Source organism: Metopolophium dirhodum, chromosome 1 (genome assembly GCF_019925205.1).
Source record: "Metopolophium dirhodum isolate CAU chromosome 1, ASM1992520v1, whole genome shotgun sequence".
Lineage (NCBI taxonomy): Eukaryota > Metazoa > Arthropoda > Insecta > Hemiptera > Aphididae > Metopolophium > Metopolophium dirhodum.
Window position 1 is genome coordinate 139,857,965 of NC_083560.1, and position 62,880 is coordinate 139,920,844.

Consider the following 62,880-nt stretch of genomic DNA (forward strand, 5'->3'; position numbering starts at 1 on the left):
CGTCTAGATATACGCGGACGAACTCGTCCAGGTACCCCCTCAGGACTTCGTCCATTAATCGCACGAAGGTCATGGGGCTGTTTTTGAGGCCGAAGGGGAGGACTCGGAATTGGTATAGGCCCCGACGCGTCCGGAATGCCGTGTATTTTCGCGCGTTTTGGTTAAGTGGGACCTGCCAGTAACCCGACTTAAGGTCCAGGACGCTGAATACTTTTGCGCCTCTCATCGGACGTATCAGCGTATTGAGGTCGGGCATTGGGTAAGCGTCAGACTCAGTGATATCATTGAGCCACCTATAATCAATGCATAGTCGGGGTGAGCCGTCTTTCTTTTTTGCTAGAACGATGGGTGCGGCCCACGGGGATGTGCTCTGTTCTACCAGTCCCTGCTCTTCCATGTCCCGTATCATGGTGTCGATTGTGGCCTGTTTTACCGGTGGGTAGGGATATGGTTTGAGTGCTATGAGTGTTTGGTTTTTGAGGAGGATGTCGTGTTCAATTAACCTGGTGCGTCCTACCCTACCGTTGAATACGTCCGGATAGTTGCGTACTACTTCGGCGAGTTTCGCGCGTGTGTGGTGGTCACCGTTTATTGTTAATTTGTCGACATCTAGTGCTGGGGTTGGGGTGGGTGTCCGCCCTTTCCAGCACGCTGTTGTTCTCCTATCCGAACCTAAATGGATAGTGCTCGTTGTGTAGTCCCAGGTGTCTTCGTTTTGTACGAGAAAGTCGTGACCTAGGAGCATGTCGCAGTACAAATTTTCCAGAATGGCTGCGTTGAAGGTGACCGTGAGGTCTCCGATTCTGGCTACGAATGTGGAGGTACCACTTGTCGTGGTGGTATGTCCGTCCGCCATTCGTACCTGAGTTGGTTGTCCGTGTGGGTGTGTGCCATATTTATGTGCTATGTTCGGGCTTACATACGATTTTTGTGCTTGTGAGTCGAGTAGTGCTGTTACGGGGCCTGACCTAAATTCGAGTTCGACCGCGGGGGTCGGAATTTTGTCGGGGCATACACGTTTAGCGTTATTCGACGGTGGTTGTGATGCATAGCTGGGTAACTGGTTCTTAACCGCGTTATCGGTACTATGGGGAGCGGTTTGCACCGCCATTACCAGAGCATCCGTTTCGGTTACCTCTGTGCTATAGGTGTGTACCGTATGAGTACGTGTTAATTCCGTAGTAGGGGTCGTTGTGTGTGGTGATGATGACCTGCTACTTAACGGAATTTTAATGTTTTTGATGGGTGATATATCTGATGACGCCGAGTTTATCGATGCGCGTTTGATAGTTATATCCCCGTCTGTATTGCCGAGCGTTGTGTGTGGTGGCGTGGTTGTATGTGTGTGTGTGTTTGAGGCGGCGGCGTGGACAATTGTCCGTCGACTCATTTCCCGTTTCCCGAACGCGGCGTGTTCCCGGGGCAGTCACTGTTCCAGTGAGGACCTCCACAGTATCTGCACGGGTTGGGCGGTTGCGGTTTACCTGCAGTACCGTCCCGTGTACGCGTTTGTGGCTTCGGTTGGGGCGGGCGGGTTTGGGAATATGTTTTGTACGCCGGTTTCTGCTGTTGTTGTGTGGGCGTTTCCTCTGGTGTGTATTCCAGGATTCCAGCGACCCGGCGGAGGTCTCCGAAAGTCGCTGGTCTCTGCAATCGGAAATGTGTGCGGTATTCGTTGCGCGTTAGACCGGCTATCGTACCGACTAGCTGTGTTTCAGATAGCCCGGTATTGACGCGGCGCGCGAGTTGGTTTTTTTGTGTCACGAACTCCGTAAGCGATTGCGTTTGTGTTTGTCGGACGGATACTATCTCGGCCCGCAGTCGTGATTGTATTTCCACGTTGTCGAATTTTTCTAAAAATTCGGCGCGGAACTCATCCCAGGTGAGGTCCAGTAGTCTGATGGTGTTCCACCATGTACTGGCTGCACCCTTCAGCTGCTGCGTGACAATATTAGTCCAGGCCGACCTATCTATACGCGTTTGGTACAATATCGATTCCGCCTTGTATATGAATCGTACCGGGTCCTCAGGCGTTGTTCCGAGGAACTCCGGCAGCGAATGTTTCGCTGCACATACGTCGTCGTATGGTATCAGCGTCGATTGTTGTGACGCATAGGTGTGTGTGGAGGAGGGGGCATTGTATAAATTTGGCGTGTCATCGAAACGTACCGAACGTTCGGCGTGCTGGTTACCCGCGGACGGCGGTTCGCGTGCCGCGGAGTACCTCGTACCGTATTCCGTGTTGTTCGATGACACATTGTGGTGGGGGCGGGTCGGTGCTGTCCCTTCCGGTTGGTGTTCCGGTGCTTGGCGTGCCATACCCATTTCTAGGCGTCGCATTGTTTCTGCAATGCGGCGTTGGTCGTCGCCAAAGCGGGCCATGCAGTCCTCGAGCATGGTCAGTCGCGATTCCAGACTGTGCCCATGCGCCGAGTTTTCCGCCGCTTGCTGTACCTCCTTAATTATGGACCGACTCGCTTGAATCATGTCCATAGCCTGTTGGTGTGTGGGTGTGTGTGGTTTATTGGTGGTGGTGTTCGGTGGCTGGGCGGGTGATGATTCGACCGGTTGGTTTTCCCTTTGTCCGGCGTCAAGTATTTGACCTGTTGTCAGGTTGTTTCCGGTATGTCCGGCGGGTTCCATAGGCGGAAACTGGACTTCATTGGCCTGTAGGTTCAGGTCCGTGAAGTGTTGTATCAACCGGATTTCAAGATCATCCTTCGCGCCCGTATCCGACAACTCGCGCTGCCTGCATTCGTAGCGCAACTCCGCGGCGGTCAACTCATTAATATATTTTCCCGACGTGACGTCCGGTTGTTTTTCCGGTGTTGTTTACGGAAAAATATAAAATGTGGCTGTTGTCGGTGGAACGGTCGTCGCGTTCCTTCGATCAGCTGTGTTGACCGTTTATCGGTGTTTATTTGCGTACGGGATGTAGGTCAGTGGGTTGTTATTGTTTTGTTATTGCGCTTGCCGGGCGATCACAGTAACCGGTTTTCGCAGAGTGTTGTCACGGCTGCGCGTGTGTGCGTTATCCTGCCCATTACTGCGATTAGGGAAGACGGCGGCTGTCGCTTTGGGCGGCGGCGACGGCAGTCCAATTATGTGGTATTTCTGTCCCAGGTAATCGCGTGTTGACGTTATCGGTGGTGGTGCTGGGCGGTGGTGGTGTGACCCTCTCGCGCTCTTGCGTTCCTACCTACCTACGTCGTGTGTGTGTGGACTTTGGAGCGTCGCGCGCGGTGTAGTCGGTGCGTCCGTAAATCGGGCGGCGCGGCTGGTCGTTACGTCCTTATGTAATATATTACGTAAGGACGTAACGACTAAGCTAACGCCAGCTAACCACGTTTTTGTCGGATCGCGTCGGGGACTTTTTTCCAAGTCGCGCAACGGGAAGGGTATATGATGGTGGTAGTAAGGGGTAAGTTAATAAGTTTTCACTTACCGGTGATTCCTGTACGGGGAGCCAGTTGTCGCGGTCCTGTGAGGAGTCGCGAGGATGTGGTGGTGCGGGGTCTTTTGACCACGTGAACAAAAAAACACAAAAACAATAAAGTACAACGAGACGACGGGTGTTGTTTATTTTTGTAGCCTTTGTATATGAGCAAAAAAAAACTTAAAAAAAAACAGAAAAGAAAAGAACAACAGTGATCGGTGGTGTAACGAACTCGGCCGCGGGTTGAACCTCTTTTTGTGGTCGTCGAAAAACTAGTGACTTTATAATCCGGTTCACCCAACGGCCGGCCGACGGTTCACAGCGCGGGTGTCGCGCGCTGGCGTCGTCCGTCGTCGATTGACGGTTTGTTTGAGAAGCGTAGCGCGGCTTTCCGCGTAAAAGGCTATTTGAATTCAAACAGCTATTACGCGGGACCGCGTCAGTAGTTTTAGATTGAATTGTCTGAGCCTTTCCAAAATTTCTGTAAGTTTTTGTGAATGATCTGGGAGGTCCCTAGCATAAATAATGATGTCATCAAGGTATACGAACGCTTTTAACCCATTCAGGCCGGAAAGTACCTTGTTCATCATCCTTTGAAATGTTCCGGGAGCACCCTTTAGACCAAACGGCATCCGCAAAAATTCGAAATGGCCTTTATCCGTAGAGAAAGCTGTCTTCTCGCGATCAGCCGGGTTCATTGGCACCTGATGATATCCTTGGGCCAAATCGAGTGTACTGTAGTATTTGGACTTGCCTAACTGATCCAAGATGTCCGTGATATTGGGAAGTGGAAAAGCATCTCCCACTGTAACTTGATTTAGTCGTCGAAAGTCAACGCATACTCGATATTTCACTACTCCGTTAACATCCGGTTTCTTCGGAACCACCAAAAGAGGAGCATTCCATGAAGAGTCACTAGGGGCAATTACACCTTCTCGCTCTAAAGTCTCCATTTGTTCTGTTATTTCTTGTCGATGTCGCTGGGGTAGTCGGTATGGTTTTTCATGAATTGGGTGAACGGCTTCAGAAGTCTTGATTTCGTGAGTAATGGCGGTTGTGCGGTAATTTTATCCCCTTCCAATTGAAACACATCAGAGTATTCCTCACAAACAGTAAGCAATGAGGATTTTTCTTCTGAGTTTAAATGGCAGGTTCGCAGGGCTGAATGTAAGTGAGATATTCTGGTCCCATCAACACAAGGTTCCGTATTTTCCGAAATTTGTGATAATTGCACATTAGCTTCGTTGAAATCTTCGTGCTCGAGTTGCCCTAGTTGAGGGATTTGTAATTGAACTTCATTGTCTGTTGGATTAATAAAGGGAACGTATATAAGATGATTTCTCAGTGTGGTAACACAATTTCCACAGGTGAGGGCATTGGTAATGCTTTGGCTTGAAATTAAAATGTTTGAACCCTCTGTTTTATTGGGAGCTAGAATGGCAACGAGAATTTCTGTTCTTGGTAGTATGGTTAAATTCACAAGAGGAGGGAGGATTAATTCCTTTGACTGGTAGTTGATTATAGTTCCATGTCCGATAATAAATGGTTTGCCTAAGATTCCTTCATTTGGTACTGGGAAATCAGATTTAACAACTTGGAATTCAACGCTTCTTTTTTCACTTCCAATTTGGAGTTCGATAGTGACGGATCCTAGAGTCGTCACAAAATTATCTGTTATTCCTTTGAGTTCGTACACGGTATGGTCGTATACTATTACTTCATCGCGCAATGATGAGAGTTTGATTAAATTTAAGTCACTGCCAGAGTCGATTAAAAATTTGCTGTTTGCTGGAATGGTCTGAGGGCTTTGAAACTGTACATGATCCTGTTCAATTTTCTGGCGAGCCGTATTATTTAAGATATTTCTGCGAATGAGATTGCGGCTGTTTTCAGGCTTCCTGCCGGGCGCCCGCCGTCGGCACTCGACTGTGTAGAGTTTTTTGAATTGTGTGAGGTAGTAGCTGGAGATTCTGCGGATCGCTTTGAATTTACGTATTTTAGTTTCCTGCATTCCTCCTTGGTGTGACCTGGTTTCTTGCAGTAACGACAAGTAATTGTATTAACGATCGCCTTTTGGGCGTTTTGAGGTGTCTGACCATTATTTGGCTTCACTTGGAGAGACCTGCAGTCTCTGGCCCAATGTCCCATTTTTCCGCAAAGGAAACAAGGGGTACTAGGTTTCTTTGTAAGTGTTTTCCCATTGTTTTGTTTAGCAGACGGTTCATAGAAACGCTTGGACTTGTCGTGCGATTTTCTCACCCTTTCTTCTTCTCTTGCAGCTTGAATCGCTTTGTCAAGAGTTGGTGGATTCCGAGCCTTTATGAAGTCTTTCAGTTTTCCCAATCCTTCTATAAAGACTTGAATGGTCTGTGCTTTCAAACTGTCCTCCAATGCTGTGGCGACTTCTACTGATTTTCCGTTTGTTTCCTGTTCTAATATGAGAGTCTGTAAGGCCTCAATACGCGATGAATATGTCATTACGTCCTCATCTCCTTTCTGTTTGATAGAATACAGTTCTCAATATAAATGTGGCGTAGTTCGCTGGGGTTCTAGTGACGTTTTTAGGGTATCCTTGAGCTCAGTCCAGGATTGAATCGAACGAAATTTTACTGCGGCCCGGGCCTTTCCCGTAAGCCGAATAATAATGCCTTGGAGCAGTCGCTGCTTAGCTTTCTCATTGGCACACATAATCGCGAACTCACATGTTTCTAGGAACAGCTCGAGATCTTCTTGATTTTCCCCACTGAATGTCGATGGTAATAACTTCAAGGCTGCTTCTAGTCCGATGGTGTCCACGGATTTCCCAGATTGTGATAGGAGTTCTTGTGGGTTGTTCTGTGTTGAAGTGTTTGTCAGTGGATTTTCGGGGTTGTTTGGTTGTAGAAGGGATCCGTCATCGGTCATCGTGATGGTCTGATCTAAAATATTTGTATGCACGGTATGGTTCGTATGAACAAGCACGCTATCTACGGCAGCTAAGGTTTGGTTAACGTTTTGCAACAACGTCTCGTTAAATTCTATGATTTCATTGGTCTGGTTGATAAAAAGATTATCCCCCGAAATTTCCGCAACAGGTCGTTCGGATTCTGGAATTTGTGGATTTGCAAACCTAACAGGGAGACTGAGACGTGGAGCAGGGAGAGGGTCCTCGAAAGTTTCCTCTCTATCTTCCAATTCAGGGGTAGGGGTCCTACTATTAGTATCTCCCGGATCACTCATCAACTAAGTGTTACACAATAACGATTTATGCAAACTACTACTACTGTTGTTAACAGTTAAAATAAATTATTAAATGTTATCACTACTAGGTTTGATGCCAATAATAATAATAATAAAAAAAATAAAAAAAAAAATTTTCAATAACTAATTTAAATTGTTAGTATGTTAGTAAATGTTCTGTTACTCACAACACCGCAAACTGTATTGATGCCGCCATGAGTGTTGTCATTGGAAATGTGTGTTGTTGAAAGAGTCTGGATAAGTCGGGTTGGCTCTGAGTGTTGCCAGTGAAAAGAATTATAAACGACGTAAATCCTCTTCGACAGCTCTTGTTGAATGGACGTTCGCTTGCCCCGAAACTGCTGGCGCGAGGACCACTACAGGTAGTGGGTTTCAATTATTGCTCCGTTATTGTTATTGTTGTTGTAAACAATGTTATCAATAGTCTTATCAATTTTGATAACTCTTATCAATATTGATAACAATATCGATTGTGCCTATCGATTTCGATTTTGACTATCGATTTCGATTTTGACTATCGATTTCGATTTTGACTATCGATTTCGATTTTGATGTCTTACCCTTGCTCGAACTGGTTCGACTGATGTCGGCTTCGGGCGGCGCACCAATGCCACGCCCAAGAATTTGCTTACGCCGATGGTAATAATAATAATAATAATATTATTTACGTAATTTTCAGGAATGTTCTGTAGAATGTCTGAATGTCTGAGTTGATATGGAGTGTTTGAATTTTCTGCGGCTCGTATTTGAGTACATAGACGCAGTGCGCGATTTACTTAGCTATTTAAACACTTATAACAAATTTTACTTTAAGCGTAACACCGGAATCTACGGATCCCACCGCTGCCACCAAAAATGTTATGGATTTTACGCACAACACAAAATAAACGTACGCACCAATTTAAGATTAAAATAATTAATGTATTTTTTATTAAAATTGGTAGTAAAAATCTTAAGTATAGCTACAAACTGTTAATCGAACACTCGTAATTCTACGACTGACTGACTCCCTGTGTGTTGTCGTGACGGTGCCCCGTCTCACATAAAAAACCCTTATTCAGCGGTTCCCACGGTAGCAGCGTCTTACGACACACACTCTGCATTATGATTATCTATATGTTGTTAACATATATAGATATATAAAAAATAAAATATGTACTAATCAGGGGTTCTTAACATTTGTCTTGAATACTTTTCCAAGTATCAGGTTCATATTTAAGCATATATAGCTCATACATTTTTGTTATATTTAAATCTGGTGATAAATATTTGACATTTTCATTTTTACTACGACTATAATGTGACTGTCGAGCTGGAAAGCTTTCAATATGTGATTCAATTTGAAACATGATTATATCAGATTTTTTATTGCTTCTATTTTTATGTTTTCCACGTTTATCTACAGGGGAAGGAACATTATTTTGCATTAATTTTACTATTCGTTCTACTCTACTTTTTCCAATTCCAAGTATTGAACAAAATGCCTTTTTGCACACATATTTTTCCACTTTATCAATCCGAAATTTGTAAAAGCAAGATGTATTTTTTTGGTTTGGTATTATTTCTGGGCCTATTTCTAGTAATTGCTTGAAGTTACCCAACTATGTATGTGTCTTGTTTTTCTTTATTGCCAATTTTATTAAAATTGTCTAAAATTATATGCCTTTCTAAACTGTCTACTTTGGTAAAACATTTGCTTCTGAATTTACAATCAGAACCTATAGACCTATGCATTACATGATTACCACGTAAACTAGTATGTTCAAGCCCTAGTGCTCTAATATTTTTTGATCTATTACGTTTCCAAGTTTCAATTTCTCGTACTTTTTTCTTACCTTTGGGCTTATGTACCTCATCTTCTTCTGCTGAATCATCAACCACTTGAACACCGCCAACATTTTCAGTAACAAAATTTTCATCGATATCAGTATCATATGCTAAAATATTATCCGTGGATGTTGGTTGCTTATCGAAGTTGACATATTGTTCATACTCAATATTATCCTCGAAATCCGACACTTCAATAGGAGAATTATTATTCAGATTTCCATAGTCTGGGTCATTAAAGAAATCGTCTATACTGGAACCACTTATACTTGAAATACTTATTAGGTAAGGGAATATTAATTATTTAATATTGAAATTCACTTATTTATGAGTTAATCAATAACATAAACATTAAATAACATAAAATTATTGAGGAATAAGTATATTTTGAACAAACTAACGAACAAAGTCATTGATTTTCATTATCAAAGCAAGAATTTATTGATAAACACATTGTTTTACAGTGCTACCAGTATTTTGGAGCAACAATCAGACTTGTCCGGACATATCTTGTTGTTGCCCAAAAACGACAACAAGACATATCCATTTGTATTATAACTCCATATATAACAGTCGGACATGTCTCATTGTTACACCAATCGATGCAGATTTTTTTTTTATATTTTACGACGGGAAAAAGTGATTTTGACCAAAACATGGACTTGTCTCGTTGTTGCCCCAAAGTCTTCAATTGAGCACGTGTTTAAGAGAAGGGCGAAACTCGGTCTCATCACGCACGAGGCCCTACAGGATAAACAAAGGGAAATGCTCGAACAGTGGCAGGCAAGGTATGAAACAACCGATAATGGCGAATGGACGAAGAAGATGATACCATCGGTGGTCGAAAGGTTCTACCTGCCGATGGAAATGGATCATTATACGAGCCAAATACTAACAGGCCACAGCGACTTCCGCGGAAAATTGCACGGATTTTAATTAGCTGATTCACCAACGTGCGAATGCGCCCTCGGAGGTTCGGAGACGGTTGCACAGGACCGTCCTCTTGAAGTGCAGACGCACGACGCAGTAAAAGCCTCATTCACACGATGACATTTTTTTCACGAAATAACTGTTAACAGTAAACTGTCAATGTATGAACGATTGTTTACATTTCTGTCGTACACTTATCCAATTTCCACGACACAACTCTCGTGACAATTCTTGTGCCGGTCTGAACATGTCCGAAATAACCATCGACTGTAAATTAATCGACTGTCAGCTTTTTTGTTTAATCAAAACAGTTGACAGTCACGATGTACAGTTTTGTCTAGTGTTAATTAAAAATAATAATAATTATATCACTGAAAAAAAAAGTTTTACACTTTTTAAATACATTTATTTATTTTATTTACTTAGTATAATTTTTAACGAAATAATAAAAACTTAATATTAAGTCTTCCTCAAAAAAAAAAATGGACAGTTGACGAAACACACAAACTTACCTCTAATTATGAAAACAATCCTTGTTTATGGAATCCTAAAGATATTGAATATAAAGATAAACTAGCTCGGGGTGAAGCTGTTCGCCAATTAGCTGTGTCATTCAACACTGGTGATGGTGAAATACAAAGAAAATTACACGGTTTAAAAAACCAACATGCTGGCGAAACTAAGAAAGAAAAAATAACTAGAACAGGCGAAGGAGCAGATGAAATGTACAAAAGTAAATGGATATATTTCGAATCATTGAAATTTTTATCTACTGAAGGCAACGTTGGTAGAAAAACTGTAGGCAATTTAGTAAGTACCGTTGCTATATTATATTGTAAATAGGATATAACTGTAGTAATATTTTTCTTTTATTTAAATATATAATGGCGTATTTATGGTAGGGGGCACAGAGAGCACAACCTATGTTTATATTTCAATAATTATTATACTATAGACTATAGTAGATTGACGCGGTCTCGCGTAATAGCTGTTTGAATTCAAATAGCCTTTTACACGGAAAGTCGCGCTACGCTTCTCAAACAAACCGCCAATCGACGACGGACGACGCCGGCGCGCGACATCCGCGCTGTGAACCGTCGGCCAGCCGTTGGGTGAACCGGATTGTAATGTGACTAGTTTTTCGACGACCGATACGAGAGGTTCAACCCGCGGCCCGTGATCGTTGCACCACCCATCACCGTTATTCTCTTTGTTTTTTCTTTACAGTTTTTGTGTAGAATTTTGTTCTCCGTTGCCTGTTGTTTTTTTTTTTTTTTGTTCTCTCATAAATACGCTACAAAATAAACAACACTCGTCGTTTCGTTACTTATTTTTTTTTGTTTTTTTTTTGTTCACGTGGTCAAAAGACCCCGCACCACCTCATCCTCGCGACTCCTCACCGGACCGCGACAACTGGCTCCCCGTACAGGAATCACCGGTAAGTGAAAACTTATTAACTTACCCCTTACTACCACCATCATATACCCTTCCCGTTGCGCGACTTGGAAAAAAGTCCCCGACGCGATCCGACAAAAAGGTGGTTAGCTTGCGAAAACGGAAAAACCGGCGTTACGTAATATATTACATAAGGACGTAACGACCAGCCGCGCCGCCCGATTTACGGACGCACCGACTACACCGCGCGCGACGCTCCAAAGTCCACACACACACGACGTAGGTAGGTAGGAACGCAAGAGCGCGAGAGGGTCACACCACCACCGCCCAGCACCACCACCGATAACGTCAACACGCGATTACCTGGGACAGAAATACCACATAATTGGACTGCCGTCGCCGCCGCCCAAAGCGACAGCCGCCGTCTTCCCTAATCGCAGTAATGGGCAGGATAACGCACACACGCGCAGCCGTGACAACACTCTGCGAAAACCGGTTACTGTGATCGCCCGGCAAGCGCAATAACAAAACAATAACAACCCACTGACCTACATCCCGTACGCAAATAAACACCGATAAACGGTCAACACAGCTGATCGAAGGAACGCGACGACCGTTCCACCGACAACAGCCACATTTTATATTTTCCCGTAAACAACACCGGAAAAACAATCGGACGTCATGCCTGGAAAATATATTAATGAGTTGACCGCCGCGGAGTTGCGCTACGAATGCAGGCAGCGCGAGTTGTCGGATACGGGCGCGAAAGATGATCTTGAAATCCGGTTGATACAACACTTCACGGACCTGAACCTACAGGCCAACGAAGTCCGGTTTCCGCCTATGGAACCCGCCGGACATACCGGAAACAACCTGCCAACAGGTCAGATGCTTGACGCCGGACAAAGGGAAAACCAACCGGTAGAATCATCACCCGCCCAGCCACCGAACATCACCACCAATAACCCACCCACACCCACACACCAACAGGCTATGGACATGATTCAAGCGAGTCGTTCCATAATTAAGGAGGTACGGCAAGCGGCGGAAAACTCGGCGCATGGGCACAGTCTGGAATCGCGACTGACCATGCTCGAGGACTGCATGGCCCGCTTTGGTGACGACCAACGACGCATTGCAGAGACAATGCGACGCCTGGAAATGGGTATGGCACGCCAAGCACCGGAACACCAACCGGAAGGGACAGCACCGACCCGCCCCCACCACACAGTATCATCGGACCACACGGAATACGGTACGAGGTACTCCGCGGCACGCGAACCGCCGTCCGCGGGTAACCAACACGCCGACCACGCGTTCGGTACGGTTCGATGACACGCCAAATTTATACCATGCCCCCTCCTCCACACACACCTATGCGTCACAACAATCGACGCTGATACCATACGACGACGTATGTGCAGCGAAACATTCGCTGCCGGAGTTCCTCGGAACAACGCCTGAGGACCCGGTACGATTCATACACAAAGCGGAATCGATATTGTACCAAACACGAATAGATAGGTCGGCCTGGACTAATATTGTCACGCAGCAGCTGAAGGGTGCAGCCAGTACATGGTGGAACACCATCAGACTACTGGACCTCACCTGGGATGAGTTCCGCGCCGAATTTTTAGAAAAATTCGACAACGTGGAAATACAATCACGACTGCGGGCCGAGATAGTATCCGTCCGACAAACACAAACGCAATCGCTTACGGAGTTCGTGACACAAAAAAACCAACTCGCGCGCCGCGTCAATACCGGGCTATCTGAAACACAGCTAGTCGGTACGATAGCCGGTCTAACGCGCAACGAATACCGCACACATTTCCGATTGCAGAGACCAGCGACTTTCGGAGACCTCCGCCGGGTCGCTGGAATCCTGGAATACACACCAGAGGAAACGCCCACACAACAACAGCAGAAACCGGCGTACAAAACATATTCCCAAACCCGCCCGCCCCAACCGAAGCCACAAACGCGTACACGGGACGGTACTGCAGGTAAACCGCAACCGCCCAACCCGTGCAGATACTGTGGAGGTCCTCACTGGAACAGTGACTGCCCCGGGAACACGCCGCGTTCGGGAAACGGGAAATGAGTCGACGGACAATTGTCCACGCCGCCGCCTCAAACACACACACACATACAACCACGCCACCACACACAACGCTCGGCAATACAGACGGGGATATAACTATCAAACGCGCATCGATAAACTCGGCGTCATCAGATATATCACCCATCAAAAACATTAAAATTCCGTTAAGTAGCAGGTCATCATCACCACACACAACGACCCCTACTACGGAATTAACACGTACTCATACGGTACACACCTATAGCACAGAGGTAACCGAAACGGATGCTCTGGTAATGGCGGTGCAAACCGCTCCCCATAGTACCGATAACGCGGTTAAGAACCAGTTACCCAGCTATGCATCACAACCACCGTCGAATAACGCTAAACGTGTATGCCCCGACAAAATTCCGACCCCCGCGGTCGAACTCGAATTTAGGTCAGGCCCCGTAACAGCACTACTCGACTCACAAGCACAAAAATCGTATGTAAGCCCGAACATAGCACATAAATATGGCACACACCCACACGGACAACCAACTCAGGTACGAATGGCGGACGGACATACCACCACGACAAGTGGTACCTCCACATTCGTAGCCAGAATCGGAGACCTCACGGTCACCTTCAACGCAGCCATTCTGGAAAATTTGTACTGCGACATGCTCCTAGGTCACGACTTTCTCGTACAAAACGAAGACACCTGGGACTACACAACGAGCACTATCCATTTAGGTTCGGATAGGAGAACAACAGCGTGCTGGAAAGGGCGGACACCCACCCCAACCCCAGCACTAGATGTCGACAAATTAACAATAAACGGTGACCACCACACACGCGCGAAACTCGCCGAAGTAGTACGCAACTATCCGGACGTATTCAACGGTAGGGTAGGACGCACCAGGTTAATTGAACACGACATCCTCCTCAAAAACCAAACACTCATAGCACTCAAACCATATCCCTACCCACCGGTAAAACAGGCCACAATCGACACCATGATACGGGACATGGAAGAGCAGGGACTGGTAGAACAGAGCACATCCCCGTGGGCCGCACCCATCGTTCTAGCAAAAAAGAAAGACGGCTCACCCCGACTATGCATTGATTATAGGTGGCTCAATGATATCACTGAGTCTGACGCTTACCCAATGCCCGACCTCAATACGCTGATACGTCCGATGAGAGGCGCAAAAGTATTCAGCGTCCTGGACCTTAAGTCGGGTTACTGGCAGGTCCCACTTAACCAAAACGCGCGAAAATACACGGCATTCCGGACGCGTCGGGGCCTATACCAATTCCGAGTCCTCCCCTTCGGCCTCAAAAACAGCCCCATGACCTTCGTGCGATTAATGGACGAAGTCCTGAGGGGGTACCTGGACGAGTTCGTCCGCGTATATCTAGACGATATAGTGGTGTTTTCGAACACTGTGGACGAACACCAGTGCCACTTGGACAAAGTTCTAGAACGTCTACAGAGACACGGGCTCACATGCAACCCCGAAAAGTGCAAATTCGGAGCACCGAAATTTCATTTCTCGGACACCTAGTCACCTCCGAAGGAATAGACAAACAACCGGAGAAACTAGGGGGCATCATAAACTACCCCCCACCAACCAAACTGAGGGACCTACGGAAGTTCCTGGGCGTTTGCAACTGGTACAGCCAGTTTGTCGACAAGTACGCGGACACCATAGCACCCCTAACGAATAGACTTAAACAGGGGACCAAATGGTCGTGGACCGAAACCGAACAGGCCGCATTTACCAAAATAAAACGCGCCCTGTACGATTCGCCAAAACTGTCGACGCCGGATTACGGAAAACCGTTTTGCCTACAAACCGATGCTAGCGAAATAGGAGCAGGTGCCGTCCTTTTCCAACGGGGTGACAGCCCGGAAGAAAGGCGGATAATCGCCTACGCAAGCAAAAAGTTTAGTGATACGCAAACAAGGTACGCCGCGGTAGAACGCGAGTGCCTCGCGATAATCTGGGCAACCGACAAGTTTAGACCATACCTAGAGGCCCGCCACTTTGACAACTCGGCACTCACATGGCTCCATCGAGCCAAAAACACAAATTCCAAGTTAACCAGGTGGGCACTACAGCTGGCTAACCTGGGCTACAAAACCACACATGTGCCCGGCGTACAAAACGAGGCGCCGGACATGCTACAAAACAGGTGACACGGTGTACTACAAGGCACACCACCTGTCAAACGCGCACAAAAAATTTCACGCCGGCTTCGCACCGAAATGGTGGGGACCGGTAAAGCTACACAAACGCGTAGGCAAGGGTGTGTTCACCACAGACCAACAGCCAGCACGCAAAATTCACGTGTCCTGCCTAAAATGCGCGAACACCGCAGCGCCCAAAACAAAAAGGGCGACGAGTGGCGAACCCGCAACCGCAATGCGGCTCAATAGGTTGCGCAGCCCCAGACGGGTGACTCGACCGACGGCCACGGCACGACCGGCAGCCGCAGCACGACCAGCGACCCGAACTCGACCGGCAACACTAACGACAACAAGTCGGGCACCGGCGAGACTGCCACCCCACCCACTGATGGAGAGACCGGTACCAGCGCCAAGGACGTCGACCATCCCGCCTCCAGGAACGCCCGTCAACCCGCTGCCAATAAGGGACACCACCACTGACACAACAACACCGGCCTCACTCAACGCCCGCCAGCGCCGGAACAAACAGCGGATGCGGGAATACAAGGCGAAGCAGACGTCCCAGCAACACCGCCCGGAAAAACCGGCGCCAACACCAGCCCCCGTCCCGCCACAGCCAGAGCCGGCGACACCAGACCTCACCGTGGTCACGGTACCAGAAGTGACTAACACTTCCGGAGCAACCGGAACCGCGGAAAACCTAACAGCGGATATGGAAATATCCCCGGAAGAGGAGGCGGACCTGTTAGGTGAGACGGACGCAGGCATGGCTGGAACTGAAGACATGGAGGTCAGCCTCATGTACTTCAGTCCCCCCACGTCCCCCCAACATGCCTAGACACCACCAGGGCCACGCCCGCTGAACACAGCTGGAAAAGTGTACCCACGGACAGGTGTCTACCACACACACCCTTTGACGACACCGGCAACGGCCGGAACACCACCGCCTTTGGCGGTTTGGGGGGGGAGTATGACGCAGTCCCCGCGTAATAGCTGTTTGAATTCAAATAGCCTTTTACGCGGAAAGCCGCGCTACGCTTCTCAAACAAACCGCCAATCGACGACGGACGACGCCGGCGCGCAACATCCGCGCTGTGAACCGTCGGCCGGCCGTTGGGTGAACCGGATTGTAATGTGACTAGTTTTTCGACGACCGATACGAGAGGTTCAACCCGCGGCCCGTGATCGTTGCACCACCCATCACCGTTATTCTCTTTGTTTTTTCTTTACAGTTTTTGTGTAGAATTTTGTTCTCCGTTGCCTGTTGTTTTTTTTTTTTTTTTGTTCTCTCATAAATACGCTACAAAATAAACAACACTCGTCGTTTCGTTACTTATTTTTTTTTGTTTTTTTTTTTGTTCACGTGGTCAAAAGACCCCGCACCACCTCATCCTCGCGACTCCTCACCGGACCGCGACAAGATACCTACAGATGAGTAGAACATTAAAATAATAACATAATATATACATTATTGTACAGCTATATTATTATTACTATTTCAGCTATTATAATTTCAGGCAGGTACAATTTTTTAGATTCTGAACGGAGTGATCAAATTTTTACGAAATATGTTAAAATCGTGAAAATTTGAAGTTATTTTGCAGTTGAAAATAAATAAAATTTGAAGTATATATATCTACGGTTTGAAAATTAAAATAATAAAAAAGGTGGGCAAGTGGCTGACGCTCTGCTGTACAGTAGGTTACAAGTGGGTCACTGTTTGATGGATGGTATTAAATTTGAATCCAATGATATCATATCATTGTATACGAAAAACGATTCTGAGCTAAGATGTTTTATTATGCAGATATTTTAAAATATATTTATTTTTTTATAACTTGTTATTAATAAGGCAGCTGGTAAGTTTAAATTATTATAAAATTACAACACTATAACTAAAATTGTTATTCTTGGTTATTAAACATGAAATTTCGTCCAAATTTGATCATAAAATAACTATAAAAAAAAACTGTGTGTTTATATTTTTGAGATTTTTTGGTTATTCTACCTACTATCGTGGAACCTTGTTTTGAATTTTCAATCCTTAGCCATAAAATTTGAACATTTTATCAATTTATAACTACAAAATTATTTTTAAATTTTATATTTGACAAATGTTGTCAAAATTTGAACTTTAAATGCTTATAAAAAAATATTGTGAATACGGATTTTCAATCCGATATTATTATTATATATTATTGAGGATCTTGTACTAAATTTTCAAACCTTAGGTATAAATACTTGAAATTTTATAAATTTTTGACTACAAAATAACTTAAAATTTTCGTAATTTTATCATATTTTGTAAAAATTTGAACTTTTTACACTTATAAAAAAAATTGCGACTTAGGATTTTTAATTTTTCTAACGGCAATGAGTAAAATTTATGATACACTTTATATTCAAGTTTCAGCGATTAACAATTATTAAACAATATACAATATAATATAATATAATATATTAACAATATATAAAGGTATTAAATACCCTAAACTGATGAATTATCTTTATTCATAATCGTTTTTCTTCCTATACAGTATACAATGATTTATCATTGAATTCAAATATTTTAATACATGCGCATCTATTCTATACTCAACGAGGTTCATTCGACACCTACTATACATACAGCAGAGCGACTTCCCCGGGGTTTTTTTTTTATTTTAAATATGTAAATTGTACAAAAAATAGTGTTAAATAATTATATTATGTACTTACACATAATAATATGCATTAATCGAGAAGAAAATGAAGACGAATATAATATGACATTAAACGATACATCAACTAGTAATGAGCCAACTGAACCAATTGCTTTCGGTACTAAAAGTAATAAAAATAAGAAATTTTCGTCTGAAAATTTATTGGGAAAAGCTTATTCGGTTTTGTCCAAAAACGAAGACGACCTTGACGTGTTTGGAAAATTTGTAACGTCTGAGTTAAGAGGACTTCAAGCTGAGCATTTAAAAAAAAAAGGTAAACGTCAAATCCAAAGAATTCTATTGGACATCGCAGAGGAAGATGACTCAAATATGTCAACCACAAGTTCAATTCCTGTTCCTTCGACTTCATTCTCAAGCGTGAATTCAAATAGCAGTTACAATACAATATCTACGTATAACAACAACCCAGATTAAAACTTTATTGTAAACCAAGCTGTAACAGACATTCCAAATAGTGCCGAATACATGCCGAATAGTTTTAATACTGATATTTAAATTAACCCATACACTATAAAGTAAAGATTTAAGTTTTTTTTAAATTTTTCTAATAATTTTTTTTAAACAAAAATAATGTATTTATGTTATTTAAAATGTTTATTTTAAGTTAATTTAAAAAGTATTTAAATAATAAATCATAATATAAATTGTAAACTGTAGAAGTATTTTTAGTACTTTTAAAAGTCCTTTTTCTTGCAATACATCTGACAGAGCTTGACAAACTTCAGGTACGATTCCACAAATGGTATTTGCTGGAATTCTAAATAAATAGCTCAAACTTGCATAAGAATCACCTAAAATATAGTAAAAATGATAAAAAAAAAAACTGCTAACTCGCTGAACAGATAAACATTAATAAAAATAAAAACTTAGAAAAATCGATGTTCTACACCGTAGTTGCCTTATTATTACCAGTAGCCAAAAAACGAAGAGTCAACATCAATCGTTCACCAACACTTATTGCTTGATGCATATTTGTATCCATTTTCTGGACCATTGGTGCAATCCACGAACTTAATTCTTTAAAATCTTCAGCAGACATCCTCATAAAATTTCTCAGCTGTGAAGGATCTTCCATTCTAAGCTCTCGGGATAATGCATTATACGCACCATGCAATTTTCTTCTTTGAATCCATTTACGTTCCTACACACTTCTTGGCTTTTTTTGTTTTTTGCTCAAAAAATCAATAAAAATAATAGCAGCTGCAATTTTTTCTCGCTTCGAAACCATTTTTACATAAATTCAAATGAGTACAAGGCACCAAAACGTTTATAAACTCAAAAAATAAAGATAAAGTTAAAAAGTCAAAAAGTACTCCGCACTTTAACTATTATAATACACAGCATGTTGGTATGTTTCACATTAACTTCAAAAATATTTTACAGGCATCGTGTGAACAAACGTGAATTTTCTGTCAGTACAGTGGCGTATACTTCTGTTTCTATACAAATGTTTTTGTGACACGACAACAACTGCCCCTACATTTATGTCTCTAGTGAGAGTGGTTGTGAAAGATATTTCATACAGTAGAAATTTCTTTCATGAAATAAATGTCATCGTGTGACTGAGGCTAAAGAGAAGAGCTCAAGGAAGCATTACGTAGGGAAGGCCAAGCATGGCCCCCGGAAGACTGAGTGTTTCTTAGATCCAAAGGCCTATACAAGGCACTACGAAAGTTGGCAAGGAAGGAGGAAAAAGGAAGCAGAATATGTCCGTGTGGTGATGTATTTTATAAACGCCAAATATGGGTTTATAATTTTTGCATTTATTCAGGAAAGACGGGTCAATCATACCATTACATGTACGATGAGTCGATTGGCAAAAAAGTACAAAACGATGTTATTAGTTTCATTCACGATTTTCTTAAAAATAAACTTGCGCCAGGTGTAAAAAAACATTTAAATATTTACAGACAACTGTAGCTCGCAGAACAAAAATAATGGCCTCTTCCAATATTTGTATACGGTCATTCAATCTAAGTTGTTCAACTTAGAAACTATCACACATCGGTATCCAGAGCCGGGTCATAGCTTTTTACCGTGTGATCGATGTTTCGGGTCAATTGAAAAGTGAAAAGAAAAGTTGAACGAATATATTTACCAGAAACCTACAAAGAAATAATTGTAAAAAAACATCCAAAATATTTCATGTGGTAGATGTATCTCGAGATATGATTTTCAATCTTTTCGGATAACACAAAACCGTTGTTTAAGAAAACAGTAAAATGCGTTAACAACCAGAAGTTTACCATTATGCCTATAAGCGTATGGAACATAAAATGGAAGGTTTATTCTGTATTGTATACCACGATTCATTAGGATTTGAAGAGTTTCATCTACAAAAACAATCATCAATATTGAAGTTCCCCGAAGAAAACAATTTACCACTATTACACCCAGAAGTTTTAAAAATCAAAGAGGCTAAATTTCGGGATGTCCAAGACCTGGCAGCGAAATATGTCCCCCCAAATTGTTTATGGTTCTATAACAATCTAGTCGTCGAAACTGTTTATGATATGCAAAATCCCGAAAACTAAAATATAATGTTCCTAATATTAATATGACATTGTTCAATGTTATTTTTTTTTTCAATTTTTATAAGGGATGAGTTATTTTATTTCGTTTTTTAAATATTTTGTTTAAAATAGTACCTTTTACTTAAATACTATTTTTTTTAAAACGTTCGCGGTCACTTCACTATTTAATATTTTTCAAGTAACTTCCTCAGAGAATCACTTTTATATTACTGCTATAGCAGTAATAAATTATTTAGCATTACAAAAATACTAATATTGAAATGATCACAAAACCTATTTTACTACTTTTCAGAATATATTTTTATTATTAATAATTAACTCTTCAAAATATATGAACTAGTTTTTATGAGAGAAAAAATACATTATAATTATATTACAAAAAAAAAGTATCTATAAAAAGTCTTATACTATATGAATAATAAAATAATAATAATAATAAAATGAATGCTTTATATAATATTATCCTTGTGCCATTCTTCGAAACACTTACCAGGGCATAAAGGTTTACCACAACTTATACATTGGAATAATGTTTGTTTTCTTATTTTCGTCTTATAGCACTGCTTACATTTTTTGAAGTATGTTTCTCTTTTAAAATTTGGTGGACGAGGTATTTTTTCTGAGTAATAATTATTTCCAGGTGCTGCTTTTTTGCTTTTTTTGTCTTTGAAAAGTTCTGCTGCAGTAGTTTCTATTGGAAGACCAATTAAATTTTTGATGAGTAAATCACGGAATTGCTTCAAGGTAGTGTTTCTTACACTAAACTTTTTGTTAAAAATAAAATATGAATTCCAGGCGGTTATATCGAGCAAATGAAATAGCACCTTTTTATACCATCTAGTGGTTTTTATGGGACACGAGTAATAGCTTACCATCTGATCTGAACGATCTATACCACTCATAAAATCATTGTAGTCCTTTATCTATATAGGTTCATTTTTTTCGACACCATATCTATTTGTTGTGGATACGATTTTCGGGTAATTTTAGTTGTAATACAGAGCACGTCTCTTTTATCTTTCCACTTTGACACATACACATTTTTATTGCGTCTCCATACATATTCACCACGTTTTAATTTTTTGGCAGTCACTTCCTTGGGATTTCTTTTGCGGTTGCTTCTTAATGTTCCCGTCGAGTGAGTTTTTTTTCAAACAATAAATTTGATAACGTGACACTATTGTAAAAATTATTCATATAAGGCTATGACCTTTATTTAAATACGGTTTCATTAGATTAATAACAATATTGTCAACTTTTGATAAACCTTCAAGGTTAGGTTCAATAACTGTTGATGACGTATTTATACCTTTATACATGTCAATATTTAAAACGTATCCGTCATGTGTGCAAAGTTCGTCGAACTTAATTCCATATTTAGCCTTTTTATTTTTAATATATTGTCGCCATGATAACCGACCACGATGAAGAAGTAAAGATTCATCAAGAGATAAATTTTCATCAGGGAAATAAAAGCTTTGGGACTTTGGTATAAGCATATAAAAAACGGGATAAACTCTACACTAAAAAATCTTAGTAATTTTTCAAACCTTCTTCCTGACATAATATGACGCACAATTGGATGATAGTATAACGGGTTGTCTGAAAACATATCTCTTACGACGGAAAATTTTAATAAGCCACCAAGAAGACACAAACCCAAAAAATTTTGAACTTCATGCGAACAAGTTGGCTGAAAGTTTGAAAACCTGGAACCTTTTTTGTGAGGACGTTCTAATGCTGAGATTCTTTCACCATAATTATGTTATAAGCTAGCAATTGGGTTAACTGCTTAGTTTATAAATTTCAGGTAGCAAGACTGTCGGTAGAGGATTTCTTAGGTAGAGTTGATAAAATATTCTAAGTCTAATTTGACAAAGTTGTTATGTTGTCTTTCTTGAAGGTGCTCGTCTGTACTGTGGTGTCACACGTCTAATCTACAGGCCGTTTCGGGTCTGGTTGTATAGGGCCTCCTGCTCTCCCACTTCTCTCTAGTCTATCGATATCTCCGTGGACTTCACAGGATGTTGTTTACATTCCCACGCCTGGTTAATCGGAGAGTCGTGTCCGTGTTATCGCGTTATCGTGTTTTGCCATATATGGTATACGCCATCCGACAATATTTAGATACTGTGCATTTTATATATATATCTATATTTCGTAAGCAATTTCTAAATATTATATTCATACATTTATGATTAAAGCGAGGTTGTAAAACTTATTAAAATGCAAGATCGCATTGCCCTCTCGTTATATTCCCATAGGTTTTCTAATTGGATATATGACTTTGATTTATTTAGCCGAATTTCTACGTGCTGATATTTATCTAATCTTTATGTTGCCAAATGTAGCCGAAAGCGAAACGATCACAATAATATATCATGACGTGTATTATTGGGTTCGTTACACCTCCCCTCTTAAAGTCATATTTTACTGTCCAAACATTAAAATGTGGCTCATTTCTAAATTTCAGTACAAGCACCTAATTTACAATTTTACATTCATAAGTTATTCGTTACAATTTCAATTATGTTTACAATAAATATCATTTTACAATTACATATTTTGGTTACATTATTTTAAAATATTATCTATTTTGTTCAAAAATATACGTACAATCCACAATATATTTTTGTTACATTGGTTTTCAACATTAAGTACAATTTAATAATTGAACAATTCATTTATCATTTGTTAATTTTTTTTTTAGATTACTATTAGTATTACAATATATCATTATTAATTATTATCTATGTTCGTTTATACTAGTGACATATATTTTTTTTTTTTACATAGAAAAAAAATTTTTTTTTTCTTTCACAATATCACTTATTTTAGTATTAGTATTTATAATATCAATGTTTAAGGTTATTACAATATTTTCTTTTTGTTTACACAATATATATATACTTTCCTTATGTATTTCATCTCCAACACCATGTTAACAATATTAATTAATTAATTTAATATCTTATATATTTTTTTCTTTACCCTAGTTCCATATTTTACCCTTATTTCCTAAATGTTTTCCTATTTCCTATGCATATATTTTTTTTCTTTCTTTTTAACTTTTCCTTTATTCATTGTTTATATATACCTTCCATTTTAATATTTAATATTTTTATATCTTATTTTAGTTTGTTAATCTATTCATTTTTTTCCTACAATTTCGTTTGAATTTATCTTATTTACTGCGGACCTATCACACAAACATACTATATAATCAAAGTTGTGTTTGTGGTGTAGACCAGCATTAAAATGATTTTATCTTTATTTATCCTTTCTTTGACTTTATCCTGTTAATTCAAGTCCCTGACGCTTACCTTACTATTTAATGAAAATATAAGTTGACGTCAAGACTAAATTATCAAGATATTAAAATGTATACTTTTCTTATTGAGATTTGTTAGAAATCCATTTGAACGACTGTATGATCCATTCAAAGTTTTTTATATTCAAAACTATTAAATGTATCAACAATTGATCAAATGTCTATATATATATTTTTCCTCTTTCAGTATAACATTCCGAATCGATTTTTAATTTCCATTTCGCAGATTTTTATTTTGTATGGGATATTACATTATTTCACCGATCATAATTCAAAAGTATCGATCAACTGACATAATGCTATTTCCCCCACCTAATTCCAGTTTTTTTTCTCTGTAATTAAATTAATTTATATAAATATAACATACTTATAACAAAATTACCCTCATTTAATGTTTCATTATATATATATCTTTTCTATTTTCTATTAACTAATTTACTATCTTGTTAGATAGACCGTCTTACAAAAAAATTATTTTGATATTTTCCAGTTCATTAATTAAAATATTTTATTAAATTTGTGTATCCTTGTTTCCTCAAAACCATATTGAATATAGACTTCGTGAACCTCACGTCCATTTTCGGGTCGTGAGCGTAAGTCATCCTATGTTTTTTCGGACACATTATACTGGGAGGCCGTATTAATCCGGAAAATAAATGGGCGGAACGTATAAATTCTGGACAGTATAAATCAGGAACGTATATCGCCGGAATCCAAAAGTGAAAAACCGTATTTGGCCGGAACGTATACCTCCGGAATTAAAAAAAATACTAAACCGTATTTTCCCGGAACGTATTTATCCGGACTGTATAATTCCGGAACGTATATTGCCGGAATCCAAAAGTTAAAAACCGTATTTGGCCGGAACGTATACCTCCGGAATTAAAAAAGACTAATAAACCGTATTTGCCCGGAACGTATTTATCCGGACCGTATATTTACGGAAAGTATTGTAAATTGCCTATTTGAAACCCCTGAAAAAGAAAGTTGAGAACTTTATTGCTAGATCTTTATTGCCAGTGTTCATTTTTATTTATTACAAAGATAATATGTGATCATAATTTGGTCATATTATATTATAATAAATTTTGTATAAATAAAAATAAATAATACCCATAATACAATATATTTTTTATTATTCTATTAGTGGTCAATGGAGCGATGAATATGAATTTACTTTACAAAAATGTGAGTTTTTTATTTAAATCTGTTTGTAATTAAAATTATTTCTCTGTAACTTAGGTTAGGTATCTACCAAAAAGTTAGACAGTCTTCACTCAGAATAATTTCTTGTCGTGTGCTTTAAATTTAACACATCCATTACAGTTATATACTCAAATATTCAATGATGAGACACATTTGATACCTACTACACAGTAAAGCTGTTAAATACTTGACGAATTTTTATAATCATTGGATATTTAAAAAAACAACTTTTTTAAAAACATTTAGTACCTTCACAGAGTTGAATTAAATAATAATTAAAACGTATGTCGTATGATCACTCCAGGATGAACGCGTAATTTGTTTTTAAGAAAGTAAACTTTCGAACATTGTGGACCATTCAGTACGCTTCAGAACTATATAATTTGGAGCTTAAAAATAAGATGCAGATACATTAACAAATTACCATATTACATACCATATTATGAGAGCTCGATGGATATTTTTTCAAATAGTTTAAACAGGCAATCTGTTTAATTCATTAATTTATGAAGTTCCTGTTTAATTGGCACATGCAGTTAATTTTTCCAACAATATATATTATTTATTTATTAAATCATCATAACCATTAACCATTACATTGATATAATATAATATGAATATATTATATGATGTTATAATAAAATAGGATGATGTAGTCAAAAAATGCATAGTATCATAAGTACCTACAACAATTGTATATTTATATTATTATTTATTAATAACCAAAAGGGTTTTATATTCATTTTAATTGTATCTTAAATAGGTATAAATAAATTCTTATTGATAGGTATTGCATTAAATAAAAAGAATCCAGTTTAGTTATTTTGATGGTTCAAAAAATAGTAGAAAATTGTAATATATTTTAAAATATTAAACATGTATAATAGCTAACTATGTATTATTAGCTTGGGACTTTAATTTTTTAAAGCCTTAATGGCTAATACTTAGGTACATATTATTATTATTATAACGTCTTATCATGTTAATATTCGTATAATAACAATTAATACATTATATTTTAATTTTCCACTATTCCTAAATACCTAATTAACAGGACAACAACGCGCGTTTTTTAACGAAACGTATAGTTCCGGAAAGTATATGCCCGATAATAACTGATCGAAAATACTGATTGCAACACAGACATGTCATATTATTATTGTGTACTGCAACTTGAATAAAAATATGAAAAAAAATAATATTATAGGTGATAAACTATTCTTAATTGAAGGGGTCAATGGACAAATGTGTTAACTGACATTTTTAAAAAAATGCATTTTATTGCACGAATAAAGGTGTTATAATGTTATAAACATTTTATAACAATTTGATAAGGTTTTATTTAGTGGTTACCATGACGAAATAATACTTCGTCATGGATGCTAGTGATAACTGAACAACGATCAAAAATTCAAAAATTCAAATCAACGACAAACTTTTTATATTCACTATTATTTCTAAATAAATGAATGCGTATTACTAGTTACTATGTTGCTATCAATTTGAAAAGTTTTTTTTTTTTGCGTGATTTCTAACTTCGCTTTTGATTAGATATACGTGAGTATTGTCTCATTCTCATGGTAATATAATAAGTAATTATAAATAAAAAAATGTCATTTTTGTGATCAGTACATGGATATGCTAGAAGATGTTGGCTGTTTTCCAAGAAAAAATCAACAGTTTCTTGAAATACTTCATAGCTATCACAACATTTTTCAATTAATTTGTATGTCATATTGTGTAGTTTTGTTTGATGAACAATTAAATATTTTAAAACTAATAGAAAAGTTTAATTTAAGAAAATTCTTTGAAAAGTGACTTCTTCCATTCGACATAATGGGCATCTTGTTGGTGCTGGAAGGGATGTAATGCAATTGTTGCAAACCCATGCATGACCACAAGGAATAACAATATGCTGTTGAATATTTGCTGCTCTTGCATTCAAACATACTATGCACGTTGACACTTGTGGAGCTATTGGCAGTTGTGGTTCCTGAATTGGCTGTACAACAGCAGCAGCTTCCACTTCTGGCTCAGAATTTGGATCTACCTCATTGATCCAATTTATATGTCGAGATATATATCTTGATGTGGTATACGAAGTCAATTGCATGAACTGCCACATACTTATGATCCCAGCATCGTATTGGCTTGTGGCATTTTTAAGTCTTTTGGATTGTGATAAATATTTTGCCTTCAGACTCCTAGTAGGTTGAAGATTATTTTCAAGCTGCCTCATTATAACATGGTAATTATTAAATAAATTACTCAAATTACCTATAAGAAAAATGTTATAAGTAAATTTCAGAAACATAAATTATCAGAAGATGCATACTTATTTGTTTGGTAATACATTAGATAATATAAATTATATTATAAAATATTTATCACAATCCATACATATATATAATTAGTATTTTCAGTTTACAAACGTTAAAAATAACTTTTAAAACAAGTAGTATTTAATTAATCCTATTGATTAACATACTTAAAAATATCCATAGATTGGGATGAGTCACTGAAAATTTTAATCTTAATTTATTGTGGAAACTTTCAATATTATTGTTTGTACGCCTAGGAAGTCCATGAACTGAAATTATCTGAGTTCCCACACGGCGCAACCAATACCTATAGTTAACACAGGTATAAATATATAATAAATAAGTTTTATTTATGGTATTCAAATATTCAACTGTACAATACAAACATTACAAACCAAGTATTTACTTAATAAGCTACTATAAGTAATTAGGTTTAGGGTATAGTGTATAGATATTCACCTTTAAATGAATCTAAATATAAGTTATAAAAGTCACTGTGATAGTAAAATACAAAATATACATAACAGTTTCAAGTTACTACTAAAAATTTCTTTTGAATTATTAAAAAAAAAAAAAAAAATACAGTTGATATACTTTGTTTAAATATCGAATTTCGTTAAAATTTGAACTTCAAATGTGTATAAAAAAAATGTATTTTCCTATACATATTTATTAGATTTTTGAATTTCAATCAGAACTACTTATTACTGTACTTTTTAACCAAAAACTAAATTTATACTACCTAAACAAAAAAAAAAATGCTAATAAAAAAAAAATTTTAATATCTACAAATAGCAAAAAAAACCTTTTAAATATTTATAAAAAAATACTATGCATTTTTACTTTTAACGACCTAATTCCCAAAGTACCAATTAGATCCAATTTTCTTCTAGAAAACACCTTTAAATACTGAGTTAAAGTAGAACATCAAAATATTTTACTGCTCCAAAAAATTATGACAAAGAAAAAAAACATTAAACCATTGTACATTAATAGTTTTACAACAATCCAATATGTATTGATTTTTAAATATTAACAACTAATTACCTCTCATAATAGTCAAATAAATTATGCATCGCTACTCCATGGTTGATTGCATACATTTTAATTAATTGAAATGCTCTTTCTATATCCTGATATGGAAGCAGTGGAAGGCCAAATAAAAGGTTTAAGCTTTGCAGTGCAAATTGATTAGTATTTACAAGCCTATAGTATCCTTTACTTTTCATATTTTTAAAAACTGCCTAAAAAGATTTAAATATAAATAACTTAAGTATACTAATCATTAAGCAAAATTATAATAAAAATAAAAATTTGTATTTTTTAGGTAGGTACTTGATTATGGTGGAACCAACAACCAGATGTTCGAGCTTCAGGGAAATATGATTGTAGAACATCTCTAAGTGTAGATTCATAATCACTTATGATAATCCTTGGAGAAATGTTTGCTAAAAGATTATCTTTAACATATCGAAATACACTGTCATATGAATTCCTAGACTTTGATTCCATTAGTGCGAATATAATTGGTATTGACTATAGATAAATAAATAAATGAATGAACATCAATATAATAAAAACAATTGTAAGTTAAATTTTTGTTTTAGGTATAATATACTTACATAATTTTGTATCATAGCATGTACGCTCAATAATTGATAGCCCATGTTTACTGGAACCACTTTAAAAGTAGCGTCTACATGAAGCTCCTCAATTCCAGTACCACAAAAACTTTGTGACAAAACTGGACATGCAAATATCAGGCTAGTTTTACCATCAAGGTCACGAATACAGCTCCTAAATATCGTAATGTCACAACAATTGTATCTTTGAAGATGCCCATTATCAAATAAGGATGCTAGTTCCTGAAGGTTCCCAGGCAATCTAGGCATTACTGACCTACGGGCCAAACGCATTAAAGATTCAGCTGTAGGCCATGGATATAAGCTAGCTGCTATTGGATGCCTAAATCAATAAATAAGTATAAGCAATTATAATTAATTTTTCAATAATAAAACTTCTAAAATTTACCTTAAGCACTCTTCGTCGTAAATTTCTTTTAATAAAATATTTTCAGCAGCAGCTCTTCTTTTTAGTACTGCTTTTAAAAAATCTATTAACTGAGGGGTATCATCTTCACGCTCATGATTAGAGTGAGACCTCATCACTATAATTGTTCCGTCGGCCATCTTTTTCATGGTTCCAGGACAAAAGTGCATGGTACTTTTGCTACATTTGTAATAACTATTGAATAACAATATACAATATTTATGAACTACAAGAATTCATATAAGCTATATTTTCTAATAATTAAAAATTTAAAGCAAAAAAAAAATTTGTAAAATATAATATAGTATTAGGTACCTATTATGTATTTCAAAATAATAAAAAGGATCGAGAGTTAAAAAATAAAAGTATTAACAGTCAATCCACACACATTTAAGCACACCAAAGGATAATTTAATTTAAAATATCAATTTTATAATATCATATTATACACAATATATTTTGTTATATTTAAAATTATTTAATTATATAATAATTAGATTTTAGATTCTAAGCGGAATAATGAATGTATTGATTTTACAATGGAGTGATATTTATTTAATTTTTTTGTGTTTGTTTGGATAATCTGTAGTAGAAAAATAGATTCGATTAGGGGCGGCGCTTACGTTATTCGTGAAAAAGTGCGGCATTTTTAAAGGAAATTTATATTAAATTCAGAATCACGCTAGCCGTCGTCGTCGCATCGGCCGGTTCCCCCACTCAATTTCGTGTATGCAGCTCGAGGCCTAGGTGGGAGCAAATGACGACGAGTGTCTGCGGTCGGCGGGTCATAACCATCTATATTGTATAAATCACAACAAAAACCCTTCGTAAACTTCGTGCAAAAATGGCTAAGTAAAAAAAAAATATTAGATCATTAAGCACTATAAAGATGTGATATCAATTAATGCTAAGTATATTGAATTTAAGTAAACGTATTTTGTTTCAATAATTTATTTACTTGGCGAGGAATTATTTCTTAAAAAAAAATTTTGAATAATATAAATATTAATAATAATATTATTAAAATAATCATAAATATCTAACGCAGCAATGCTATTATAAGGTGATAAACTCTACAAATTTGAAATTAAAAATCACCTTACAATAAAAATTACCACAATCTCGTTGCTCTAAAAACATTTTATAATTAGTTGCATTGCTTTCAGTTCTAGTAACATATAATAATAAAAATGTAATATTAAAAATAATTTACCGCCCAAAGCACTAGCTTAAAGTGTTTACTGGGAAATACGGCACTGGCCATTTAATTATTTTGTTCATCACACTTTGTTAATTCCTCGCCAAGTAAATAAATTATTGAAACAAAATACGTTTACTTAAATTCAATATACTTAGCATTAATTCATTATATCACATCTTTATAGTGCTTAATGATCTAATATTTTTTTTCTTAGCAATTTTTACAAGAAGTTTACGAAGGGTTTTTGTTTTGATTTATACAATATAGATTCACTCTAGTGTAAAACTTTCAAAGTTGGAAAACGAAGCATTATTTCAACTACCTACTTATCGTGTACACGGAAACAAATTTTATAAAAAAAACACATCATTGTAAAATCAACACATCCGCTCAGAATCTAATATAAAATAATATATAATGTATACATAAAATTATTTATAAAAAAATGTAATAGTTATAATGTGTATTAGCTTAATGAACTATGGTTAAAAAAAAATCGGTATATATTATATATATAGTATATTTTTATTATAATATGATGTGTGATTAGGTACTTACGTGATTCCATTTTTTTTACCATTATTGTCATATCGGTATCCATCATGGTTCATTGTAAAAGTGTGTATATATTTTAGCAGATATAATAAATATAATATTATAAATTTTGAATATTATAATTTATAATATTCAAAATTTTAAACTACCAACATTAATCCTCCTTGAAGTCTTGATGAAGAATGACAAATTTCAAAACTCAAAAATAAGAAATATAATAAATAACTATATACCCGTATTGATATATATAAATTAATTATATATATAAGAGGTATAAGTAAATATTATAACTGATTTAAAATTGTTATAAAAACAAAACAAAAGAGTCTAGACATTATGCTTACTTACCTTTATAGACCTACAATTGTACGGGTTACGTGGAATTAAATATTATATTATTATTTCCAAGGATCCGCTATTTCAAATTAATAAATGATACCCATTCTAGGTAACTGTTACATTAAATGTGTCTAGACTAATTAATAATAATAAATAAAATAAAATAATATAACTTAACACAAATTATTAGTTTTAATTTTTACCTTGTCTAAAGGTACCTAATACGTTTTGCCTTGCGCTATCACGATCTTGTCTTCTTGGTTTATTTCGACAACACTACGTTGCGATCGACAAATTTATAATTTATGCTACATATTTGCATTGTTCTAAATTATAGTTTTTAATAAAAATAAACGACCATGGTACCTACAGTATAAAAGTTTTTTTTTTACCAATGTAACTGGTATCGTCAAGTATTAAATAGAACCTAAAAATAATTATCTGTTTTAATTTATTTAATTTTTAAACACATTTACTTTACTATATGTACTTCTTGTTATTTTTTTAGTTGACATAATATATGTATTTTAACTAAATAAAATAAATTTAAGAATGAAGATCATAAAACATTTATATAATAATATATAACAAAAAGTTACGTTACTTTGGGATCTTAGGGTGTTATTAGACCTGAAACAAGACAATTTTTTTTCTTATAGGCAATAAGTACTTGCATCTCATTTTTAGTTCAAATTCATCTCAAATTTAATTCTAAGTGCTCTTTTAACAAAATCGCGTTTTGGGAAAACAATAGTTTTTGAAATTTTTCACCGTTAACTTACAAGCGAAGGCTGTAAACTAGAATATTGTTCCAACGTTAACACGTCCTGAGCAGGTCTGTGTACCTACATACAATGGTATATCATGATTCATGCATGATTTATGTATGATTATATGTACATTCATAAAAAAACAGGAGTTTGTAGGGTACACGCCATGTGCCATTACATTTTGCAGAAAACATTGCATTATACAATTTCATTGTGTGTATAAAATATAATATTATAGGTAAAAGTTATAATAGTCACCAAAAATAATGTTTTTGAGTTATAATTAAATACAAAATATCATTAATATTCATTTAAACATCTAATTTTCTCCAAGTTTCAACTTAAAATAACTATAAAAAAATCTGTGCTTCTATATTTTTTTAGATTTTTTAGTTACAATATTACCCACTTATGAGATATCTCGTTTTAAATTTCCAAACATTAAAAATTAAACATCTTATACATTTTGAACCGAAAAATGATTTGCAAATGTTTGTGATATTGAGATTGACTAATTTTGTAGAAATCTGAACTTAAAATCTTCATTGTTTATCTTCATAACAACTATTATGAAGAACCTTGTATTAATTGTTCAAGATTTTAGATTTCATTGATCAATAATAAGAAAAAAAAGTTTTCAACATTTAAATTGCCTATTATGAACATTTTATCATGTAGGTAGTAGGTATAGACAGCCTCCCCCGGCCCGTTATCAGTTTGGTACCGAAAATGGTTGAAAAATACCGAGTTTATTTTTTAAATCAAATATTTTGTAGTTTTGTACATTGCTAGGGCGATTTTTTTCAACCTTAAAAAGTTAAAAGTTGAAAAGTTATCTAAGATCAACAATGAATGAAGTAATGTATTTTAGGAAATATTTTTATAAAAGTTATAAGTTATAACATAACTATATCAAATTCTCTGAGCGGAGCTATGAAGCTAGTGGTTTTACAATGATGTTTATTTATTTTATTTTTTTTATCCTGTATACAAAATTTCTACTAGAAGGAGTGCTTTGATTTCAATATGTAGTATCTTATCTTTTAGCAAATTGGATCAAGGCGGTACTTTAGGGACGTCATTTTTTGATTTTTTCAATTTTATTATTTAATATGAAATTTTTTTTTTAAATAAAATATAAAATATATAAAATAGTTTTTATTTTCATAAATGTAATAGATTATAAATGTATATGTTTGATTAACTGAACTACTTACTTGAAACAATAAAAATTTAAAAAATAATAAGTAATTTATTAATTAATAATTTATTATATTTATGAAAATATTTGAAATTAGGCATAAATATATTTATACTAAATAATAATATTATATTTTTAAATAGTAAACTTTTAAAAAAAGGGGGGAATGTCCTACTACACCGAAACAGTACCGGGGGGGGGGAGGAGAATGTCCGCGATTCGTGTGTGACATGGTGTGAGTTTAATTATTATGTACGTCGAAAGCAATCGGAGTATACGACAATACTTAATTACGTAATTACAAATATGTTTACAAAACAAGTTTTAAACAACTTGTTTTAAACATGTTTAAAACATAAATTCAAAACATTTATTTTGAATATTTCGTTAATTGTTTAAAACGAATAAAACGTAATATGTTTAAAACAGTGTAACTCCAAGTAATATTGAGTTTTTTTTGTTTTGAACCGTTTAAAAATATATACTGTTTGAACTGCTTGAAACTCAAACAATTTTTTTTGTTTAAAAACCATTTTGAACAGAAAAAAACAGTTCAAAACAAACAATTTTTTTAACATAAAAATACACCAACTGATTATTAATTGTAATCTGGTGTTATGCAAGGGGTTTAATATAGGCAATTTACAACACTTTCCGGACAAATACGTTCCGGGCAAATACGGTCCGGATGAATACGGTTTTTACCTTTTAAGAGTCCGGACAAATACGTTCCGGTCATATACGTTCCGGAAGAATACGGTTTATACTTTTTGGATTCCGTCGAAATACGGTCCGGATAAATACGTTCCGGAATTATACGGTCCGGACATATACTTTCCGGAACTATACGTTCCGTTAAAATACGGTTTATATTTTTTGGATTCCGTCGAAATACGGTCCGGATAAATACATTCCGGAATTATACGGTCCGGACATATACTTTCCGGATTATTATAGCCCCCCATTATACTGTGAGTTTCCTCCAAATTTAACATTCTATCATTTTTGTCAAATGAACCTATTACATATTTAAATATAATTTCTTTTGTTTTTAGTTTTTCTAATTAAATTGTAAATTTTTTTGTAAGGTGTTCATCATAACAAGTTATATTTAAAATTTAAAATTTGTCTATGTCCATTCTTTGTAAAATGTTCCTATCAGAATGCCCATTCCACACTACTATTACGTTTAATTTTCTCCTTTTGAAATATACCTTTCAATATAGTCTGGTTTTAAATTATTTAAACTAGAATTCATACTTTTTTCGAGTTGCGTTAAACAAGCCTCCTGAAGTACCTGTTTACAGCTTATAGTATCCGCTTGATTTCCTTTTGAAACTATCTACTTCTGACATATTATTATTTACATAAACATTTCTTCTACTATCTAATTCCATTTCTGTACGTGTCCCAGTGGCGGTTTTGGCATGTAATTTTACATGAGGCGGAAAAATATTAAATAGTTAATACACTATTACTCTAAGTCTCTAACACAGGAACAAAATATGTTAATATATTCTTTAAAGTTTAAATGGTAGATATGGGTTATTAAAATGGAGAGGAAAGATTAGCCAGTTATGATTAGATCACTACTGTTGCCTAGGGTGTACCACGTAGAGGTTTTTCCATACACCCCTCCCTAACTATATACATATAATTTACAGTATTTTACACACATAAAATATAAATAACAAAAAACAATATAATATATTATATGACTAGTCTTTTAGTTGTAATTTGATTTTAACTTAAAACATAAATACATAATAATTAATAAACAAAATATAGGTGTACCTAATATGACACGCAAAACAAAAAAATAATAATAACCTGTCATCCGACATAAACCTTTTGTCCTTTTATAATAAAACATTTACAATATAAATTTTATTGAATAATACATTATTTACAAAATATATGATTTGACATATTATATACCTAATGTCCTAATATGATTTTATGATTTATATCGTAAATCAATACTTCTATTTTTTTTTACTCGCATAAATATTTATGACATTATCATAAAACGCTCCATTATGTTTAAGTTGGTCAATTAACTCCTTTCCAATTGAAATTATAGCAAGAGAACTCAATCGATTTTGGGAAATACTGTTGCGCAAATATGTTTTTATACGTTTCAGACAGGAGAAACTCCTTTCCACTGATACGCTGGTTAATGGTATAGTTAATATTAAAGAAAATAGTTTATATACTTCAGGTAAAATTACTTTCAATCCACTATTCTCAAATATTTTTATTAAATCATAAACATGATGTAAATCTTGATATTTTTCATCGCTGTATAATACTTCTAACTCTACTTTTAATTTGTTATTATCAACAAATATGTCAGAATAAGATTCTCCCAGATTTTGAAATGCATTTATAGGGAAATTTGTAGAATAGTATTTAATTTTTGAAACATCAGCCAGTTGTAAAAATATCAATTTATCAGTATTTTGAAATCTCGTCGTTATCTGAAGTAAAATATTGTCAAGTATTTCATAATATAATATTTTATAATTTAATTCAGAACTAGACATATTTCTTGTTTCCTTAGGGCGTTTTGTTAACGCTATCGCATTGTTAAATAGTTTCAAAAACTCTGATTCATTTCTTTTTTTACTAACGAGATCATAGACTATATTTATTTTTCGTATACAATATTCCATATCAAATGACTTATTTTGAAGTGTATTAAACAAATTATCAGTGAGTAAAAATATACTGTTAAATATTTGAGCTAAAAAAGCGAAGTCAAATTTTTTCAAATTGTTTAAATGCCCAGTTGAACCACAAATTGACTCAGATGACGAATTTGAATCTTTTATAATATGTTCAAAAACGTTTTAAGTTCGTCCCACTTCTCTACAACTAAATTCAAAATTTTTGAGCGAGAAGCCCATCTCGTCTGAACAAATTGCGGTATGCGTTTACCAACAATAGCATCTACAACATTCGTTCGCGAGGTAGAATTATGAAAAAAAGCGAAAATTCCAGTCATGTTTGCAAAAAAAATACGACACTGTGTGTTAGCACTGCAGCCATGCTGTAACACCAAGTTCAAACGATGCGCTAAGCAGTGTGTAAATAATGCATTAGGAGCAACCTCTTTAACTTTAGCTTGTAAACCATTTACATGACCGGCCATGACACTCGCACCATCATAACACTGACCAATTAATTTTTTTTCCATATCAAATTCTAATAATACAGAATTTAACGTGTTGAAGAGACCCTCAGCAGTGCGATCCTCACTAACATTATAGAAACCAAGAAATCTTTCTACCAATATTCAGATTTATTTGTTATATATCTTAATATAATTGAACATTGTGTTCTTTGCGAAATATCTGTCGTATCATCAACTTGAACAGAATAAAATATACACTCCTTGATTTCAGTTTTTACCATATTAAGTATGTGATCGGAAACACATGTTATCAAATCATTTTGTATTATATTTGACAATCCTGAAAATATATTTTTTATCCCATTGTAATGGTTTTGAATCTCTAATGAACACCTAATAATGTGCATATCAAAAAGTTCTTTAAAATTTCCTTTACTCAAGGAACTTGAACTTTCGTTATGACCTCGAAAGGCCAGTTCCTGTCTACCCAAAAATAACACAATATCAATTAGATGTTCCATAAAAAGTCGGTTAAGCCGAACATTTTCATTATATTTTTTTTAAACAAATAACCATGTTCGGTCAAAGCGTCTACTATAGTTACTCTATTATTTTCTAAATGTTTTAATCCTAACATACAATGAATATGTTCTCTGGCAGATTCATGAAGTTTGACACTACGTGATAAATTTTTTAAATCGCCATAACCCGTTGTAGTCCAAACAGATTTTGTCATACTTAAAAGTAAACACGGCCAACAATACAACGCCTGTTTATAGTGGCTTCCACAAAGCCAAGTATGTATATCGTACCATTTATGATTAAACGCTCTACTAAATATTTTACCACATTTTTTATCTTTTGACTGACAACACAACTGGGGAATTGGTTTACCAAGCTTTAGCAATTCATTTTTGTCATTAGTTGTCCAACGTCGAAATGGCGTTTCTAATAGTTGAACAATAGGATCATATACAGGATTCATTTTTAGTATTGGTAATACGTCCTAACTAAAGCCCTTTTCACACGATGATAGTTATGGTACTATATCTAGTGTGATAGCTTGTATACTAGTTTTTAGGTCCGTGTGAATTATAATATAGTATACTAGTTAAGGAATCATACTAGCTACTGTACAATTTTTGATAGTAGAACATGTCCTATTTTCCACACTATTTACCAGCATAGAAATATTGTCCGCCAATCAGAATACAGACATGTTATCAATCAAAATCATTATCACGATCGAGATCAACACAATATTATACAAATTAATTACAATAAAAATTATAAATTATCAGTTGATCACCAGTTTTAGTAAGTTTAAACTAGTTTTTTTCATGATTATGAACAAGTACAAACGATTGAAATTGTACCACCTAGCACCTAGCACATATTGTCTTTTAAGTAAATAAAATAAAATATGGCACCACAAAAAGGATTGCCTTGGTCCAACCAATCAATATCTACACTAATTGAAATGTATAGCCAAAATAATTGTTTATATGATACAAAACTTCCAGTATACCACAATAAGCATATTCGGCAAAAAGCCTTGGAGGATATTGCGTTAAAACTACAACCATACAGGCCTAACACAACATGGCAAGAAGTGAAGGTAAAAATGCAGCGTTAAGAACTCAATTTGGAGTAGAACACAATAAAGTAAAGACCTCAACGAAGAGCGGTACTGGTACTGATGATGTAAGTACAATGTGCATTTTATAATCATATATTTTTATGTGCAGTGGCGTGGCGAGCTAAAAAATTTCCAGAGGCAAGTTACAAATATCCCAAGTATTAATACATAATAATGTATTAATATGACATAATTAATTATATTTCAGATTGTTATTAACTACCTATTAAGTATATCATATTACATTTACTAGGGGACCCACCGGCTACCACCCACCCCTCTATTTAAGAAAAATCTCAGAGGCAATTGCCTCTGAAATTACTGTTTGACACGCCACTGTTTATGTGGGCGGATTTCCCAACATATCTTCTGGCTTTCAAAGGTAACTTTTTTCTTAATGTAACACTTAAGCTTATTATACAAAATATGTATAGATTGATAATTCAAATAAAGCAAAAAAATATCTATTTTTTTTATAATATTTTGTATGTATTAATATTGTAATAGAATATCTATTATTATTAATAATACTTTATACAATTTTATATTTTCAGATTTATGTCCCATCACTGTGGTATTACAATAGCATGTTATTTTTACAAAAACATATAACACCCAGAAAAAGTATTGAAACTCCTGTTTCACAGGTCAATAGCATTTATAGATATTAATAATTAATACATTTTGCTTACTTTATAATATTATACATAAGCTAGAATAAAGTAGGTATATTTTTTAGATGTATCAGTTTCCTAAAGACGTTCAGTACAGTTTATTTGAAATCGATAATGTGGTTGAGGAAGAAGATACAGTGACAGTTGAAGTAGAAGAGCATATGAGTAACTCAGAAGACAGTTTTGCTAAACATAATATCGATGAAGGTAAAATATTGAATAATATGTTAATAATAATGAATATTAAGGTGGGAAAGTTAAGAAAAAACATAAATTTGAATAGTCTAATTACTGAAGTAATTAGTAGTTATTTTATCAGGTACCTACTAAAGTTTATTTATTTATTGAGTAAATTTCAACTACTAAAATATTACACAAAAACAAAATTATAATTAAAACTAAAGAGAGGAGTTGATCACCTCCAATGGCTGTGCGTTGATGAGAGTTCTAATAACTTAAAAAAGTTTTAAATACATGAAAATAAATGAATAATAATGTAGATAATAATATATTATGTTATAGGTAATTACTTTAGACATCATAAATCTAGAAGCCCCATAAATTTAACTCACATTGCGCCTATGAATAAAACCCATAACTCATAAGTTTATGTAAATGTGTAATAAGAGTTTTAGTCTTTTTTTCATCACTTTGAGTAAATGTATCAGGTTGTTCAGGGTTTAAAATACATTTGAAGTCGCCTTATATAACAATTGGAATTCATTGAGTATTTTTATAGTTTTTGAAATATATGAATTCTTCATCACCTTCTTCAAACATTGTAGGTCTTGCTAATTTATTCTTAATACAAATTTGTTTATGTCTAATTAATCATGATTCACCCCAAAGCTTGATGAATAAGCTTATTAAAAAATTTGGGGGTCATATTCCCAATGGCCTGTAATATAATTTGATATATGATCATATTTTGATAATATGATTTAACAGTTGCTTATTTATGTATGTTTAAATTGATATTATAGAAAATATGACACATAGGAGAACCTCATCAGCACCATCATGGTTAAGTGATGATGTATCAGCCACAAAAAAAAAAAGATGACCATTGACAGTACACTTAAAAAGTCAGAAGAAGCATTGAGTAACATTGCAAAGGCTTTAGCAGTACCATCAGTGCCACCATTAGATAATGCATCACATGGTTTGTCTCAATTTATAAGTGCTACGCTGCAATCTTTCAAAAATCCTTCCCTTAAAATTGCAACGACACAAAATATTAAATATTTTAATGGATGCTCAACTTAGTGATATTCCTTAAATTATGTTTTGAAACAAATAAGTATTACCAATATATATTTCTAGTCAAGGAAGACTGAGTTATAAGTAAAAAATTTGTTTTGTTTTTTTTTATAAAATTGTTAATGTTTATTTAAAATTTAGTTTTTAAATCATATTATAAGACCTAATTATTTTAATTTGTAATTGTTAAATAATATTTTTAAATTTGTTTGTTTTGGTATTGTGAAATTTTCATAATACAATATTAACTACATGCATTTCTAGTCAAGGAAGACTGAATAAGGTAAAAATTTATGTTTTGTTTTTAAATAAAATTGATTAATGTTAAAAATGGGCTTTTTATTTAATTGTAAATAATAAAAAAAAAATAACTTCATTGGTATTGTTTGGTAGTTACGTAAGCGACACCAACACTGTGATAAGCAGATGCCGCCTACCCGCTACTCACGGTAACCGGATCAGCAGTTTTCGTGCCCGCACCTAGCCGTCGTCAGTTGTGTGCGTTACCGTGAACCGTCTTACCGTTGTTTTTACGTTCTTTTTTACCTACGGCACGGACAAAGTGAAGGAATTAGTTTTGACCACCGGCACCTCCCGTCACTTCATCTACCAGGCACCTCACCGTCAATTAGCACCGGCATCAACGTCGTACCCGTTACGGTTTTTATTGAATTATATTCTATTATATTATTATTGTAACTTTGAATTATTGTAAAATTAGTTTTAAGAGCCCTACGCCGGCCGGCACATTTGTGTCTTTATATATTCGTTATTCTTTTTAAAAATAGTAGTCAGCCGCTCGCGGCAAATCAAAATACAGTTGTCACCGTTTTTAATCAAACCATACAGTCCACTAATCCAAGCTGAAAGAACATTGGTCCATCGAGCCTAGGATATATATAATATATTATTCTAAGTGAAAATATTACTAGCGGTCTTTTACCGAAAAATCACCAATAATTAAATATTAATATAATTACAGAGATTTATGTGTACTATATAAATAAAATAAAAGGTCGGTTATTTGCATTATTATAATTAACGAAGCGTTGCATAGTATAGAATTTGGACTTTGACCGGTAGGCGTACGACGCTGCCGCGACGACCGTTATAGCGTAGTAGATAAGAGGTGTCGTCTTCGCAAGAACTCGGTCAAGGTTAAAAAAGTAGCTTATTTCTGGAAAGTTACATACCGTATATACAGGGTGACGCTAATCTCAAATAACAAAAAAAAAAAAAATAAAATATATTTTAACTGCTTTGTTATTTTGTTATATTTTGGTTGTACCTACTGGCTTGAATTGCGCGTACGTTTTTGTGGAGGGGAATATAGCGTCATGGGTATTTTTGAAGAAGCAAAAATTCGCCTTTCGGACATTCAGAAACGAATCATGCGAGTACGAGACGCTGGAGATTCGCTAAACAAGACACCGGTCACTAGGTCGGACAAAACCAAGTTTCGAATGATGTATGCCACCGTTCCGCGGATTAAGGAGGAATTCGAGGAACAGCTTTCGATTGTAATAAAACAACTCGGAAAACCGGAAAAAGAACCAAAAGTCCGAAGTAGATATCAGTTAACCTGAGGACATTCGTGATAAGTTTGACGAAGTGTATTTTGAAGTGATGATTGCGGCAGATGAACATATACCAGTTTTACTTCAACATCCGAATGCCGACGAAACCTTTATCAGTACATCTCAAAACCGAGATAGACGCGATGTGATACCACTGGAAAAGCTATCAATACCGAGGTTTGGAGGAGATCCGAAACAATATACCAGCTTTAGAAATTTGTTTGACATTGCAGTTCACAACAATACTAACCTGCCACCTGTTCTTAAGTTCAGCTATTTAAAAAGTTACCTGGAAGGCGAGCCGTTAGCGCTTATATCCAATTTGATGCTAAGCGACGATAACTACACTCTAGCGCTAACAGTTTTGGACAAACGCTATGCAAACCGTCGGATAATTGCACAGAGTCACTTGAACCAACTTTGGACGATGCCAAAAGCAATGTTCGGTGATGCTAAATCTATCCGCCAGATGCTGAACACGATCACGGAGTCGGTTGGAGCGCTCGCAAACCAAAATTACTCCGTGGATCAATGGGACCCAATCTTGCTACATTTATTTGAATTAAAGTTGGACTCTCAACTTCGTGCTCAATGGGAATTAATAGTAGATACCGCGGATAATCCAAGTATGAACAACTTTACCATGTTCTTATCAAAATTTTGCAATGCTGCAATCGCTGGCCAATCTGGCAAAGAACAGGAAAAACCAAATAAAAAACCATATGGCAAAACTGTCACGTTGCATGCCGGAAAGCCAGACCCACGTGAGAATAGACGGCAATTCACCTGTCAGGTCTGCAATACAACACCTGGTCACCTGTTGATTGCTTGCACGGTATTCAAAGAAAAAACACCAAAGGATCGGTACCAAATAATTAAAGACCTTAGGCGTTGTTTCTTGTGTTTTAGCGAGCACCCAGTGAATCAGTGTAAACACACCCGAGTATGTTTGAAATGCAAGGGGCGGCATCATTCCCTATTGCATTTTGAAAATACCCCAGACGTTCAACCAACGGCCATAGTGAATACCCCCGAACCCCAACCCACTACCACCGTCAATAGTATGTTTTCCTCCGACAAGAGGGTCAACTCCTGTGTACTTATGTCTACGATGGCTGTATTAGTACAGGATAGTAGTGGACAATATCAAGAGGCGCGAGCGCTTTTAGACAGCGGCAGTCAAAGCAGTTTCCTCACGGAACATTGTCGTAACAGGTTAGGGGTGACACGGGATAAATGCAGTGTAGCTGTGCAAGCTATGGCCGGCCTACAAATACCGCCGATAAAAGCACGTACTCAAATTATCATCAAACCCGTAAGGCGTGACACGCCTCTCTTCACAGTTGAGACTTTCATACTACCTCGCATCACCGGACTCATTCCGTCTGAACGCGTCGTGAAGACTGAGTGGGCGCATGTGCAGGGTCTGGACCTAGCCGATCCCCGATATGACGAACCACTACCTATAGACATTCTCCTTGGAGCGGATGTTTTTCCTTATATCATAAGTAGAGACCGACGAGAAGGTACCGTCAATCAACCTGTGGCGCTAAAAACAGTGTTTGGATGGGTGCTCATGGGACGGTCAGCCCCAAATCCGTCAAATAGTACGACTTCACTTTTCACGTCTATAGACCCCATCGACCAAATACTGCGCAAGTTTTGGGAAATTGAAGAGCTCCCTACGGTGGAAAAGACCAGTCCGGCAGAACAAAAATGCGAAGAGATCTATCGTACAACTACTACTCGACAGAAGGATGGTCGATATATAGTACATCTGCCATTCATCCATGACCCACCTCCTATTGGGGAATCATACCATCTAGCACACACACGGCTCATACATCTGGAATCTAGGCTTTCAAAATCCACGGATCATAGACAGGATTATAACGGGGCCATGCAAGATTATTTAGACTCCGGACATATGAGTTATGTAGGCAACACTGAGGGCATTGATAACACATCTTTTTACATACCACACAACGGTGTAGTGAAACCAGGAAGTACAACTACCAAGCTCCGTGTTGTTTACGATGCGTCAGCCCTTTCCTCAAATGGAAAATCGCTAAATGATAACTTGTTTATGGGGCCCAAACTTCAACAGGATCTACCAGGAATCATCTTACGTTTTCGTTTGCACGCAGTAGTGTTCACCACCGATATCAAGCAGATGTTCCGGCAGATTGTTGTCACTCCAAAACATAGACCATACCAACGCCTTCTTTTCCGATTCCAGCCCTCTGACCCTGTTCAGACGTACGAAATGTCCACTGTTACATTTGGCCAACGATCATCTCCATTCCTTGCAATTAGAACAATACATCAATTAGCTGAGGATGAAGCCAAAGCATACCCTAATGTGCAAAAGGTCATATATCAAGACCTCTATGTGGACGATGTCGTTACCGGAGCCGACTCGGAAGAAGAGGCTCTTAAACTCCAACAAGAGGTTATAAAAGTATTTGAGCGTGGGAAGTTTGAGCTCCGAAAGTGGTCCAGCAATGCACCTGCATTATTAGAGGCCGTTCCGATTGAACATCGTAAAACCGATAATTTTACCTTCGATGAACCGCAGTCAGATTACACCAAGGTTCTCGGTCTAAAATGGGAACCTAATCTGGATATGTTGTCCTACCAATACCGACCAAATCCCGTGCGTTTTACCAAACGAGCTATTCTTTCGGAGATAGCCCGAATCTATGACCCCATCGGCCTCCTCACTCCAGTCATTACCAATCTCAAACGACTGATGAAGTATTTGTGGTCGATTGGGGTAGGGTGGGATGAGAGAATACCTGACGACGCCATCGATGCTTGGACACGTTACCACGAAGAATTACCACTAATTGGATCTATTCGAATACGGCGTCGAGCAACTACACCTGGAGCTACGTATGAAATCCATGGATTTTACGATAGCTCAGAAAACGCTTACGCCGCCGCGGTACATCTTTTAGCGCGAGAACCAAATGGCATCAGTCACTGCCAACTGTTAATGGGAAAGTCTAAGGTGGCTCCGGAAAAAAGGCTTTCAATTCCACGACTTGAGTTATGTGGGGCGTTATTACTTGCTCGTTGTCTGGAACATATCGGTACCAATCTAAATGCCATTCCGATTGAAGCCACGACGGCATGGTCCGATTCTACCGTAGTCTTGGCTTGGATTCAGACACCTACAGCAAAACTCAAGACGTTTGTGGCAAATCGAGTTGCCAAAATTCAGCACATGACGTCCCCGAAGATTTGGAGACACGTACCTACAGCACACAACCCTGCAGACTGTGCGTCCCGAGGTGTAACCCCAAAAGAGCTAGTGGACCATCAGATTTGGTGGGGCGGCTCAGTATTTCTCACCCAACCAACAAATACCTGGCCTCCAGTGACACCTATCACGTGTCTGGATAAGATGGAACATCAAGTCGAGGAGAAACAACTTGCTCTTTTAATCACTAAGCCCGTAGAGGAATGTCAACTATTGTATGCATCAGCAGAACTTCCGAAAGTTCTACGTCTCACCGCCTATTGGTTACGAATTCGAAGAAATCTGTCACACCAACCCATCTCTTTTGATCATTCCTAACCACCAGGAGCAAAAGAAAAGGAGGAAGCATTGCACGCCCTAATCCGATGGGTCCAAAAGGTACATTTTGCAGAGGATTTGAAACGTCTCACATCAGGAGAGCCCTGTACCCATAAACTGCTATTACTTGGAACTTATTTAGATTCGGAAGAGGGTCTTCTCAGGGTGGGCGGTCGCCTCCGGTCCTCCGACCTTCCATATGAGACAAAGCATCCCATCCTGTTACCAAAACAAACCATACAGTCCACTAATCCAAGCTGAAAGAACAGGTATAATATACTTAAAAATTTCCTTTTTCCACAGCAATTTGCTGCCATGGTACTTCTCCTGGTCCATTGAAATATTTTAAAAATTCATCACGTATATTATAAGCTGTGTTGGTGGATCTATTGTCTCCTTGATTAAAGTTAATAGATCTCATCTGACATATGTTTTGTGTTTCTTCATTATTCGTTACTTCTAGTACAGGAGATCTATTTCTAATAAAATTGTGTAATACACAGCAAGTCTTTGTTATCAATTCAACTTTAGGGGGAGATAAATGTATTTTTGTCAACAAAATTCTAAATTTATTGGACAATAACCCAAAACCATTTTCCACGACTCTCCGAGCTCGGCTAAGCCTATAGTTTGCAATTCTCTGTTCATTTGTTAAGCCTCGTGAAGAATATGGCTTCATCAAATGCGGTCCCGAAGGAAATGCGTCGTCTGCAATAATAACATAGGGAGTATCTATTTGACTTCCTGGTAGTGGTCTTGGAGAAGGAAGGTTAAGGGTATGGGATTCTAAAGCTTCCTTTAAGTTACTTTCTCTATACACAGCAGCATCATGATTTTCTTCCATTAGAACCTACATTTATCCAAATAAATTTGTAATTTGCATCAACTAAAGCAAGCAGAATAATGCTATCTGTCCCTTTATAGTTTCTATAGTATAAACCACTTGAACGGGGAGGTATGAAATTAATATGCTTCCCATCGAGAGCACCTATGCAGTGAGGGAAATTCCAAAAGGAAACAAATTGATCTGCAATAACATCCCACTCTTCTATAAACCTTAATGTTGCCATTAATCTGTAATATTAATATATAAATTATCAGGGTCTGTGCTGCTAATTCAATTCTAGCCTCCCCTCCCCTCCGTGAACAATTTCCCTAGTTATGCCTATGATATTAGTAGTATAACTAAACCAGATATAAGTTAAATAATAATAATAATAGGTCAAATAAAGTATAATATTATAACTTATAAGTTGTAACCTTTCTGGTGGTTTTATACATTGTCTCATTACAGTATCCATTCGGGCAATAGCTGGAGTTATTTTAATTAAAATTTAGTTGAACATATCCGAATCCATTCTCAAATAGTTCATGTATGATTTTTCATCTTCTATTCTACAGAGTACAAAATATGTTTTTTAATTTATATATTATATTTAAACAATATATAGGTAAATATCTACATTTTATCTATTAAAATATGGATTTGTTAACTTACAATAATTCGTTTTGTAGCATACTAAAAGAACCTAGACCTTTTTCTCGACGAGAAATCCATTCTTTCACCCACATATGTCTTTTTTTTGGTGCTTTCAATGACTTGTGTATTAATATTATGTTATGCTCAATAATACTAGCAGCAATAGCTAACATCTTTTCACGAGAATCCATACTAAAAACCAATCAACTAATCAAGGTATATTCATGTATATTATGTAAATTAACTACCTACCTATTTATATATATATATATTATATAAATCAAGTCTTTAAAAATAAAATGTAAAGAGTAGTATAAAATGTAGAATAAAATAATATACAAAAATACAGAATAGAAGAATACAGATATTTTCGTATATTTCGTTATCATTTTGCAGCCAGTACATTTTACAGTGCATAGCACATTATGGTGTGAATATAATTATATACAGGTACTAGTATACTAGGTTACACGCAATATACTAGACTAGCTAGTATGCTAGATATAGTACCATAACTATCATCGTGTGAAAAGGGCTTAACTATCTAATGAACAATGAACAGTTTACAATATCTACAATTCTACTACACACTAACACGCCACAAAGTGAATATTTGAATACGTCACTTCAAACTAGGCCAAAACACGTGTAATACCGTAATGTTTAAAATGAAAAACAATGACTAGACACTAGACAGCATACAATAACATACTAGACGTCTTACGAGTTACGACTAAGTCATGAACAGACGAATATTTCACGACCAAATCATAACAGACGTGCGACACTGCGAGTGTCTGCGACGGCCGTCTGGCAAGCGCAGCCCTCACCTAGCAAGTAGCGCGGCTACATACAATTTATGTACCCGGCGGACGGCGGCCTACGTTTATAGTATCGTTGACCGTTGTGCAGTTGATTTTAGTCGCCTCTGATTACGCAGATTGAAAACTAAATCAGGATTTTTCCTTAATTGTTTAGCCAAATTTTCGCCAACATTAGTAAAATAATTTTTAAACTCATTTGCCGCTTCTTTGGGATTATCATCTATATTTATTAGATTATTATTCACTATTATAGATTTCATTGTATTTTTATTCTTAGTATTATCACCAGAGATCTCGTTAATCAATTTCCAAGTTAATTTAGGACTAGATGAAACTTCACTTAATTTATTTTCATAAAATTTAATCTTAGCGAGTCTCAGAAGTTTAGTAAATGTGTTTTTGTATTTTTTATAATGTGATATAAGTTTGGCGTTATTAGGGTTTTTTTTGCATTTCATCGAAAGGTATTGTTTGTGACGTGCTGAACATAACAGGCCTTTGGACATCCATTCTTTTAATCTTTTGTTTTTTGAATTTGAATTCTTAGTTGTTGAGGATTTAATAACTGCATTGGTAATTATTTTCAGAAATTCAGTGAAACAGTCACAAAATAAGTTTAAGATTATCTTAATTAATGACATTGATAATATTATTAACGCTTTTAGTTTTCACTGGAACAGGGATAGAGATAACAGTTGAGCAATGGTCGGTAATATCAGTTAGTAAAACACCTGCGTTTATATTGCTAGGTGAGTTAAAATTATCTATTAGAATTAAAATTAGCAATTTTATCTCAAGGTACAGTAGGATCGGATTTACCAATAGCCTATAGTTCGAGAACCTTGAATAAAGCAGAATGTAATTATTCAGCAACGGAATTAGAATGTGTAGCGATTATATTCGGCGTAAAAACATTCCGACCGTAGGTACTTGTATGGTAGAAAGTTTACAATACTAACAGACCATAGACCGTTATCTTGGTTATTTAATTTGAAAAATCAGTTATCTAGATTAGCAAGATAGCGTATCGAACTTGAACAATATAATTATGAAATTATTTATAAAATAGGGAAATTAAATACTAATGTTGACGCACTATCGCGAATGTATAATATTAACGAAATTAAAGATGAAAGTTATATGAACTTTCTGGAAAAATTAGAAACGACAATAATTAGTAATAAAAATGTTAAGGAAGTGCACGGCCAGTTAATAGACTCTTCGTCAGAATATAGTATAGTATCGGAAATAGAAAAATATTATAATTTCAGATCAGGTATTAATTATGAATTAAAAACACGATTTGGGCGTGACAAAAAGTTGAAATCTTATAAAGATTTGGGTGACGTAGTAAAATTTAAAAATGGGGATAGATATATAATATTTTTAATAACGAAAACAAAACAGAAACAATTAACTACGTATGTAAACGTGCACATAGCATTATTGAATCTTAAACATTTTTGTGAAAAACGTTCGTTAACTAAATTAGCAATGAATCAATTAGGACGACAAGACGGACTAGATTGGGCTAAAATTAGATCAATGATAAGATACATTTGTAACGAGCTGTGACTACGTATATAATAATAATAATGATATATTCAATAATAGACATGAATGCTGCAGGGAGCACGTAACCCCGGGCGGCATACATCGATAAAACTAATAGTAGTAATATCAGTAATCCCGGAAAGCCTAATAGTAATAACATCAACGGTACCGCACAACACGTGATAAGTATATGCACGCATTATCCATATTCTAGGAAAAACGAATATTATAATAAGCGTAAAAGATCATGACTTTGTACAAAATATATACTCCTAAAATAACATAATTATACGAATGACGTCTAAAGGTGACCTCAGGAGTACGCAGAGATATACCGTTTTTATACTAAAAATGCCATAGGAGGGAGCTATTAGGAATAACCGACGAGGTACGTCGATGGACAAGTGTCCATCAGACGAGCACCAGCAGAGAAACCACCAAGTCAATTATTAAGTCACATCTCGTTTACCAAGTTATTAGTTAATTATTTTGGACTTAGAATATTTACGTTTAAATTACAAATAAATCTACATAACTCATACAGTCAACTTGTTAATTTATTTCAAAACACTTCCATTATTTGAGCTGAAGTAGTAAAATTAATTATTTTTAAACAATTCCACGATTCGAAACTAGGGGGGCATGGTGGCGTTAATATAACAATGAAAAAGATAAAAAAACTATTTAACTGGCCAAATTTGAAACACGAAGTGAAGGAGTATATAAAAAACTGTACAGCTTGTCAAACAAATAAAAATACTAATGAACATATTCAATATCCTATGGTTATCACCACAACGAGTACAAAACCATTTGAAAAAATATTTTTAGACATTGTAGGACCATTAATTACAACGGGGTTAGGCAACAACTATATACTTACAATGCAATGTGATTTGACGAAGTTTTGTTTAGGTACACCTTTACAGTGTCATACAGCGAACGTAGTAGCTAAAGCATTTCTGACAAATTTTGTTTGTATATATGGTATTCCAGAAACAGTTTTAACGGACCAAGGTACCGAATTTCTTAGTAAAACTTTTACGGAGGTATGCAAGTTGTTAAAGATTAATAAGATTAAGACTTCCGGGTATCACCCGATTTCCAACGGCGCACTCGAACGTAGTCACAAATCGCTAGCACAATACTTAAGACACTATGTGAGCAAAAGTTTAGACAATTGGGATGAGCTGTTACCGTACGCAATGTTCGTATATAATTCAACGGAGCATACATCCAGAGGCGGTTTGAGTATACTGTTTTTGGTGCACTGCACCACCAATATTAAGGTGGTGGGTGGGTGGTCTTGGTTGAGCATGTGCTGACCGCAATGTTTAATTTTAATGTTCAATAAACTAATGAAGTATCTAATCAGTAATCAATGACATTTGATTAATGATAATCATGACTGAAACTGTTGAAAGCGTAGAGTTAAGAATTCAAGGTATTAGTATAGACTTTATTTTCATATACTATCTATGGTATTAGATAAAATAATCTTATAGATAAGAATATAAGATAATAATAATTATTCCAATAATACGAAGTAAGGTAAAAAAGAGATTTCTGGAACCACATCCTGCTAGCACATCCCTATACCTGATGGCACTTCCCGCGAAAACCATTGCACATCCCGTATCATACCATGGGTTGTGCAGATCTATCACACATGTACACGACAATCCTCCCCGCTACCACGCTCTTCCTATAAGCTCCACCATCAATCACGCACTTATATGATATTCCCCCCGACGCTTTTCCCTATCAAGTAGCCGCCGCCGCGCGAGGAAAATAATTTTAATTTTTTTTTACCGAACCGGGATTCGAACTCGAAACGGTCACTTCCCATATGACAACCACACCGCTGCGCAACTTACTCGCTTATGTTTACAGTGTATATTCTATCTCATTTAACTGGTGTTTACGTCAATCGTTCGCATACGTACGAGATGTATAATTTCCCTCCACTACCACTACACCTTACAAAGAGACGCCGCGAACGCGCGCGAGCCCTCCACCACATTATCAGTTATCACAGTGACTTGAACATATAATATTAAATATGATATTTCTAACAATAAACATTCTATAATTTCCTCCCACCACCACCACCACCACTATACCTTACAAAGAGCCGCCGTGAACGCGTGCGAGCCCGCCACCGCGTTATCATATCTATGTTATCAGTTATCACATTCGCGTTAGCATAATCTTTAAATGTATATATATATATATTATTTATATGTCTTCGTCTAGACTCTAAACCCATGAAACGTTTAAGCATTCGCACATATATCTATAAATACCTACTTACATACGCACTTACGTACAAACACACATACATACATACCTACATACACGTTATACAACTCAAACAAACACACATTCAAATATATTATAATATAGCTTACATATAATATACATAGAAACTTACATATATCTAAACAATTATACACACATCATTATCACAAACCCCTGAACATATTATTATACAATTTATATACTTATTACTTACATATCAATAAAACGCATAGGTACAAACTATAATATACTATTAAACACCATACAGTACTCATCAGTTTTCATTCCGAACTTATATAATAATATTTACAGCACACACATACCTACACATACATATTATATTATTTAATTTCCTATAAATATTAGAATAATCTACGTCTCACATTGCGTAGGTGCTGGTGTGGGGTGTTTGGCGAATGTTGATTGAGACGGCTGTGGTGTAACCTTATGTAGCATTATTACCAATAAATAAAAAAACTTTGTATCATGATCGGGGGGACGAGTGGTTAAATATAATATATTCAGGGAGAATCGTAGGATCCTTTAGATATAAATACCATAGGTTAGGGGCAGATATGTAGATATCAGAATCTTAAATAATATATTTAAATTACTAGGATTCCATTTCAGTTATAATTATGGTTTATTATCTACTAAGCACTGACAAATAATAATACTCGCAAATATAATATACCTAAGCTATGTTCTATTATAATATGTGACTGTATCGTAGTCATACATAGTCGTAGTGTGTAACCTAACCTAACCTAACCTAATCTGTATAATATGTTTGGTTGTGTGTGTGTGTGTGTGTGTGTGTGTGTGTGTGTGTGTGTGTGTTTGTGATGTTGTATGTATGAATATATGTACATAAACTAAATATATATGAATACTGCATATACATAATATATTTTAATAATACTTTAATTTTATAATATGTTTGGGTGTTTGTGATACCTGATGAATGTGTGTATGTATGTATATAATATGCGACTATGTAAGTATCTAAATATGTATGAGCTATCCTATGGGTATATGAGTGTATGTGTGTTGTGCTAGAGAAATGTGTGAATGAAACTCATCATCATCTGTAAACGATTAAACGATTGACCATATATACACATATACACATATATATTATAAATATTTCTGTATGTTGTCGGGGAGAGGAATGTGTGAATGCAAGCGAATGTGCCTATATTCCGACGTGTATATTTTGAAAATAAATATTTTTACAAGTTTATGTCTGTGTGTGTGTGTATGTGTGTGTTTGAGATTTATTCTCATGTATAACGTATGCTTAGTAGCGAGATGTTATTCGAATTTGATTATATATAATATTTTTGTATGTAATGTATGTGTGTGTATGAGCGTTCATATGTAATTGAATGAATAAAGGACTGGGCGGCTTGTTTGTATACTATATGGACTACTAGGATCGTGTGTGTGTGTGTGTGTGTGTGTGTGTGATGTGATATGAAAGTATGTATCTATGCATGCATGCGTGTATGTATGATAAGGTATATATAATATATGTTGAGCTTGTGTGTGTTGTAAATATTATTATATAAGTTCAGAATGAAAACTGATAAGTACTGTATGGTGTTTAATAGTATATTATAGCTTGTATGTGTATCATGGTTATATCATATTTATATGTATAAATATACCTATGCGTTTTATTGATATGTAAGTAATAAGTATATAATATTATGGTATAATATTTGTAGATAGGCATGTGTGATGTTGTAGGTACCTTATATTATATTATGAGCATGACGTATGTTCGTATATATGTATGTATGTATGTGCATGTGTGTATGTATTTATGTATGTATGTATGTGTAACGTAGGTAACTGGGGAACGACCAGTTAAATATAAGATATCCAGGGAGAATCGTAGGATCCTATAGATATAAATACCGTAGCCAGGGGCAGATATGTAGATATCAGGATCTTTAATATATTTAAATTACTAGGATTCCTTTTCAGTTATAATTATGTTTTATTGTCTACTAAACACTTACAAATATTAATACTCACAAATATATCAACTATGTTCTATTATACTATGTAACTGTATCGTAGTCATACGGAGTCTGGTAATTGGTTAGTTGTTATGTTTGAAAACTTACATTTTTTCATTATATTTTAAAACAATAAATTTTATTTTTCACATCCTATAGACTATACTTTAGTAAACTCTACTATCTCTATTCTTAACTAATATTCCCCATATTGTCAATTATCATTATTAAACTCTATTTTAACTGGATGTCCCTCCAAAACAATATTTCTTTATTAACAAAGTGCAGACTAATTGTGTATTATAAGTATTTGCTTGCAAGTATTTCTACTATGCCAGAGGCCAATTATACTTTTTATTTATCCAAATAGTGTTTGTAATACACTCTATACATTTGATTATATTTTATTTTTTATTTTTTTACTTAATATTTTTTCTATTTAATAGTTATAATCAACAATATGAGTATGTCTGATGATACAAATACCCGAAATAATTTAATATAATATTAAAAAAAAATAAAAATAAAAGAAATAAACATTTATCCCATAATTATTATCATAGTTTTAATACAATAACCTTAATCTATATTTAATTATATAATTTGAATACTGTTGGTTAAGTTAGGTTGGTTAACTCCACTATACTGGTATTTGACATCTCCTGTAGGTATTTGAAACTTGACTTTTAGGTTAACGTTATAAAAATATCCTTAGAATTATTGTATAGTTGATTATTAACCAGAGTTAATTAAAGCCGTTTTTTATTGTAATTATTTTTGTTATTATAATTTTTATTTTTCCCGTACAATTGTTCATAAGAGTCACGTTACCAAATGTTAATTTGATATTTTATCGTCATAAGTAGTGACATATTTAAAATTATGGTGCAGTGTAGGTATATTAAATTTCAGGTGACAAAAAAAAATATATCATTAATGTAATAAGTGCGATCTCCTTATATTTTAAACACTTGTGTGGTTATATATTATATATCTTATACTAATTACTACGTATCTAAACTGTATATTTATATTAACATGCAATAAATACGAATTAAAATAGAAATATAATGCGCTTAACCGTTTTCTTACCCATATTATTTATTTATTTTCTCGATTTTTTTAGTTGACTAACGTTTTTATAGTCGTTAATTAACTGTCCATTCTTAGTTATTTCTACTACATATGTAACATCTGATATTTGTATCTGTATGCAAATTTCGACCCTTTATTTTCTATCTTTACTTATACTTTTTCCCCTACTATTTGTAATCTGATTTGTTTTTTGCGTGAATCATAATGCTTTTTATTTTTTAGAAACTTTTCCTCCAGTAATTTTGGTAACTCGTTTCCTATGTTATTGTGACATAATGTCCCCACGTTAGATCAGTTATCGGTGAAACTAATTCTGCAAATCAAGGGATAGATTTTCTAAAAAAATTGCACAAACCTAAAAAACTCCGTGTTTGTTTTATTGTTTTGGGGGTTGGACAATTTTTTATTGCAGCCAGACCTTCGGGATTCGGTTTAACTCTGTCCTGATTTACTATTTGCCCGAGTGAGTATCTTAAGTTCGAAATATCTGAATTTACACTTGGTAGTTTTTAATTTAAATCCAGATTCTCTTACTCGTTGTAATAATTTCTGTAGTATTATTAATAGGTCATCAAATGTTTTTGCATAATTTATAATATCATCAAAATAGTTAATAGTTCCAACATATAATAATCCGGCGAGAGTTTTTGCTACTGCTTTTGAAAATTGTCGTGGTGAATTTTTATAAACAAATGGAAACCGTGTCCATTCATACAGCCCGAATGGTGTTATAAATGCTAATTTGTATCTATCTGTTGTTCCAAATAGAATATTCAGAAATCCCTGTTGCATGTCCATTATATTAAAAAATGTTGCTCCTTCTAAACAATCGAAAACCGTTTGCATATGAGTTATTGGAAAATTTTGATGTGGTACTTGTTTATTTAATTTTCTATAATCGATCACTAATCTATTTGAACTGTCTGCTTTGTTCACTAGAAATACCGGGCTGGTGTATGAGGAAATAGATAGAGTTATTAGACCGGATTTTAATAATTCATTAATTTGCCTCTGTAGTTCCTGTTGTTCTGTTAACGCTAATATATATGGTGGTAAATTAACAGGTTCTGTTGTTGTTGTTGGCATAGGTATATCTCCTACGTCTATCGCCCCTAAGTCCCTTGAGTGTTTGGCAAAGCAATCTTTATAATATGTATTTAAAATTATTTTTAATTGTGTCTGTTGTATTTGGGTTGGTTTCGGACTTATGTCAAACTCTAGTTCGTCCGTGTTTTGTTTGTTAATATATAGTACATAATTATAATTTAACATTTCATTATAATTTTTCAGATTAGCTAATTTTAAACTGTTTATATGATGGAATTTTGTTTTTTTATGTGTATCTACTAAATTTTTTTCGTTTTCATTCTTTAGTATATTACGATATTCTCTAATATTCGTTCCGCATACATCGCAAAATATTACTTCTCCCCCCTCAGTCCAGTAAGGATGATTCAAATATTCGTGGGATTTTAATGCCGACTCAGATGTTGACAGATGTTCACAATCCTGGCAAAACTGAGTGTACCACATAATCGGTGTTTTGTTTACGTCATTATTTTTTATTTCTATGGGACTGTTTATGTTATTAATGCTGGATTCCAGTGATTATTTTCATGAATTACTCCTATCGTCGGTCGGTTTTTTTTCCAGTATATTATACCGGTATTTAATGCGTTATTATCTGTGTTTTTGTGTTTTGAAATTATTGTTAAATTTTTATTAAAATGGTCTGCTAAATATGCTAAATCATCCTCTGTCATAATATGATATCCTGATTTTGTATTTGGTATATTAATTTTCTTTAGTATTTCTATAGTGGATACCTCTAGCCCTTCTTCTCTCAAGCAAACACGTAGTGCATGTGCACCGCAATCGCCGCCAGACGGTACTTCCTCGATTTTGTTTAAGTATGATGTATCTAATAAAATATTTTCCCTCAGTGTGTGATTAATATTGTCGGCAAAAAAAAATCGTATTCCATTATTGTTAATTTTGTCGGTAGTTCCATTATTATTTAATTTTGACTTGTTTATGTTATTGGTTTCATTATTATTTAATATTGACTGGTTTATGTCATAAATATTAATAATAATAATATAATATTATTTTATAATATTGTTATGCACGTATTTCGAAATATGAACCTCAGCATACTGGAGATAACGGGCCATTCTTTTCCGTCTTGTCCTGCGCATATTTTAGGTAGTGCTACTCTTTTAATTTGTTGTTCTAAGCAAAATGTTCTCAGGTCTTGTAATGTGGCGAATATATTAACGTATGTTGGTTTTTCGTAATAGTGGTTTTTTATAATTAAATATAATAGCCATTGTTTTTCTGTTTTAATGAATGCGATTTCCCTTACTCTTTTTCTTTGTAAAATCAAACTATCGATCTTGTTAAATTTTTTAGGTTTTCACCCCAGTTATTTATTATTGCAGCTAAGTCAAAATTTGCTATAAAAGAATCAACGTCCTCTCCCATTTTTTCTGAAAAAGTTTGGGGTTCCATTTTTTCTGAAAAAGTTTGGGGTTGATGGATTATTGTTTTAAATTCCATTTTTGATTTTAGTTCGTTTTTATTGTTATGATTATTAATTATTTTAGTTGGTTCTATGCAATTTGTTTGATTTATATCCAAATAGTTACTATCTAATATTTTGTCTAGAATAAATGTTTTGTCGTTAAGATTTAAACTGCCTTGATCGTCTTTGTTTTCTGAATTTTTTATGACTACTGAGTTTTCTGTTACGTTATTAGTTAATGTCTCTATTGATTCTTTATTTATTTTAATATTTTTCCGTATGATATTACGTGCGAAATCTCTTAATTGTTCCTGAGTATGACCGTCTGTTACTATGTCGAATTGTTCGTGTAAAATAGTTTGCAACCTATCTTTCTTTATGTATGGTAATTGTCCTAGTTTACCACTGAAAAATATATCTAATTCTTCTTGTGCTAAGGAAGATTCTCGCTAAAGGAGGATAATTTTTTATGTTACCTTCAAAATGTTCTACTCGAATTGCGTAACTAGCATTAAATAAAATCTGTACTTGTTCTAACGTTAAATTATTAAGAAATTCTAATAATTCTTCTCTATTGGCTTTCAATAAATTAAAACTCCGAGACACCAACTTAATATTTTCTGTATTTAAATTTATAGTAAGATTAATATCGTTGTTTTTTAAATACCACGTTCCATCATTTATCTACCAGTATTAATAACAAAAGACTCGTTCTAAATAGATTAACTACGGTTAACTTTCCTAACCTATTTTTATTTTGTGTATGTTTAAATTTTGAACAATTCGTTATATTCTAACATATATATACTAACATATTGTTACCTTAATACTTAAAATCTATGCTTAATATTATCACTCAGAACTCGTTATTTCAAACTTTTCTGGTTTATAAATAAATTTATTTATTTCACATTCGTTCTTCTTTCCTAAAACTTAAATTTTCTCTTAAAACCTATATAGTCAATAGTAGTATGAAAAAGGGGATTCTAGAGCCTCATCCTCATCCCTCATCCTCATCCTCATCCTCATCACCTCATCCTCATTGCCGCCGATTCGCTAATCGCTACGTACGTGACGTATATTATATCCCCGCTTCCTCCACACCATCGGCCGCGCATCCAGCGCAACCAGCTCAGCCGCATACGTATACGATCACAGATGTCTATATTATACTAGATACCGAACTGGGCGGTTTCTATATTACGAAAAGTGAGGCACACTGATAAGACGGCCGCCATGTTTTCGGTTGGCAAAACACTATTTACTAGCCTCAGATATCTATAATAATTAATAAATATTATGTACAACGCAAAAAACAAACAAAATAGTATAGGTTTACTACCTAAAATCATATAATTTTATTTTAAAAGTATACATGCCATAGGTAAATCTTTTTATTGATGGTTAAATAATACTAGTTTTGTTAATAAACGCCGTTTACTCACAATATCAGATGTTTTAGATTTTGCAACATGGTGCAATCTAATTTTTAAATATTCTTTACAAATAATAGTAACTAATTCTAATTTATGGTTCTCTAAGAATCCATCATTAGGACATTTTACATCAACTAAAATATTAGAGTTATAAACGTAATTTTTTGCAAAAATAATTATCTTTGACGTTAAACTAGAATTCAACATTTTAATTGATTTAAAATTAAATGTTAAATCTATAAGTGTTTTTTCAACAAATTTTACAACTTTTACAACAAAAGATGAACTTTTTACCAGCCCACCTCTATTTTTAATAGCAACCAATTTAGAATTTTCATTTAAAATAGCATAATTATGTTCATTAAATTTTTCCAGTAAGTTCTCACAACAAGGTAAACAATCTATTTTTTTTAAAATTCTTCTCACAATGAAACCACAGATATAGTATAAAATATTTTCTTTTACCATCCTAAAGCCATCAGCTTCATTCATGAATATATCTGGTATTTCTTCTTCTTTTTCCGTTTCCTCTAAGATACTTTCATAATGTAAATGACAAATGTCCGCAGAATTTCTTTTTGCCCAACGTATTTCAAAAACACTTTCATTGCTGGATTTATCAAAAGCCATGCAGTTGGCTGCATATGAAGAAGTGACAGAGTTTTTCAATAATATTTGTTTCATTGCTGTTCTGAATTCTAATACATTAGGATTATTGTTATGACCAAAATTATAATTTATCATAATTTAAAATAAAAGTATTTACCTGCAAAAGTTATAGGCTTTAGGAGAGTAGTAATGTAAGGTTAAAGCTAATTGTTTCATTTCTTTTGTGTATCTTCGACCAGTAGTTTTATTACTGTTTTTAGATTCATTCTTAAATAAATCAATAACTGAATCTGCAAAATTTATAGTTTGTAATTTTAATCACAAAAAGGGTTATTTACCTTATTACTTTAATTTAATTTACCATTAAAATTGTTTAAAATAACATTTTGTTGTTCCAAATCAATATGCCCTTTATTTTTTAATTTTTTTATTAAATCTGCCATATTATTGACTTTATTTGTTTTTCGTCTTAATTTTTGGCGCAGTGATTTAATTCTTCGCCTTAACTTAACTTCTGTAGTATAAGTATTTGATGTATGTACTTCTACATCAGTAAATGTAGGTGTATTATCAACTTCAACTTCAGGACATGTGTTATCGACATTAGACTCATCTAACATAAAATTTAATTAGATACACATATAATTTCTATATAAGATAGTCAAAGACAGTCTATGAATTGAATTAAATTGTAGGCATAGTATAAGCCTTCTATGGTTGTAGGTATTCAAGTCATTATCAATGAAAAAAAATTTATAAAATAGCTACCTGCTGGAATAGGGACTTCATTAGTTATAGTTCTAAGAGTAGGTGGCTTTCTTGGTTTTTTATTTTTATTTTGATAATATGTTGGAAATGAAGGAAACACGGAAGGTACAGCATTGATTTTCAATAATGGTCGGTCTGCATCTGGCCTAATCATAAAATCATTCTCAGTGAAATGCACACTACAAATACGACTCCACTGAGTTGGATTGAAATTTTTCCTTCTAATAGCATTTACCCACAGCTGAGTTAATTCTTCATTTTTAATAGGAAATCTATAAAAAATATATTCATAATTAGGTGCTTATAAATAATAAACCAAACTATATAAATTAGCATGAATACTATTGTAACGATTATCGTCATCGACATCGTACATTACTCCCTACGTTGAGCACGGCTAATTTGCTGAGTGTTAGTAATGACAAATGTGTATATATGTATGAAATATATATTATGCTGACGCGATGTTTAGCTCACATCGTGTAAATAACCGACCTGGACGCCTGGCGGGGGTCAGTTATGATAGAGTCTACAGTGAAGTAGTCGATAGGATATAGTCAGCGGTTGATGGTTGGATGGTCAAGAATGAGGAGTCATAGTCGGTGGTCGATAGAGGAACTCGAGGACTGACAACGACCTGAAGACGACCTGCGGACGACCAGCTCAACCCACATTTGGACATCGGCACCCACGACACACCATGGCCCGATCGGTAGCCCGGAGTATAATTTATAAGTATATTTCAATATTGTAACTTGTAGTAAATAATAATAATACATCAATAACAGATATATATATATACATTACGTTGAGTACTTGCTTCACATAAGGTAACCCTGATCCCTAGTAATAATATCACACACCAAGGTCGAGTCTCCGAGACCTCGTTAATAAAAACAGAACGACACCGAAACGGGTAAAAGCCCAGGTGAAGAGGAGACGTTACAGTTGGTGGAGGCGCCCGTCCCTGGAGTCCCGATTTTTTTTTAGAATATATATTTTGTTTTTTCTCGAGAAACATTTCGATTCTAAGGTACACCCCTTGTGTTGTGATATTATTGTTGGGTGTCATGTGAATCTTATGTGAAGTTATTGGCCTAATAATTCTTAATGGATGTCAAATTTTATATTAAACGAAATACTAATAATCAGATTGCTAAAGTAACAAAATTAAATATTTTATTTTTAAATGAACACTTCGATTCAGATATAAATGCAACAGAATTGATCGGCATATTACGACAAATCGATGAGAATAATTTAGGAGATTTTTTTGAAAATTCGAAATTTGGAAAGATACCTTTATCGGCTAAGTTAGTTAAAAAATTTACGCTTTGCACATTATACGAAGTCGAATGTTTAAGTAAAGATGAATTTAATGCACTAACACCAGTAGAAAAAAAATTTGAATTCATAATATCTCAGAAAACGGTATCGTGGATACTTTTGTTAGATAAATCTGAAGTAGTCGGTTTTTTAAAATTTTGTAACATACATTGTGAAGAATCGTCAACTCTCTTACACTTAAGGGATCTCGCGAAATCAGCAATAAAAACTTTTAGAGTTGGACTTCTTGATACCGAAGATAAAGATAATTATAACGATAGTACTGCAGATCTTACCTTTACTGAAAATAAGTTATCATTAGATTTCAATAATAGCCAGAAAAATCATTGTGAAAAAAATATTAGCGAACCAGACTCACAGGTAGAATTAGAAAATAAAGGTACCGATACGGTTGGACCTAAAGACGTGGCCCAACAGTTAGAAAATCTCTTAATAGACCAATCACTTTCACAAATTAAAAATACTGAGCAACCGAATAATTTAAAATTTGAATCTGTAGAGGTAAATCAAAATAATAAATTGGACGCTAGTTCAAAAATTGATAATATAGTTAAATTAAATACGAAAAATAAAATGGCAAGACCTCAACAATTTGTACCTAATATTTTCAACGGTTCGGGCGATGAATGCGTTTTAGAGTTTTTCGAGTACTTTAACGTGGTAGCTACTGCTAATGTGTGGTCTCCGCAAATAAAACTAACTTACTTGCCATTATATTTAAAAAATTCCGCTTATAAATTATACAAGACATTAACAATTAATAACTTATATCCGACTTTTGATGAAATAGAACAAATATTTAAGGAAAAATTTGCATCGCCGGCTAGGAATCGTATATTAAGAAACAAATTACGAAATAAAAAATTAAAATCGACAGAAACAATATCGGAGTTCTTAGCAGATATTTTATACTTAATCAGTCAAACAAATTGCACCATTCCTGAAACCGAGAAAATTGATATAATATTAGAGGCACTTACACCAGAATATTATAACACCGTAACTATTATGAATAATGACACTTTAGACAATTTGGAAATTAATTTAAAGAAAATAGAAAATTCGAAATTGATGCACACAGATTTTCAAAATATAAGTTCCGTAGATATTGACACTCTTAGGAAAGAAAATTAATTTTTAAAATCTAAATTAAATAATATTAACCATGGTAATAGAAATTTTAACCAGAAAAAGAAATTTAATAATAATATGCATGTGAATAGTCCTAGCCCATATTACAATCTTCAAAATAATCCAAACAATGCATTCAATAATAATAATATGTGCAATTACGACCCATGCAATAATAACAATAATAGTTATAGTAATCAAAAACAGAATTTAAATAATTCATTTTATCCAAACAACAATTTTAGTAATCAAAACTATAGTTCAAATAATTCATTTATTCCAAACGATTATGTTAATAATCTAAATTATCACCCAAACAATACTTTTTATCCAAATAATAATTACAACACAAATAATGAAATTAGACCGAATCAATATATAGATCCTAATAAACACTTCCATCGAAAAAATACATATAACCCTCCAAATCATTTTAATAGTAATAATGGCTATACACAACCAAAGTGGAATGATAGGTATAAAAATAGGCCTAACCAAAAAAGTCAGCAATATTATAAAAATAATGTGTATAATAGTAATCAAGGTGTAAATTTTAACAAACAAAACGTAGGCCAAAATTATCAAAATCCATCGCATG

At 34.9% G+C, this 62,880-nt stretch overlaps 2 protein-coding genes and 2 pseudogenes across 2 annotated transcripts; 2 read left to right on the plus strand and 2 right to left on the minus strand.

Moving 5' to 3' along the window:
- Window positions 1-26,158: 26,158 nt before the first annotated feature.
- LOC132935805 (uncharacterized) lies at window positions 26,159-29,304 on the minus strand. The gene is made up of 6 exons (XM_061002425.1): window positions 29,234-29,304; window positions 28,825-29,167; window positions 28,538-28,738; window positions 28,250-28,446; window positions 27,370-27,509; window positions 26,159-27,158 (listed from the first exon to the last, which is right to left on the minus strand). Exons 2-6 carry the CDS (start codon window positions 29,116-29,118, stop codon window positions 26,671-26,673), a joined length of 1,320 nt encoding a protein of 439 aa, XP_060858408.1. The 5' UTR covers window positions 29,119-29,167; window positions 29,234-29,304; the 3' UTR covers window positions 26,159-26,670.
- Window positions 29,305-38,051: 8,747 nt separating this feature from the next.
- Window positions 38,052-40,045, plus strand: LOC132933870 (uncharacterized; annotated as a pseudogene).
- Window positions 40,046-41,652: 1,607 nt separating this feature from the next.
- LOC132932813 (uncharacterized) lies at window positions 41,653-45,186 on the plus strand. The gene has a single exon (XM_060999172.1). It carries the CDS (start codon window positions 41,653-41,655, stop codon window positions 45,184-45,186), a length of 3,534 nt encoding a protein of 1,177 aa, XP_060855155.1.
- Window positions 45,187-45,466: 280 nt separating this feature from the next.
- LOC132932814 (uncharacterized) lies at window positions 45,467-46,857 on the minus strand (annotated as a pseudogene).
- Between the last annotated feature and the right edge of the window lie 16,023 nt (window positions 46,858-62,880).

Bases quoted from the DNA above. Each gene is read 5' to 3' on its own strand.
- LOC132935805 (XM_061002425.1), bottom strand. From the start codon at position 29,118: ATGCGTTTGGCCCGTAGGTCAGTAATGCCTAGATTGCCTGGGAACCTT. The intron at 28,739-28,824 runs GTAAGTATATTA...ATTTATCTATAG, and splicing joins ATGCTATGATACAAAATTAT to TCAATACCAATTATATTCGC. The intron at 28,447-28,537 runs GTACCTACCTAA...AAATCTTTTTAG, and splicing joins GTTGGTTCCACCATAATCAA to GCAGTTTTTAAAAATATGAA.
- LOC132932813 (XM_060999172.1), top strand. From the start codon at position 41,653: ATGATTGCGGCAGATGAACATATACCAGTTTTACTTCAACATCCGAAT.